The sequence below is a fragment of the Prunus dulcis genome, chromosome 6 (genome assembly GCF_902201215.1).
Source record: "Prunus dulcis chromosome 6, ALMONDv2, whole genome shotgun sequence".
Taxonomy (NCBI): domain Eukaryota; kingdom Viridiplantae; phylum Streptophyta; class Magnoliopsida; order Rosales; family Rosaceae; genus Prunus; species Prunus dulcis.
Genome location: NC_047655.1, coordinates 5,494,267 through 5,557,934, shown reverse-complemented (window position 1 = coordinate 5,557,934; position 63,668 = coordinate 5,494,267). Strand labels below are relative to the sequence as shown.

Here is a 63,668-nt window from a genome sequence, read left to right as displayed (position 1 = left end):
GACTAATGTGGACTTGTCTTTTTGTTGACTTTAGGTTGTTGTTGACTATTAAATATTCATGGAAGGAAAGAGGGGGAGAGGTAGATGGTGATCATAAAAAACCAGACTTCGTGTACAAACTCAATCAATTATTTTACTTGTTTCACCTTGAATGCAAGTTGTAATTAAGTATCACAATTTGAGTTTGTAAAGGTTGAAGTAAACTTTAAGAAGTCGTTGGAGCATAGGGGGTTGGAGGATTTCAATTTGGTTAGTGCTCAGGAGCATTTAGGTCGATATTCATGAATTCATACATACATGTACGCCGAATATGTTTACATCTCACTAAATTAATGACTCGAATTGTCAACGAGTATAAACTTTATTAAAAGTCTCGAAATTATTTTGTGTGGTCTAATTTCTTATATACCAATTAATTACTATTTACAAAGTTGATGGGTGATTTCAACATGAATTTAATCTAAGTTACATTTTCCAATAATATCCACTTTGGAAAATTTTGATCTCATGATCCAAACACTTGTTCCACCTTCATATAAAAGGTACTAGCTCTCCACCTTGTTCAGTTGAACCCAATCTTGCACGAATTTATTTTTTGGCCTTCAAGTCCAAAATATGTTTTTTTTAAAAGACACTTGATATTTCTCACTCCAATGATAACAGCACTTGGGGTTACCACAATGACTCATTTCATAACTGATACGAGATTCTAACATAGCTCAAATTTGAGCCACTGCCATTGCAGGTAAAGAACAATGGATTTTGGAATGCGTTTGGTTCGAAAGAAAAATGAGCTTAGGATCGAAAAATGATTTACTTTATCATGTTTGATAAGTCCATATTTGAGAAAATATTTCCTGACTCATGAAAAAATATGGGGAAATTAAATCATCCATTCATATTGGAGTTTCATTTTCATTTCCCATGGAAAACCAATGCAAACATTAATTATATTTTTTATGACCAATTTGCCCCTATCAGCAACTGCAAATATCAAGTTTCTAAAGTGAAAAGTAAGAATTTATAACATCCAAATTTCAACTATATGAAACTTTTAAATTTTAAATTTTAAATTTCTTCGTCTATGAATTCAAAAAAGAGATTTGGTATATGTCAATTTAAAAATTCATATTTTTGTCTAAATTCTAAGTTTATTTTCTCCGCCTAAATGTAGAGTAAAAGAAATTAATCATGGAGCTTAATGTGAAAATTAGAAAATATGACATTGTATTTTCTACCAAAACTAAACTTATCATGACTTAAAATCTCCTAAGTTCAAAGATGTTTCAAAACCTTTTATTTTATTTCTTCATTTTTGGGGTGGGGGTTGATCTATCTTTTTATTTATTTATAAAAAGGCGATAGAATTTTATTAGATCAATAGGAATAAAATGGCAGACATGGGTAAAACTTTCCCAGTGACTTGAGCTAGCTGAAAACCTGAGAATGAATATCATAGATAACTTTTTGGTAAAAAGTACAGTTCCATTAAGAAACAACATTGAAATACAAGAAAATTACATGAAGAACACAACCAGAGGAGTTTTTTGCATACAAGAATCGGAAAAGTAAAGCAATGCAAGACAATGAGTAAACTACATAATCAGAAACTCAGCTCCCAAAGTTGAAGATTGGGAGGATGCATAAGACTCAAATCAAAGCCAGTATTGAATAAACCATGGTGGAGAAACATACTCCATGTGCTAGGGGCAAGAAAAACACAAAAGAGTTATAAAACTCAACAAAAAGTTAGGAGGGAAAACTCTCCACAACATAATGGGGAGAGAGGGACCTGATTTATTTGCCAAAAGGGTGGTTACATGGGAAAAACCCCTGGAACAAAAGGGGTTTCTAGATTGTGGTTGTGGATTGGGGAGTGTTTTTGGATCGCATAGACTTATTTTTTTTTCCCTATTCAAAAACAGTATCATCTTAATTAAAACATTTATTTCGATCATGCTCGTCATATCACCAAAGTCACATTAACTCTTGATTTTTCAAACTAATCATGGAAATATTGGCAAAGACAAAAACCCTAATTGGGGGAAAGTGAGAAGAAGAAAAAATGTGATAAGCTCCTTTTGCCATAATTTCCCCCTATATTATTATCCCAAAAATACTTATCCAAAGAAAAAGCCTAGGGCTTGTTCTAAAGCTCTTTTCAACATCACATGGAAATGTGGTAACAAAACATATTGCCACGTGGCAAATCATAAGACAAAGGTAACAGGTTTCCTAGGTTACATGATTTGCATTATTCGACACTTGAAAAATAAAGGGTGGATTGAGAATATGCCATTATCGAACATAAACAAATACTATAATTAAGAGCCTAATGAATGTCAGCTTAGGTTGTTATTGTTATTCATTAAACAAATAGAAATCTGAATTGCCACTTTCTTACATCCCATTCAACATTTCAAACCAACCATCATTCCAATATTGCAAGTGGAGAAACCTTCTTAAGCCACCACCACCACCACCACCACCCATGCTTATGCACACCCATTTGCTTCTCTCCTTAGACCCACCCACTCTTTCCCAACTTTTGTCTCTTTTACCAGCACCTTTAAAAAAAAAAAATTAATTTATTTAATTTATAAATATTTTTTAATAAATATAATCATAAACTAACCCTACCTAACATATAATCAAATGGGCCTTAATTTATGTGTGCATTTTGCATATTAAACTAAACCACACACTTAATTATTTGCATGTTGCAATTTTTTGGGAGTTTCTGTTTTACCTAGTTGTGTAGATATGTACTCTGCAAAGCTCAAGGTTCTGAGAAAATAATTTATACTCAACTTATTTTATCCAATGATTTAAAATATGGGTTAATTATTATTTTGTTAATTTAAACTCCATTCATTGGTTAGGAAATGTTAGTTTTAATAGACTTGTTATTGTCTGAATAAGTGAATTTTTATTCAACAAATTATTAGTTTACTTACTATTTTGTTAATTAAAACTCTATTCATATATGCCAACGGAGTCTAGATATCAGATAAAAAAAATTCCGTTTATATATTGTAAAAGATTTCACAATCTTGGATTCAATCTTCAAATGCTACATAAATCAAATAAAATTTCATGTAATGAAGCTACCTAAAGTTGAATAGCTTCATATATATTTGAATGATGACTTGCATGCATATCCAAATTCTTTTCTTTTTTAGGGAGCACAATTAGTGTGCCTTTTTAAAACAACTCTAGAAGAAATTAAGAAAAGAAAGATAATCATGGTGATGCATTGACTCATCAACTTGAAGATAAAAAAATTATCATGATTTGGGTCCTTTAAATCATTTTATGGGTTATTATATTGCCATGTAATATATGGTAAAAGAAGATACATCTAATGGTTTCACCTTTTTTTTTTTTAATGATTTGGTTTTGTTCAGTTTGATGGGCTTTTACTTCTTTACTTTTGGAACCTTTTTGTAAGTCTCTGCCACCATATGTTTGTTGACTAATGAACTCCTAATGCTATCCACATCAGCTAAACCTTTGTTTAAGTAATTAAGGAGAGGCGATTAATGTGAGTGATTATAGAATGTTACGGTAGCACGATTATGTGATACATCTTGTACACGTGTTATAATATAAGTAAATATTTATTGATACAATTTATTAAAAGGAGAAAAATAAATCATGTCATCCATTCATATTATAACACGTGTATAAAATATACCATGTGACTATACTACCGTAATATTTTATAATTTCTTCAATAATGCGCATGTCATCTTTGGCAATCAATCTGTTATTATTATTTTTTTACTTTACCCTATTATTAAAATAAATTACAAACTATTTGGCTTTGTTTGAAGCCAATAAAATACAGTTTATATGGCTTGATCATGGAGCCTTTCAACTGAGAATAAATTATACACACAACACAAAGGTTACCTAATTTCAGAAATGAAAAGGGAGCCTTTAAAAAAAAAGGTGAAAAGAACAATTATGGTTCATGAATGTTGTTTGAAAGTTTCTATCATGTTGAGCGCAAACTGGGAAAAGTAAAAGGCAGCACACCAGTCAATCAAATGATAATTAAATTAATGACAGAGGGTTAAAACAACTCTTGTTATTTCTGACTTTTGTTTACAAGTTCTCCATTTTCCAAATGCACATAAACAAAAACTTGAACCTTCAAAATTCTTCCTGAGATTATAAATTCAACCTGCAAAGAGAATGTTGATTTTTATTTTTTTTTGCAAAGTCAAGAAAACTTGATTGGCAAGGAAAAGAGGGATGGGATTATATTGTGCTGGAAGGATTGAAATTTCTCTGAGTCTTCCAAAAGATATTTATAATGAACATAATTTAAATGCCAGCCATAGAGCAAACACAATCTGGACAGTTTGACCCAAAGGGAATTTTATAGGCATCATGGTCATTGTCATTGTCATTAGGGTTAAGCAGCACCATCACCACCACCACCATTGCCCACTAGCAACCACTAGCGTTGTACAATTACATTGTTGTCTCCATTCTATGCCATCCACATCTTGCCCTTAAATATGGCAACTTTGACAAGAGGGTTTGGCTGAGATATCCAAACCCATTGTTCCCTTTGTTTTCCTCTCCCTCTCTCTTGAAACTTGGGGACATCAACAATTTTGTTTCTTTTATTATTATTATTTTTATATGAAAGATAAATCTGTAACGACTCGCATTCAAAATCATATCTTTCAATCATCTAAACCAATCTATTTGCCTAAATAATCTTGGAATTTTCATATAAGAAATCTATGATTCTTCTTTTCACACCATTCGGTGATGACGAAAGGACTTATTATTTGCACTTCAAAATTAACTTCACGCTTTCACATACAAGGCATGAAGAGGAAGATAGTTTTGCACTGCATTCATCATTTCCTAATTGTTAATGAAATTATAGAATATTGACTTTTGACTTCAGAATAAGCAAATTTTTTTTTTTTAATGGATGTTTTAATCATTGGCAGTAATCACGGGCTGGACTTTGCATCAATTGTATTGATCAACATTTTTTTTTTCACAAAACCACCAACAAAACCAGTTCCCACATGGAAAGAAGAACGATCATAGCTTTTTTGGATCATTGTAAATTCTGTAGTCTATTGGAACAGAGACTAGTTTTCAAGTTTATTTGAACATCCAACCCAAGGGAGGGAGCAACTATCTGTCCAATTAAAAAATAAACAACAAATTTCAAAAACTTGTATGTCAAGAGTTATCTAACATAATCAACAAGGCGCGGTAGTTTTGATTTGTACGGAAGACATTGTGATAGGCTGAATGGAGTGTGTCTTAAAGCCCATTTCAACAGTATGTTTGTCAGCCCAACATGGTTGGCTTGCCAATTTGTAGGTCAAACTTTCTTTCTAGCTTTTCTCATTCAATTTTCAAGTCAAACTTGAACTAATTCAACACGGTGTTAACCAAAGTCCACATTAGAAACATGCAAGATGAGATCAAGGCTACTGTGCTGAGTGTTCAGAATGTTTTATCCTCTACACACTACATAATCAAAGATCATTGAATACTCTCGGGGAATTGCATCGAAATGTCATTGAATAGACCCACTGAAGCGAGTAATTTTTTGGGTACATTATGTGACTGGTGTATCATCCAATAGACGGAAGACATATGGAATATTTGTAATACAGCTCGCCGCATATTATTAAAAAAAAAAATGCAGTAAGTTAGATAATGATTCCACATGTCCTATGTTTATTGGATGGTACACCAACCACGTGGTGTACCCGAAACATATAAAAATTTCTCCACCGAAACTTGGTGTAGGTCTTGCTCATCGAACATGGCAGGTGGCCGCTTGATCCCCTCTATTTTCATCCTCGTCCACATCAAAATGATCTCTTTCCGAGTTTTCATTGTGGAAGTGGCCAAATGTCCTTGAAATGGCAATAAAATTGTGTTTGTATAGATGCCAAGCCACACTTCTACCACCCACCAATCAAACATTTTGAGCATGTTCTTAATCGCTATCTCTTAGATAGGGTTTGAGTGAAAGCCTTTTGTTTTTTTTCACAACCAAACAAAACTCATTCTGACAGGCTCATGATTCGATTACCTCCATGAACCCTACCCATGTGTTCACAAATGGGGAATGGGCTCAAGCCCAATACCATCCATTTTGAAGATTAATACTTTGGAAATGGACTGTCTTCCAAATTCAACTGCGTAACTGATTGCCTCTAATGCATAAGTTTGGATAAGTGTCGGTCAATATATGAGTTCCACAATAAAATCCAATTCCTGACCTTCTCTGTATTTAATAGCTCGCCAAATTATATGAGTTCTGCACTAAAATATGTTATCTAATACATTAAAAAAATTATCAAGAATTAAATTAAGGAGAGTAGTTGATCCCTATTTAGGGGAACTAGATATTAGTAAACTTAAGGGTTTTAATTGAAAGCTCTTCAAAGGGCCCCCCTCGCTCATCTGTGTGTCTAATCTAGAAGCCAATAGCATCAGTTTGTAATGACCTACAAATAAGAGAGAAATCTCATGCAACGGGATAGCAAGATACTATTCTCGACCAATAATACAATGACATATAAAATAATTTTTTTACATGTCATTTTATTATTAATCAGAAATAACAAAATAATGTTATCTCTATTACAAGAAAGATTTTTTTATCCACAAATAGAAATGGAGCGGCCCGAAAAGGCATTTGAGTACACACACTGTAGGTCTCCTCTCCCTCACTAGATCTGGCCGTACACTGTCTTCTGGCAGTCCCATCAAGATCCGATGCCATAGAAATGCGTGTAGAGCAGCATATCTTTAACTTGTATTGCATCACCACCGTCCATTTGCGGACCCACCCCATGCCCTCTGTCATGCACTTTCCTCTTCACTAATTACAGTACCCTGCCAACAATTTTTCAATTTTCTCTTTTCTCACATTTCTTTTTGGTAAATAACTCTTTTTTCTCCTTTACATTCTATTTTGGTCCCAACTCTCAAGCAGCCATTAAGCAAAGCTAGCTAGATGCCCTCCCAGCAAAATATAAATAAATAATACAAACTATATTGTCTACCTTCAAAATATAAATAAATAATAAAAAGTGGAAATTTAGTTGTAGAGTGGAAGGAGAGATTCGTACTTAGTTACAGGAGGAGGACTAATAGTACATCTATTCTAGCCGACTTAGATAATTTCATGCATATGGAAATTTAGTCGTTGGAAAACCCAAAAAAGACCATATTATTTTGGACAAACAAATGTAAATGCTGGGAAATTTGTGGTTCTAAAAGGTTCACAGGGGATATTGTGGGAAACAACTAACATGAATTAGAGCTTTATAACTTTATGAATATGACAGAAGGCAACAAGAATTAAATACAGTAACCGAACAAGTTTTATCCCAAATTAATTGATCCTTGCCCTCCTTCTTCCTTCTTCCTCCTTTTCCTATTATGATAAATCTAAAGATCTTTTCTGCATTTTGGGTTATTGAAAATTAATGCAGAAAAACTTTTATGAAATGGAGTCCCTAACTAATCACGAGAAAAAGTTATTATATGTGGCATCAGACTGTCACATGAAAAAGTTATCACAAATAATATATCAAAGTTATCACAAATAATATATCGTAATTAGTCGAGAATAGTAAAATAATGTTATTTCAGTTTCATGTAAGTGCAAGTGTCCCATTTTGATGGGTTCATGAGTTAGAAGGCAAAAGAGTAGAATTATGGTGTCGGTTTTAGAGCAGAAAAGTAGAAAGATGAATGCAATTATGCAGAAGCAGATCAGACTTTGAATCTCTTTACAGGACGAAAACCGCAGATCCAAGAAACAAAAAATTGGTTCTTTCTGATATACATTAATTATTCAGAGCCATTAACACAATTTAACATCATAAATTTGAAGAAGAAGAGAAAAAAAAATTAACAAAAACAAAAAAGGCTTTGCTTTTGCAGCCTAATTCAATTCAATGTATGAAAAGAAAAAAAAACCCACCAAAAATCTAGCAATTAAGAAGCAAAAATAACAAAAATCTCATACCATTAAATACAGTCCTATACAACACGATGCAATCCCAAAGCTCCCCAACCCACCAATGGCCGCCGCAGCTTTGGATCTAATTTCTTCGCGAAAACCCGGCGGCGAAGAGAGGTGCGATGGAGGCCCAGTTAGACTCTCCGGTGAGGGAGAAATGTCCGGAGGCGGAGCACCGCCGCTACCGGGCAATGGCGTCCCGGGCTTGGGAGTTAAAATTGGGTTCTTCCCGAAGATCTCTCTGGGCAGCAAAACTTCAGAAACCCCAAAAATTGACACGGGCTTTTGATCGAACACAGTCTGGGTGACCGAGGCCTGCACAATCCCAGTGTTGATCGCCACCGACCCGTTGATTCTGCTGATGTTGAGAGTGTACGAGCCGGCTCCCATGTCCTCTGTAGCCAATGTGGGCTGAACCGGGTTCACGATCGACTCGAGCGAGCCCAGTGGGTAGTATGAATGGAGGACATGGAATTTGAGGACGACGGCCTTTTTGTCAGCTGCGAGCGATTGGAGCCTCACATTCGATGGGAGATTTGAAAACGCAGTGTCCGTGGGGACGAAGAGGGTGATGCCGGCGCCGCCCTCGTCGGCCTCGAACTCTTCGACTACGCCCGAGGCTGCGAGCATGGAGGCGGCGACGTTGAAATTGTGGCCGTCGATGAGGGCCTTGGTGATGTTGAGGCCAAGAGGGGGGCGGGTCTCGGAGGCCATGAGGTCGAAGCCGTAAGGGACCAGGAGGGAGTTGACGGAGAAGATGGAGACGTTGTAGGGGAGGTTGGTGACGAGGGACAAAACGGTGGCGTTCGAGGGGGAGAAGGGGGCCGGGGAGCGGATCGAAACGACCCCGGTGGAGGGGTCGCGCGTGATGTTGACGGAGCCGAAGTTGTTGGTGGCGCGGCCTGTGGTCTGGTAGAGGGTGGTGACGAGTTTGCCGGAGGGGGGGATGCGGAGGAGGGCGGAGGGAGAGAGGTACTCGAGGAGGACGTGGTAGCGGAGGACGTCGGCCCGTGAGGAGGGGGATAGGCGGCGTGTGAGGGCGGAGGTGGAAGAGAGGAAGGGGTTGGGGACGGCGAGGAGGGTGAGGGAGGAGCGGGGGAGGAGGTCGCCGGAGATGGAGGAGGAGATGAGGTCGGTGAAGTCAGAGAAGTCAGGGTAAGGGGAGAGGAGGGTGGTGATGTTGAGGGCATGGATGGAGGAGGACAGGAGGAGGAAATAGAGTAGGGCTGTAGGGGTAAAATGGGAAATGAGAAAAGTTATGGCCATTGTCTTTTGGATTGGGTAGGGTGGGGGTGGAGGGGAGGGTGGGGATGGCTCTCTCACTCTCTGTTGCAGAGAGAGTGTCTGAGTTTCTGGTGTCTGGTGGTTTTAAGTTGAGAGAGAGTGTGCGAGTGTGAGTGAGTGTGAGAGAATGATGATAATGGAAATGATGATGAAAATGGACGGTGATGATGTATGGTGTGTTGGTGATGGGGCAGGGAGGAGTGGGAGGGGAATAATGCTCGTTGTTTTTGCGTATAAAAGGGGGAAAAAGCAGAAAAACAGAACTTGTTATAGCATTTTTAACCACTCGCAGAAGATGCTTTTGTGGAGGTACTCGCTGTGGAATTGTGCTACCTGTCAATGGATGGTAAAGTGTTGAACATGGGAAGTCCGGAAACTGTAGTGGAGTTTACTGTATTTGGGCGGTGAGTTTAAGTTGAGGTCAGCTTCGAGTGCACACACATGGACTTAAAAAAACTGAAGCTCTGAAGTTCATAATCGGGTAATTCATTGAATTTTGTAGTGGCGGTAAATTTTGACTGTTGATGTAATTTGTGATGGTCGGTAATTTTGTCATTAGCGGTAAAATTTGACCGCTCATGCATTGTGATGGTTGGTTTTTGTTATCAGCGATAATATTTGACTGTTAATGCATTGTGATTGTTGGTCGTATCATTCAAGCAATTTTAAACATAATTTGACTGTTAATGTATAAGCCTCATATGAATCAACGGATCAAGAATCACCTTAGACTGACGGAACTAATTTTGTACGTATAAGCTTATTTTATTATTAACTTAGAAGGTATCAGCGGATAAATTGAAAAAGATATATTGGCATGGAACCAATTGATTGAGATGGGTGTTCAGCATTTTGCAATGAACCCTCCACAAAAGCTTTTTGCTACAGAGATCAAATTCGTGAATGCATGTCTGCCTTAAAAAAAAAAAAAAAAAAGAAAGGGAGAAGGAAGAAAAAGTTGCACACATGCAATTATTGGTACTCTTCATGCTGGCATTTGGAACTGTAAGCATAATCATGGGAAAAGGAAAGCTTTTTAAAGTGATGTTGCATACTATTTGGGGATTCATATTTTCAGAATTCCTCCCTTTGTCTGCACGGATATTGTTTTTAAACTAATTGCTATGTGTGGATTGAGAAATTTGCTAAAGTAGTCCAAATTTAGACTCTTTATCTCGTTTTTTGGCTCGATCTGAAATGGAAGTGTTAGACTTTGTATGAGAAGATCTCAATGCAGCCTGAGGAGATTTGTAGCTTGATATAGTTGGTTAGCCGTATGATTTCTTAACATAAGATCGTCGTTGCATGAATGAACTGCTCTTAATCAATTGAGCTTCAAGTCTTTTATGTCATGCTATCGAATTTAGTTCATATAAATGTTTCATAGAGAATTTTCCTCTAGTTTAATTATAAATTTCGAATTTATTAGTATAAGGTGGGCATATATGGATGGATCAAGATAACACTAAACTTTTTATTAATTTTATTTCAAAAGAATCATGTTGGTACAGCGAGGGACAATGTGCTTTTTGAAATTCCAATCATATGTTCTTAGAGCAAACGGGAGAAGTGGGGGAACTGACCCAGGAACAAATTAAAACAAAAAAAAAGTGTTAAAAAAGAGGCTGTGCTTAGCTCTGCTTCTGCTTATTTTTGTTGCTTTATGCATAAAATATGGCTTTCACAGGAATAACAGAACAACTTGCATATCAAATATCTGTTTGTCAAAAACAGAAAGAAAAAAACTTGCATATGAATCTTACAGCTGCTAATAACGTTCCCAAATGATGCCAAATTTTCCCAACAAAGCCTGATTTTTAAAATTTGGCGCAGCAAAATCTGCAGAAGTTGGTTCTTTGGGGAGGATTAAATATGGTGTGAATGTGATGGTGGGGTTGAGGCATCGATTTATTGGGGAACTTCTGCTGCGTCGCTCACATTGTATTTTTTTTTTTTTTTCAGTAACAAAGAAAATTGGCGTAACCCTTCATGTACATGATTTTAAGATAAAAATTTGATACGTGCAAATATCCATAAGCTACATGCGTGAAGTAAATTTGGCATGTTTTGTATGGTAAAATTTCAAACCTAGGATTCAGTTTACAAGATTTCTTGTACTTACCATTTTACTAACTAAACCACATGTATGATGTACACAGTGGCGAATCTAGTAAGGAGCCACTGAAGGCACTAGCCCCAACTCAGTCTTGTTCTATACCTATTAAGGTGCCAAATTTTCATGATATTTTCTGTTGAATGGGGGCAAACTGTTTGATAAAATGCCTCAAAGAAGGGCTAAGATAGGGCAAAGGGGCAAAGGAATGGTAGGGCAAAGGGCCAAAGGAATGGATGAGACTTGGGCTGCATTAGGCAAGATTTTACAGATTCTTGGTATGCTCCGTTATCCAATGCAAGCTAGGCCAGACTTTACAAGTTCTTGCTCACAGAAAGGAAATTTCCTGAATCCATCAGGTGGATGTATAGATTAAATTGTATATTTATCTTCAAGGTGCTTGTGGGATGAGAGAGAGAGAAAGAGAGAGGGCACAATCCTTCCTGCTATACAAATAAATAAGGACTCCAATAAATAATCCAATGGAAACTCTGCCCAAAGAAAAAACTAAAGGCAAAAAATAAAAATAAAGGATTTTGAAAAATGAATCAAATTATAAAATAAAATTGGGGCAGGCCTGTAAATTCTAATAAGACTCTTAACCACAAGGAGAATTGGGCCAAACCTTATAGGCTTTTGTAGGTTTTTGGGCTTTTTTTGGACACAGACTCTGACTAACAAGTGATGATCTTGGTTTTTTCTTTCGGGTCAACTATGTATTAGATTCCAAGCCGAATGACAAACGCAAGGGAAATATATAGAAAGCAATATCTGAGACAAATTACAGAAGCATTTTTATCTGAATCGCTATAATCCAACAAAAGAAGGAAAACTCCAACCAAGTGATGAGCTTGGTTGGTATCACAAATAGTCTAAAATTCTAAAATTCGAAAAAAATTTCGTGGTGATACTAATTCACGTATTAAAATTTGGATGGATCACATCACTTATATCCCGTGAACTTAAAAATGTAATATTAATAAATAAATAAAAATATACATGTTACATCATCAATAGATTAGTAACACCACATAATAATAATCAAACTGTCACACCGAAAATTACTTCCAAATTTAAAAGCTTAGACTATTTAGATTGCCAAAATTTCTGGGATTCATACGTTATTGAATTGAATTCAAACATTTCTTCATACATCAAGTCAAGGACAAAGTTAGTCAGCAGCCACATTTCTGTTGACCTAATTCAGTTCCAATCCAACAATTATCTCATGCATTGAAGTGAATTCTAGTTCATGTGTTTCCAAGTCAACTTTCACAATTTCTAGAAAACCAACAAGAAGTGCAGACCGTACACGTTATATCTGCGCTGCAATTTTTTGAGTTTCTGACTTACTATTTCATGCAAGAAAAGTAAAACAACATTATACAACTTTGAAAACACAAATATAAACTTGTTATGATTATCCCAAGTGATCTGCAATGCAAGATCCTTTTGAGCTTTGACTAGCTGCTCAAAGTCCCTTTCCGGCCTAACATTTTGTACAGAATATTGAAATATTCAAGCACAATTTCGAGTATGTGGACCTGCACAATGGGTTTGAACAAGTCAAAATATTGCAAGTGGCATACATTTGCAAAGAACTTTAATTATTCATATTGAGGACAAGTAAAAAACTTTACTCATCAAGGCTTTCAAGTTTCAACCCTAATCTATTTCTCCCCCCTTTCTTCTTTTTCAGGACAGTATTGAAGATGTTTTATATATATAAAAGATTTGTTTACCCTTTGATATGATTCTCAATAACTTTATGTCTTTGCTTTGCAAACACTAGCAATGCATAGCCATTATGAAAGTAGAACTACCTTGCAGAAAGTGTAGATCATTCTACACCACTTAAACTATAAGTCGGATATTTCCTTAAGCTGTAGCAAATCCTTTTGAGATCAAACTCCACACTTGATGGGGGTCTATTGGTCTTATCTTCACCTCTATGCTATACTTAGGTATTTGAGGGTATGTTCAAAACTGCTTTTGAAATGACTAAAAACGCTTTCAAATAACCAAAAACACTTATGATAACGTTTGACAGATAAGTTCGAAACCTATTAGGTGCTTCATGAAGCCCTTCTAAGTGCCTTTTCATGCCACGTTTGGATTTTAATAAAGAATTTGTTGGGCTTTAAATAAAAGAGTTTATGCTAGAAGCGCTCAAAGGTAAAAATATTTTCAATATAAGCATTCCCAAACGGACCCTAAGTTGGGAACAATAGTACATACACGAGAGGCCAACACGAGGCGGGGCCCCCAACATTAAGATCAAATTATTTTTGGTCACCCAACATCAAGATCAGCATGATTGATGCATGTGATGCTTCTGGTAATGAGATCAAAAGTACTAATAAGTAAGACCAAAGAATCCAAATACATGAACAATGCTGTAATAGTGTTAGGAAAGAGTTTTCAGCTTGTTGTGATAGTATATTGGAGACAACAAGGGCACTTGGAACAATGCAAATAAGTGATTGAATATCAGTTGACTATGTTGTTATCCTTTTATTGAATTGAACAACATTTCAACTAACATCAACCATAAAACTAAATCAAATAATCTAATCTAACCACCAAAACTATCTAATCAACTTTAGCTAAACCCTTTAAGTCCTCATACTTTAAGTTTGATCTAATCTACATAGCTAGCTTGGACCAAGGCTTGAAAGAGAGAGCTTGGACCATTTCATTGTAAAATTCTTGGCGGGTAAGAGGTCCCTGTTTCTCTTTCACGGGTCCTCTCTCTCTAACTGGAAGACCAACTACTTCTTCTTCTTTACTTTTCGTTTCTCATATCGTATACGCCACTTACCAATATATCATCCTAAGCTCCGAAGTTTCTGAGCTCTCAGCTGCCCCTTACCTTATTCAAAGCCTGCCAAACTGTTGTTGCATGCTTCCCAAGCTTCTCAAGGTTCAGAGCTCTGTTTGTTTTTCTGTTACTTTTTAGTTGCTTAATTCATGTATTAATTGCTAGCGTTGTTTGTGCAGCCATTAAATATTCCCTTTGGTTTTGTCACTTAAATATTCTCTTTGTTTTTGTCTCTGCTTAATTCTTAAGTTTATAACGGAAGTTCTTTCATCCCTGTTTCTCTTTTTTTATGTTTTGGGTTCTAGCTTTTGGACCTCAAACGTGTATAGATGTTATGAACTTTGGTAAAGTTGCAAGCCTTTCGAGTTGGTTTTATGGAAATGGAATTGGGTATTTGCTCCCGCCTTTGAATTTTGAATTAGAGGCTCTGAAAAATATCATAATCACTGTTTAAAAGCCTGTGTTCCATCTTGTTTAGAATCTGTTTGATATGTTTTTCTGATAGGCTTTTGGGGAAATTTAATCTGAATTTATATGCTAGGAGGTACTTGTTAAAATACTCAACTTTGGAGGTTGAAGTACATGGAGGTTGTAACTTCTGTCTTCTATGTTTTTTCCAGGATTTTCAAGAGACTGGTCTTAGAAGTTTAGAGATTAAGACTCAAGTGGCTCTCAAATTTCTTTGGTCTGTAGACTTTCTCCTGTACCAAAAATGGGAAAGCAATTGCAGCGCCAGGACTCTGGTGTTGAGAGCAACCGTCCAGGCTGCATGTGGAGCCTAATGCATATGCTTGATTACCATCATTGGAACAATGTCAAAAATATGCTTCCACACAGAAAGCGCGCCGGAGGGAGACGAGTCAGATGTAAGCCACTCAATTCACCACAGCTCATCCTTTCCTCTGTTCATGTGGGATCCTGTTTTTGATAACTTGATACAGAAAACTCATAGTGAAAAATCTTCTGTAATGATATCTCATGCAAAGCTTCTAAGTTTACGAAAGTGTGAAGCGCTTGATTTGTGGTCCTGTGCATGTTTGATTTGGGATTAAGCCATGCGAATTCTGCAATGCTATTGCTAGATTTTTGTTCTCTTATGCAGATTATTTTGCTTCTAAAGCGGCTTATCAGATGCCCCATCTAGGAAGTAACTATTTTTGGCCTATAGGCCAAAACAGAAGGAACTATTGAAACCAATATATATTTTTCCAACAGAAGAACTGCTTCTACCTATATGTCTATTTAGATACGAATTATTTACCATTTTATAATTCAACTTTTTCGTAAGGAACGAAGAAGAGGCATTGTTACAACCATCATTTTGAATTAAGAGTAGCAAATGGTATACAGTAGGTGCAAAGACTTATCACTTAGCAAATCATTCTCTTAATGCACAGATAGTTGTTTACATTCAGAAATCAGTATTTGATTTATATGAGCTTAGCACAATACATCTCTTGCTTGCAGGCAACTATGAAAGTAGGAAAGCAGCGTTGAACAGTCGTGACGTTGGTCAAAGGGAAGAATTTGCAGCTGCTGATGCTGAACCTTTGCTGGTAAGTTCATGTCATTCTTTTGATTAAATACAGAATTCAAAAATCCAAGTTGTGATTTGACATCATGTTTTTGTGGTTATCAATAACCTCAAGATAGAACACAGAAGTGCTTCTCCGACTTGTCATGAAACATAAGCTGACAGTACCTTAATGTTTTATATTAGGTTCAACATCCCAGTACAGAAACTAGCTCAGCAAAGAAAAGGTCTGGTAAATCTCGCACAAAAGCATCAAGTGCTAAAGAGAAACCTCGTGAAGAAAGCACCAAAAGCTGGATTTTAAGCTTCCATGTGCAATCATGGTTGTGGCGTACGAGCGAAGTGCATGATGTACAGCCTTCAGAAAATTGTTTGGATAAAACAGGAAAGAGAGGCAGCACTAGTCCCAGCAAGAAACAGGCACTTTCTACAGAAGAAAGTGAAAAAGTCATGGAATTGGCACCGAACAAGAAGCCAACAAAGACTAACCAGGCACACAAAGACATTTCCAGTGACCAGTTTAATGACCATGCTGATATTCTGGAGATATTTAAGGCAAACAAGGAATTTTTCTTAAAAATCCTACAAGATCCAGATGTTAATACAAACCAGTTTCCTGGCCTGCAAAATTCCAAGAACAAAGTCAGACTAACAAAATCAAGGTCATTTCCTGTAGCTGATTCATCTCAAGCTAGAAATATTAGGCCTAAGAGAACACTCAAACACAAGCAGAACGAAGTTTGGTCCTTCCCCAAAGGAGAAATACTGCTTTCTGGTACTCAGACACCAAAGTTAGTGACATCCGAATCTCAAGAGGATTATTCTATGAAGTCCATGCCTTACGTGGCTGGTGATATCAGTGTAGGCAGCAGTGTCATGAAACAAGAAACAAGCTTTTCTTCTCCGGGTTTGCCTGAGGGATTTAGTCACCAAGGGTGGAATCAGTTGGTCATAAATCGTTTCAAAGATATAACACAGAAGCTAATGTATGCAATTCAGGAGGGCAAGAAGGAAAATGCTGACCCTTCCATTAAGGCACTCTTCCGGAAAGACCCTTCTGGATGTGATGAGAAAGAATTGTCCGAAACTCCGGATATAGCCATGGGACAACAGAGACACAAGGTGGATGGTTTTGATGATAATCTTGGGAAGCCAAGAATTCGCCGTGTAAGAAGAACCTCCTCTTTAGATGAGTCACTGAATAGATATACTCAGTTGTTTGAGTCTAGTTACAGCAGTGATCAAAACAAATGGGATCGCTCTAGGAGCTTAAAGTTGAAAAGTGAAGAAAAAGTTCCTTCAACTGGGAATGCTCAGAAATTCACTAGAAGGAATCTCTCATTGCCTGATCTTGACTATTTTTGTTCCACCTTAAATGGGGCACCGAAAGATGCTTTTCGTTTAGGGATGCCAGTTAAAAATGCTGTGGACCACAATACGAATAAGGAAAATGATGGTCATGTTGAGCCCAAGTCAGTGAGCTTTCCTGTAGAAACAGATAAGTCTGAACAACTAGATGCTATTACAGAGACAGAGTTTCAGAATAACATGGTAGAAAGAAGTGAAAACAGTGGTAATATTGTTGACACAGAGGACCTTGATGATCATTTAGTTGAGCCAGCAATAGGAGAAATCAGAACTCACCAGAAACAAGAGATTGGTTTAAGAATGAATCCAGAAAGTGAGCTAGCACAACCAATTGAAAGTTCTATTCTTGAACCTAATCTTTCAGACTATATAACTAGCCATGCAGAGTTTTCAACCTCAGAAGGTAAGCAACATTCTGCACAGTTTTCAACCTCAGAGTTCAAAGTATTCTATGTTTCATTATGTTAAACAACTAAGTATCTCTATCAATGATCAAGTGCTAATGCATCGTTTTCGTGCTATGTATGATTTGATCTAATTGGTTTGTCAAAATTGTATCAGGTTCAGAGATAAATCCTAGGAGCTCCCATGTGAACGAGTCAGATTGTTTAGCAGCCTCCTGCAACATTGTAAACACTGAAATTGAACACAAGAGTGTGGACAATCACTCCGCGAGATTTGTATTCAACAAAGTGGATGATCCCGATTCTGAATTCAATTATGTGAAATATGTTCTTGAGCTGTCAGGCTTCATAGGTCATGAGGACCTTGGGACATGGCACTCACAGGACCAGCCTTTAGATCCTGCATTATTCAAGGAACTGGAGGCTTGCTTTCAGCATGAACTTGATCACCAGCTTCTGTTTGATTTAGTTAATGAGACACTGCTTGAGGTTTATGAAAGATCATACACCTACTTCCCAAGAGCCTTGTCCTTGAGTGGATGCATCCGTCCAATGCCCAAAGGGCACCATCTTCTTGATGATGTATGGACAAGAGTTAGCTCATACCTGAGCTTGAGGCCGGAGATGGACCAGTCGTTGGATGATGTCGTGGCTAGAGATTTGGCAAAGGGTGATCGCTGGATGAACCTGCAATGGGACACTGAGTGTGTGGCACTTGAACTCGAGGATTTGATCTTTGATGAACTATTAGATGAAGCTATTTGTATTTGATATTGTTTAGGCCAGATCACAAGCTGCTAGCTTAAGCTTTGTACATAGAAATTTTTGTATGTAGTTTATTAATATCTCATGTATAGGTACCTTAGATTTTGTTTGATGTCTTAGATTGTACTTGAATGTCATCTGTGCATTCAAATTAAGTGAATGCAAAAGGTTTTTAGCGTAAAAAATTGTCACTCTCCGAAACTTGGGAAGGGACATCGCTTGTTCTAAATTTATTATGGTATATGCAAAAGTTTTTCTAATTTATTTTAAAATCATATATATATATTACTATTTATTAACAAATTTAAATATTTATACTTTTTTTATGAGGCAAATATGGTAGCAGATGAGTTAACTAATCTTGGTAATCAGCTTGATTATCTTTGTATATGGATTTGTAATTTTCCAAATAGTGTGGCTCTAAAGCTTTAATATGACCTTAGAGCCCATCAATCATTCCCAGCCCATCAGCCCACCCACTGTTGGTCTTGTGCAGCCTGCAAGCGCTTGCTTTCCCTCGTTCTCGTTGCAGGCTCTCTCTCTCCCGCAAGTCGCAAGTTGCAAGTTGCAAGCTTCAGCCTCCTTCATCCTCTAATCCAACAGCGACGCCTAACAAGGTGGGTATTCTCTCTGATTCTCCTTGATTATTGCTATATTCAATGAGGACATTTTTGTGGGTTCTGTTTTTCCCCAACGCTGACTAGCTTCGGTTTCTTTTGGTATTTCGAATATTTTTCTTAACCCCTAGTGTTCATGGGGTTTAAGAGTTGTGGGTTCAATCATAAACAGTGTTCTAATTCTGATGCTATCCTTGTTACTTTGATTGCAACATATAGTTTGTTTATCTCTATTCAATACTGATAATTTCTGGGACTTCGTTCTATACTCTTTCCTGCCTTTTTGTTTCCTCTGGTAATATACAGTTTCTTGCTGCTGGTAGTTTTAAGTAAAAGGGATTTGTGATTCACATAGATAATATAGTATATAAGGTAATTTACATAAAGGGTGACCTCTGGTTAATTTCTTAGATTAAACCCATGATAAATTTGAAGGTTGGTGGTGATTGTGGTGAGTTTAGTGGCAGTTATGCATTAAATAGCAAAAAAAATTCTTGTATAGATGTGTTGCTGTTCATTTGCCCATTTGAAAGGCCGTCTTAATTTATGCAATGGACTAAAAAATTTCAGAAAGAAAACATCTTTCTCACTGTTATATCATATTCCGTTTTTGTTTTCTGCGTCTCTAGCATCACATGATAGCAAGGTGATAGCTGGTTTACATTGAAGGCATAAGAAGAGTTTGAGGGGTAAGAAAAAGGAGACAGATGCGGGCGCACCTTACAAAATCGCTTTCGCACATAAAGGCCTTGAGGCAGTCTTCCAAGTCTCCATGGCTTTTTTTGTGTTCTTCTTCCTACTGTGATGCTCCTCACAAGAAGTCAAAGCTTGCCCCTCTACAGGTTGCTACATTCCTGCCTCTCTCTTATCAGGCCTTATTCTTCCCAGTTTTCTTCATTTGATTGTCTTTTTCTAAAGCAACATATCTTCGGATATTTTGGATTTTTCTTTCTTTCTTTGTAGGAAAGGAGAATGATAGACAGGTTCAGGCTTTATGCTAAAGGGGGTGGTGGTGGCAGTGGTTGCACCAGCACTCGCCGTAGTCGGCATGATCGCCGAGGAAGACCTGATGGTTGGTTCTCTATGATAGTTCAATGACTATAATCATATTTTGATTGAGCAGCGTGTTATATGTTTACTTCAAATCAAGCTACTTCAACAGTTTTATGGTTTTTCTTTTTGGAAATTGTGAACATTTCTTCTCTGTGGCATTCCTGCAATTTCCATCTAACCCGGGAGCTAATGTAGGTGGGAATGGTGGAAGAGGTGGTGATGTGATTTTGGAATGTTCCCCAAGAGTTTGGGACTTCAGCGGTTTGCAACCTCACCTTGTATGTACCTCTTATCTTTCCCATCTTTCTGAACTATGTTTAGCTTTATGGTCCACCATTGTTATTGAGTATTAGTTATGTCGTTCCAGATTGCACAGAGAGGGGGACATGGATCCTCAAAGAATAAAATTGGCACCAGAGGAGCAGATAAGGTATCCGTGTTTAGCAGTCCTACTTACCTGCATGATTGTGTCATATAGTTTGTCGTATGCCACCTATCCAAATCAGAATGCAGAATTGATAGTAAATTTTTTCTCTTTTATTTTTTTGGGTAGGTTGCCCAAGTGCCCATTGGCACTGTGATTCATATTATGAAGGGTGAAATTCCTTCTGTAGTTGTAAGCCATTTTTCTGAAGATTTGGATCCATGGGAGACTCCAGGTATGCCTATTGGTGATGCAACTGGATCTGACCAGCACTCTGCCCTTACTAGCCTAAATACAGAAGAGGATACTGGCAGCTCATCATCTCAACCTCAAAGAACCGTTGAGGAATCAGCTGGCAAAACCACCCAAGTTGGATCAACTGATATTCATTCCCAATCTTCATCTTCTTCATCTGAGAGTTGCACAGAAGATGAGACAGAGAAAAAAGAACAACTTCAGTTGAATGTTGCTGAATTGACTGTACAAGGTCAACGAATAACTATTGCTTGTGGAGGGGAAGGTGGTTTGGGTAATGTGTCCTCTGTGAAAGTATTTGATGATGAGGAGTCGTCCATTCGTGTTGGTTTGCCTGGTTCTGAAGCTGTTCTTATATTAGAGCTAAAGAGCATTGCTGATGTGAGCCTAGTGGGAATGCCAAATGCCGGTAAAAGCACTCTATTAGGGGCTATATCGAGGGCTAAGCCTGCAGTGGGCCATTATGCCTTCACAACTCTTAGACCGAATTTGGGGAATCTGAACTTTGAGGACTTTTCACTCACAGTTGCTGATGTTCCAGGACTCATCAAGGGTGCACATGAGAATCGCGGACTTGGACATGCATTCCTGCGGCACATAGAACGAACAAAAGTTATAGCTTATGTGGTAGACTTGGCTTCTGCATTGGATGGTAGAAAGGGAACCCCGCCTTGGGAACAGCTTAGGGATTTAGTTTTAGAGCTTGAGTACCATCTAGAGGGTTTATCAAATCGGCCATCCTTGATAGTAGCAAATAAAATAGATGAAGACGGTGCTGAAGAAGTGTATGAAGAATTGAAAAGAAGGGTGCAAGATGTTTCTATATTCCCTGTATGTGCTGTTTTGGAGGAAGGAGTGCCAGAGCTAAAAACTGGTCTTAGGATGCTTGTGAATGGTGAAATTTCAGACAGACTCCATTTAGATAAAATTATGGTTGACTAAAGTTTAGTGATATCTCTGCAGAAAAGAATATCGTTTTGCCGGCATAGCACAATGGTCATTTGTTTGAGTTGTAGAGTTTCAATTCAGATTGCAGGTATTTGAAAGCCAACTTGAGTTGTAGATTTACATTGTTTTGCAGTATCCATGCTCAGTTTTCCACATGAACATCACACTCTCAGTTTAGAATTATACTTCTGTAAGGCAATCATTTCTTTTCAGTTTCAGTATACCCATGTATGTATTGTAACCCAAAAATGAAATTTCAAAATATGAACAAATGATTTTTCTTTTTCGTGGTCAGACAGACTTATCATGTTAGCAAATATGTTTGAATCACCAGATTGAAATGAAGATCAAGCTCACTAATGTGATTTGATTTGCAAGATCCTTGGTTATGTGTCTGATCGATTCAGATCCTTTGTTATGTTTTCTGATGTTACTATTTAATTATTTTCTCAATATGAACTTCTAATTCTAAGTTTTGACACTAAGCACAAACAGTGTTGAAATAGAATATATAGACATTGGATCATTTATGTAATCTATTTTATACATGTCAATGTCAGGTATAATAATGCGAAGAAGATGATAAACCACATAAAACAATTACGTTTGGATTTCAGAAGATAATAACTTTGCCAACAAGTTTAATATTTTAATACCCCACAAGATATCAGCAAGTTAGAATAACTTTGGAGGAATTTATTTCTTGTTTTTGTTTTTAAATTAATTAATTAAATTTTTTTATATAAAAAGAATGGAAGGGAAATGGAGAAGAACCTGGGAGGAAAAGAAAAAGAAAAGTAGGCCACAAGTGGTGAAGAGATTTGAAAAGAATATCATCTCACTTTTGGAGTCACGATTAAAGAATGCTCCACAATCAGGGGATAGAAGGCCTTGAAGGCCCACCATATGAAATGGTTGATCAATAATGAGAGAGAGGCTCCTTTCATCTCTTTTCTGCGTCTCTATTCCAAAACACATGTGAGGAGAACTAAACTACAACAACATAAATCGAACACGAAAAGTGAGGATGGACACAGATTTGGCATAGCACAACTTGCAAGTGTAGAGAGAGCACTTATCTTCATATCTGAAGTCAAAGTCTTGTCCTCCACCCTTTCTTTCTCCAAATCTTTAGGCCTCTTTCGTATCAAAAGAAATTAACAAATTTGTGTCAATAATTTGATGAGTCAAGATTAACTTAAAAATGTCAGAAAATGCTACGTCAATGAATACATAGACTCCATTATAGAAACTACATGCATTTACGGTCAGAAATCATTAGCGATGTGCGCATAGATGAGCTATCATAACATTTCTTAAAAACGTTATCACTTCGATTGGTGATGTTTTTGAAAAACCGTATCGCATACCAAAACCCCTTTTTAGACTGTCTTTTAGCATCAACCTTCCTAGACGTTAAGCGATCATAGTGGGTTGGGATTCCAAAGGGGCCACCAAAGTTTATGTCTATAAGGAAAAAAAATTATACTAATTGTTCTGGGACCCCAGACGAACATTTCTAATTTTTCTTTCGTCTCTTTGACGTGTACATTTAGTAAGTCTTCTAAGCAAGCAGCAGACTTCATGCCTTCTTAAGATGTCATTTACCAAGACAATTAATTATCGGCCAAAACAAAACTTAGGTCAATTAAAATTTATTTAAATAAAACTGACAATTGTTTAATTGATCCAAAACAAGTGCAATTATTATTATTTTTATATTATTTTCAATAAGAGTGATATGGCGTGTTTGATAAGCCCAAAGTTGATTGATAACTTGATACCATAACATAATAATCTCAGAAAATGACCATTTTGTCAATTCATGTATGTTTGGTCGATCTGTCCATCCCAGGACTGATACTTCTATGGATTTATTAGTCTGAAGTTTGCCTAGGTTAGTTGCCTTGAGGCAGAGAGCTTCATGTGTATAATAATAAAAAGACAAGGCATTGAATCTAGCAATAAACCATGACTAGCTTCATCTAATTAAGTTTTTTCAAAACCATAATCATAGCTCTCTGGTTCCTAACATTGGTTTCTGCATGTATAAGAAAAAGCAGCCACTTGGTGGATGCGCATGTGCCTTTTTGTTTTCATTAAAATTTTATGCAAAGGAACCTTTTTTATGGAAAGAGTAAGTGGAAAAGAAAATGAAAAACCCATTTCACTATATATAAAAAAAGGAAGAACACTTCCACAAATCAATAAGTAGTTGAGGGAATTCATTTGGGTGGTGCACATGAATGATAAGAAATTAGATCCTAAACTTCCGTTTTCAACATTGATACTCTATTTAAGTTTTAGAGTATTAGGTCTAGTGCAATAGAAAATAGCATTGACTTGCATATTAGAGGTCTCAGGTTCGAACTTATTGAAAACTTGACGGTATGAGTGAATTTTATTAATGACAAAAAAATATACTAAGGACATAATGAGCCTTACCCCTCAAAATGCTAGTACATGTAGATAAAAACATACTTATCAAAATCCAGAAAAATGTCATCAATTGTAAATAAGAAACGAGGCCTTTATCACATCTTCAATTAACATGTCAACAACTAATCAATTCATCAAAATCCCTAATTAATAATTCATACAAGCAAGAACACCAAAGTCAATTTTAATTCCTATTTTGCCATCATGAGAGAGAGAGAGAGAGAGAGAGAGAGAGAGAGAGCATCCAAAAATTCCAGTTTCTGACTTTTACATATACAATAAAACTGATTCGCATAAACATCCACCCTTGTCAAGAAGGTTTCAGGAAATATGATGTTCTCACGCAAATACATTCTAAAAAGAGTAAAGAACTGCAGGTGGTAAACTGGATTAGATTAGCCACTTCAGTTCATAGTGATTGCCAATTTGCTACATAGTCTAAAAGGTAGGCTTGACTTGGACGACTTCCATCGTGTTGATAATTCCATCACAGGGCGGAGATGATGAGGCCTCTTCATTTTTATTTTAATGATGAGATAGAGAGAGAGAGAAGAAAAGTCAGTCTAGTGGGGTTGGTTGATAAGATATGCCTAGGCTAGGGTATTAATTTAGTTTTAAAGTTTAAAAAAAAAAAAAAAAAAAGGGAGTTCCATGGGCTATATAGCCCAAAATCAACACAGAAAAGACAAGGTGGATGGATCTCCATTGGAGTATTTGCGTTGTTGCCTTGTTGGCCGGTGCAAGTAACTGTTTAAACCTTGATTCATTCTACCCAGATATCTAGACGTCCAGGATTGCTCCACGTGTACGGTGGATGTCTACCACTTCAACCTTCAACTGCTCTATAAATGACAGCTTAAGGTCCTCACAAGAAAACTCATCCTAGACTTTTGAGTGAATCCAATTCCCTAGCAGTATAACAATCATCTCCTTCTCCTTCACCAACTTTTGAACAAAAATGTCTTGCAGCTGTGGCTCAAACTGCTCCTGCGGCAGTGACTGCAAGTAACTGTTCTATTCCCCTAATATTTTTAATTAGGAATTAATTAATTTTTTTTTTTTTGCCTAATATTCTTTTGTCTTATGATATATGTGTAGATGTGGAAAAAAATACCCTGACCTTGAATACTCAGAGACCACTTCTACTCAGACCATCATTGCTGGGGTTGCACCTGTGAAGATGTAAGTAATTCTAGGAATAAACTCTCATCAAATTTTCCATGCACATTAATTAACTCTGTTTTGGCTCGTTTGAGAGTGATTTTCGGGAGAAATACCTCCCATAAGAATTTATCCCGAGAATCACCTCCCATGTACTTCCCTATAAAATTACTTAAAGTGATTATTTGGAGAAGTGATTCTTCATAAAAGTGATTATAAGAATCACCCCAAACGAGTCTTTAATTTCAAGACATATATGCTAAAAATAAGTTAAAAATAAATTAAAAAAATAGATTTGTATTATAATTGCAGGTACTATGAGGGTTCTGAGATGAGCTATGGAGCAGAGAATGACTGCAAGTGTGGCTCAAACTGCAGCTGCAGCTCATGCAGCTGCAACAAATGATCATAGCTAGACGAGGTCAAGTAAAAGCTGTGATGGTGGTTTCTATAAATAAGAAAAGACTGTAAAAGTTGAATATGAAAGTTGGGTTTTAGTGCTTGCTGTAAAATAATAAGATTGCCATTTGATCTGCAAATCCATGATCTCTCCTAGCTAGAAGCTAGGGTTTGTGATTTGCTTTGTGGCTTGTGGCTACCTTTGTATGTTAGATCTTTCTGAAGTATATGTGTTTGTTGTTCTGGTTTCTTCTGGATTTGACTTTGATGCGTCTTTGTTTGGGGTATTCAAAGACTATATGGAAATGGAAGTATGCATGACACCAGCACAAGTACTGGTCATGATGATCCATATATATATTTTTTTCTGGATGTGACTGGAATCGGATTTCAAGTCTTCAACCACCCATACGTACGCAATGGAAAAACCCAAAAGATATTTGTCATATGATCAAGCAAAACCTAGAAAATTTCTCTTAGAAATTTAACCACAGAAAATAACCACTCTGTCATAACATTGGGGTTAGTTGTTGACTTAAGGCATTTAATTTGCACTTACTAGCATCATCTAAATAAGTTTTTCTAAATAAGTCTTACATATATAATAAAAAGCAACCACTTGGTACCTTTTTTCTTTTTTCTTTTTTTCTACCGAGGAACTTTTTGATGGAAAGATTGGACTGTTATCAATTTTAAGCATAAAGTGGGAAAGGAAAAATGAAAAACCCATTTGACTATTAAAAAGGAGCAACTCCTCCACAAATAAGATCACAAATTTGAGTGGTGGACATGAATGACACGAAATAAGATCCAAACATTGGCAGTACTGTATTTAAGTTTTGAAAAGGATATCTCCAGAGTTGAAAGTTTAGTATTTAAGAATTATATTCCAAACACAATTAAATAAAGCTATGAAAGAAACATATTATTTAGAAAAAGAACACAAGTTCACATAAGGTTTAGGAGAAAATGATTTTAAAGTCCTAGAAACTTGAATTGTTGACTGTTGGGCAGACTGTCCTTCTTTTGTTGCTTCATTTTATTTTATGTTTTTTTAGTAAATTTTTTTATATTTATGTTAAGTGCACCCAAGTAAAAAAAAAATTTCATTAAAGACCAATCATTTTAACAAAAAAGGTGCACCAGTAATCAATGTCACTGTCAGAGAATGACATAGTTATAATAACTGGAACGGCTTGTTCTTATTTAGAGGCATTAGACCATTTTATCTTCATGTCCTCCTATTTTTTCTTATAATAAAGTAAGCCCCTAATATTATGTGAGTTTGACAATTGTCAAATTCTAGCAAAATTGACAAATTTCCCAAAAACATAAAAACAGAGTGAAAGAATTTAACAGTGTCTAAACCACATTGATTTTAAAAAATAACTCCTCAATTTTAAAGAGCCAAAATTTTCTCATCTTACTTCGGAAAAAGCGATCACAGGAAGCGTTACCCCTGATAGACCGTCTCCCCTCCCCCTGTATTCTTTCGTCACGAAATGAAAGTATATAATTTTAGCACAAAAAATAAGGTGGATGGATATCAATCAATTCAATTGGAGAGGTGGGTTCTTTTCTTTCCCTGTTGGGCAGAAAACTTTATTAATTCTACTAGATATATAGCTGTCCAGGATTGTTCCACGTGTACGGTGGATCTCCCCCAGTTCAACCTTCAACTCCCTATAAAGAGCTGCCAAGGCCTCACAAGACAACTCATCCCAGACTGAATTCAATTACCAAGCATTATAACAACCTTCTCCTTTTCATTCACCAAATCTTTTAACAAAAATGTCTTGCGGCAACGGTAATTGCAGCTGTGGCTCAAACTGCTCCTGCGGCAGTGGCTGCAAGTAACTCTTCTATTCCTCTAACCATACATGTTATCATTCTCTATAACATTTAGGAATTATTTAATTTGTTTTTTCGTTTTGCGTAATTTTCTTTTCTCTTATGTGTATATGTGTAGTTGTGCCTACCCTGACTTGAGTTACTCAGAGACCACTTCTACTGAGACCATCATTGCTGGGGTTGCACATGTGAAGATGTAAGTTCTAAAAAAAAACTCTCATCAAATTTTCCATGCGCATGAACTCTGTTTTAATTTCATGATATGATTGCAGGTACTATGAAGGTTCTGAGATGAGCTATGGAGCAGAGAATGACTGCAAGTGTGGAGCAAACTGCAGCTGCAGCTCATGTGGCTGCCACAAATGATCAAAGCTAAGACAAGGCCAAGAAAAGCGGCCATGATCTCTATAAATAAGAAAAGGAGTGTTAAAAGTTAAATTTCCAAGTTGGGTTTTAGTGCTTATTGTAAAATAAGATTGCCATTTGATCTGCAAATCCATGATCTCCTAGCTAGCTAGCTAGGGTTTGTGATTTGCTTTGTAGGTTGTGGCTATATCTGTATGTTACATCTTTCTTAATTATATATGTGTTTCTTGGTCTGCTTTCTTCTGGATTTGATTTTGAGGCATATGCATCTTATGCATGCTTGGGGTTGGAAATGAGAGATCAAATTGTGCTGAAGATGAACTGAGAGCTCTTACTGACTTTTGGTTTGAGCCATTAATTTAGAAGACACAAACTATACAGCTGTCTGCATGACGCCAGCATAAGTACTGGTCATGATCCATTTCTTTTTTTAAAAAAATTCTTCTGATGTGACTGGAATTGGATTCAAAGTCTTCACATATAATTGATTAGTTAAAGAGCCATTTACTTGTGTATTTGAAGTGAACCACTGGTTAATTACTGGTGTATGAAATATTTGTCCATTATAGTATACTCAAGAAACAATTGTGTGAAAAGAACAATTATAATGTCACGTGTGATTACTTTTTCATGTAATAATCTATGATTGTAAAACAATATTATTCATGTTTGACAAAAGTTTTTCTATAATATAGCCAGCACCCAAAACGAAAAATCTAATTTCTTATCAATGTTGTTCCTTATCAGATTTTAGGGTGCATTTAGAAAATTAGAGATTTATAAGCTTGGGTCAGTCAATTTGGGCCTCTAGGTAGGTCCTTGGCTTGAATTTCAGATTTTGGGCTCGAGTAAATGGGTGAATTTTAGCACTTAGCAGTCACCTGATGCAAATTGCTTTCAGTGTTTGCTGCTTCCGAGTAAAGCATGCAAACGCTGTACCTTGTGATACGGCGCAGGTTCGTTCAGGCAAAACCTCAAACAGTTTATGTCCCATATTTTTCTGCCAACAAAATCTCGTCTAGCTTCAAATTTTTTCTTTGCACCCAAACACCAAATGATTTTACCGGGAAAGTCTCCGAGTCAAAACGAGAAGAACCCAGGTCCTGCTTATCTTATAGGATTGAGAAGCTGCCTAATGGAGAACCAGTTGGGTCTGCTTTCCAGAGCTGGATGGGTGATGGCTTTCCCATTCATAGAGGTGACATCTTTCACGCCATTAACCGTCTTAGGAAGCTCAAGTTGAATAAACGCGCTCTTGAGGTCTCTCTCTCTCTCTCTCTCTCTCTCTCTGCTTTCATTTGGATAATAGGTAGATTTAACTGGTTGTCTTTGTTTAGTTGCCTGCCTTTTAGTTGCTGAGAAAATTGAGGAAAAGAAAAATGTGAACTTTTTTGGGTAAAACTTTGAGCATTGCGTTTTATGTTGTTTCTGGGTTCTCAAATTACAATGGGAATATTATATAAGCTCCTGTAGATAGCCAAAGAAATTAGCCTCGGGTAAAGGGAGGTCTTGCTGTTTTTCTTTTCTGGGATAAATAAGGAGGTGTTGCTTTTTAAGATTCCATTCCATGTGTGATAAACTTTAATTTAGTGGTAATATTGATCCTGCAAAATTACATTCTGATGACTAGCAGCCCAATTCCCACTAGCCATACCTCAAGCAGGACCACCAATCTTACTACCCTTTTGAAATTTGAACCAATTTGGTGGAGGGTTGATGGATTTTAAAGCTAAAGCTATTGCTTTTGATAGGTAATGGAATGGGTGATCAGAGAAAGGCCCTACAGGCCAAAGGAACTAGACTACTCTTATCTGTTGGAATTTACAACCAAGTTTCATGGGATATCTCAAGGTAAAGAACTCTTTACACGCGTTCCTCTTGAGTTTCAAAATGAGCTGCTTTACAACAATCTTGCGATTGCTTGCTTGGATAAGGGTGCAATAAGGCTTCCACTTGAGTGTATGAAGAAAATGAGGGAATTGGGTCATCCCATTTCACACTTGGTATTTAATCGACTCATTATTCTCCATTCCTCTTCAAGGCGTAAAAAGTTGATTGTAAAAATCCTTGCACAAATGAGGGCTGATAAAGTGGTTCTACATGCCTCCACATTCAACATTCTCATGAAAATAGAAGCCAACGAAAACAATATTGAAGGATTGATGAAGGTATACTCCGATATGAAGCGAGCAAAAGTTGAGCCGAATGAAATATCTCACTGCATCGTAGCTACTGCCCATGCAGTGGCAAGGTTGTATACCGCAGCTGAAGCGTATGTTGAAGCCTTAGAGAAGTCAGTTACAGGTAGTAACTGGTCAACACTTGATGTTCTAATTATGTTGTATGGTTATTTAGGGAAGGAGAAGGAGTTAGAGAGAACTTGGGGTTTAGTGAAGGAACTCCCCCATGTTCGGTCTAAAAGTTATGTGATGGCAATTGAAGCATTTGGTAGAATCAGCCAACTGAGCCGAGCTGAAGAACTTTGGTTAGAGATGAAGGCAGAAAAAGGGTTGAAAACTACTGAGCAGTTCAATTCTATGATATCTGTGTATTGCAAGCATGGGCTTATCGATAAAGCATCTAAGCTTTTCAGGGAAATAAAGGCAGATGGGTGCAAACCAAATGCCATAACCTTTCGCCATCTTGCTTTGGGTTGCTTAAAAGCAGGATTGGTAGAGGAAGCCATTAAGACTCTAGAGATGGGGATGAGTTCGACAATGAGCAATGGTGTCAGGAATTCTACCCCATGGTTGGAGACCACTCATTCAATAATTGAGGCTTTCGCTGAGAATGGTGATGTAGGGAACGTTGAGAAGTTGTTTGAAGAACTTACGAAAGCCAAGTATGCAAGACATACTTTTGTATACAACACTTTAATTAAGGCTTATGTGAAGGCCAAAATTTATGATTCGAATCTTTTGAAGAGGATGATTCTAGGAGGCGCAAGGCCAGATGCCGAAACCTATAGTCTGATGAAACTTGAGGAGCAGTTTCGAACCTGATTCTGAGTTGTAATATAGTTGTAACTTGTAAGGTGGTCTGATACATTTAATAAATTAATATTGAACCGTTGATTCCTCTTACACAAAATGTTTATCAATGTTGTAAATGGAAGATAATGCATAAGTTGCTCGTTGAATGTAATGTAATATAGTTGCTTTTCTTATGCGTAATGGACCCATTTGTGACTAGCCTTTACAACTCAATTCATTGCAAGTGCTGCCAATGCTCAGTCCTTCCTTCAGTGAATTCAACAAAAGGTGCAACCAGTATACTAGCATCTATCTTTATCATCACGTAAGCATGTGTCTATTTCTCACACAACATTTAGTCACATGCTGAGAAGAATATTTAGTCACGTAATGAGAGAGAGAGAGAGAGAGAGAGAGAGAGATGATACCACTGACAGGGATCGGAAGACAGATTGCAGTTTACTTTGAGAATTGCTTTTAGGCACTCATCTACTCTCTAGATCCTTATGGTTGACATATCAACTGGAAAATAAAATGATTACCCCAAAATTCAATGTTTTTTCATCAGCTATGCATTTTCGAGGAGGTTGATCTCTCAGTTTTCATCATTATATAAATGTTGACTGCTGAACGAATCTTTTGGCCATTTTTGTACAACATCAAATTGTAAATAGAAGTTCATACCGCCAAATAATCAATTAATATGCAATCAACCAGTGTAGGCTGTTGCATACACAGTTCTTGAAGGATTCGCATCCAGATTATAAATTCACTTTATCAAGTGAAAAAAGGATGAACGTATAATTTTCCCTGCACCAATATCAGTTAGCATCTAACATATTGCTCGAGAATGATAATATTTGAAGATGGGATTCATAATCCATTGTATCAACCTTCAGTAGTTTAGTTGAAGAACACTTGAACATTCGTTTTACAATGCAACAACTTCATGAGAAAAAAGACACAAGAAACCTACTACATAGTTCTTCTGGATCTGCAGAGAGATCGGTTAGAATATTTAATACTTCCATGTTCAGGTGAGATAGTTGATGAATTCCACAGCGGTTGCAATGGCACCTCCTGTAATTGCATCCACAATAACTTTATCCTTGCCCTTATTGGTGGCTGCAGATACTAGAGCCCCTGTCAAAGCACCCCCCATCATGGCATTCTTCTGCAAGAAATCAAAAGAAAAAGAATGAGCAGAGGCAGCAGTATTAGTTGAAGTCCGAAAATTTTCTTTATTAAATAAACATGAACTTGAAATGGCATGATTGAAGCTTTGTGAAAAACTGACAGTCAAGTCTGAAACAAGAACTCTTTGATAGTTCTTAGGTCATGTCTCAATGATTAGAATTTTGTCCTGGGATGAATTAGTGGTTGAAATTGGTATGCATATGGGATTAAAATCAATAGGAGAAAAAAAGACTGCAAAGATTTAACGTGAGCTTCTTTCACAAGAAAAATACCATGCAATCTCCTAAATATAATTTCATAAGCTACCTGTGCATACTTAAAATGAACAATTACGAAAAGCAAGGCAACGGGAGGATCTGAGGAACATAGAAGTTAGAGTTTGATAAATTAGTAAGTGGAGATATCTGAAACAAAATATATATCACAAGCTACATGCGCAAACTCAAAATGAATGAGTAGGAAAATTATGGCCAAGTAAGGTATCTGAGGAACATAAGAGTTCTAACTTTTCAACCAAGAACCACATTCTTTAGCTCTTTCCTAAAAGCTCAGGTATAGTAGAACTAGCTATCTAGAACTAGAACAGACATACCCAGTCTCTGGTGCCACGGACCCTTTCTAAACCATACTCTGCTCCCACATATACTCCGGCTACAGTTCCTGTCAGTGTAATAGAAGAAATTGTTGATGCGGTTCACCAAGTTCAAAAGTAAGGAAGTGGAAACATTTTCCCAGAAGATTTACATAATCTTATGCATACATACATGATACATCTAACTTTCAGTGACATATGACTCTACTTACCCCAATATGCACCTTCTTTACACATCTTCTTCAACTGCACAAACAGCATTTCCAATTAGCAGGATTAGGAAATTGTATAATATCCGGATTTTTTCTGACGTGCACTGATAAACAACACACCTCTTTTAACAAATTAGCACAGTAAGAGTAAGACCTCCGAGAAGCAATAGATCAACTAAATAAAACCAAATGAGAAAAAAACTGAAGACGCTGAAATTAATTTAAAGTAGCTACTAGTTACCTCTCAGATCATACAAGTAACAAAATTGTAAACCAGTGGATTAAACAAGGGAGGGTCCTGGTTAGTATTTACTCACAGTGTGCTCAGCATCGTGAGTGGAAATGCTCCCTGTAAACATCACTTGAAATTATCAGTAAATGTCACCCCAAAAAAAAAAAAAAATCTTATTCAACAACGATTACACCATCTACACCATCAGACTAAAACAGGAAATGATGAACACTTTAACCAAATGAGTCAAGAAACCGACACATAATAAGAGTGATTTTTCATAAGAGACTCAAGATTAAAGCTTTTCCTCTCTCTCATTTTCCTCGGGAACCAAACAGTTGGACTGGCAATAATGACAATAAAAAAAATACCTTTCTTGACCATCTTGTAAGCATCCTCTGCAGCAGCTCTTGTAGCAGCGACCTGAACAAAACCAGAAAAACAAAACGACGCCTTTCAAGTTCTGAACTGAAGCATTGATCCCAAAGATCAAAACCCAGAAGCAAAATACATAAATAAATTACGAAAAGAAACAAAAATGTTAAGGATAAATAAAAAATTACAACAAAAAAACACGTACGGTTCCGATCTTCAAGAAGCCATCGAAAGTATGGTTGAGCAAGGGGTTCCCCAAGTCGACTATCACATCAACCTTTGGCCCTGATATCATCCCTGAGAAACTGCTTCTTGGCATCTTCTTCTTCTTCTTCTTCTTTCACCACCTACACACACACCCTCTCTCTCTCTCTCTCTCTCTCTCTCTTTCTCAGTCTCACTCTCTCTCTCTCTCTGTTTGTACGTGTGCGTGACTGTAACACTAGGTGACAATTTGGGGTGAGATTGGTCTTTGTATTTATGATCTTTTTCAGTAATGGGCAGTTTTACCAAAATGCCATCGGAAGCTCCATCCAACCTCAATGGGCGGTGCCTGTGGATCAAGTGCACGTGAATGTGTCAATACTCGAAATGTCATTTGTTTTGATTGCAAGCCAAATTTTTTAATCTTGCCATCAATTTTTCTTTAATTTTTTGGGCAAAGGTACAAGCTTTGCTTTTAGTCCATTAGTTACTCCATATGAGATCTTAACTTATTGAGATGGTTAAGGCTTGAACTTTTAATTGCTTGTCCATCACTTGCTCATTTCAATGTTTTGATTCAGAATTTTCCATTGATATAGATCGTAACCCAACTTGTATTATTATTAGAATTGGATATGATTACAATGTCGCTAAAGAAGGATTACCAATCATTAAATTTTATAGGAGTCCTTCATCAACGGTTGTGAATAACTGATTTTTCTGAATCTCTTTCGACCTTGGTTGTCGTAGTAGCAAGTTAGAAAGATTGAGAAATAGGATCATCTGATTTGAATCCTAAAATGCAAGAAGAGGTAGGGGGATTTTATTGCACTGAACTGTTTAATAAAGAAGGAAACACAGGACAAGAATGACAAAGATGAAAGTTATGCAGTTTTGCTTGACTTACAGACAGCAAAGTTTGTGTCTTTGTAGCATAACTCTGTTTTGCATGCATTAGCAGAAAATATGCAATACAGTCATTGTTCTACAATCTACTTAGGGGGAAAATGAATACCAGAAAAACTGATGGAACTCAAATTGAGTAAACAGGGATTTTTCTCCAACTTAATCCAACTCCATCCGTGAAAGAAAAGGCATAGATATGACCCTTTTGCACAGCTTCATGCCCATCACCAGGCCTAAACATTGGTGCTGGGAAAACTGGCAAGGCATTTGATCCATCAACCTGCAGGCAAAATCTATCACTCTCTCCCACCAAAACCCACACCTCCTTTCCCCCAACTTGAACCATTTTTGCTCCATGTGATTTTAGTCTTGGCCTCTCAACAATTTGGTTTGGAAAGAAACTGATCAATCTGCACCTGCATATCAAATTTGGATTAACCAATACAGTCCAAAGCCACAGCTTCACACCTAACTGATCTGACCAAGTAAGTAACATTAAGCGCCCGTTGAGTGATGCTGCAGTGAACCCATCTGCCTCCTTGGGCACAAATGACTTTAAGCACACCCAGGAGTTGGTGCTGGGGTTGTAGATTTCAGCCGAGTGCTTGAGAGTTGCGCTACCACCGACCACGAAAAACCTGCCCTTGTGAGTAAAGCCGTCTGCAAATGCTCGCGGTTCTTGCATGTTTTGCAGTGATTGCCATTCCCATGTCTTCAGGTTCAATCGTTCAACCAAATTCAAGTAAGATGAAGGATCAATATCTGCATATCACACATCAAGTTCCACATGGTAAGTGGTGTGGTTGGGAGAGAATCTAAGTATGATCAGAGAAATATGATTATGATTCTTATTAGCCTCAAAGACTAGTTTATCAAAATCGAAGTCTTTGGTCATCTAATTTTCACTGGTGGTTCCTTAGTACACATCAAATGTGGTCCAAAGGGGCTCAAACATAAGTAGTTGATCAGCATCCATGTTAGGAGATTGTTACCAATTTATATGAAATTGTGTCTGAAATTTCTGCAAATATCTGTTACAAAAGCACTTGAATCCTGGCTTTGAATCCATCTAAAAAAACTCAGTATACAGTCATCTACAAAAGCTTTATCAACGTGGCAGATATACCTACTTATTCTTAGCGTGATCCATGGCTAAAAATTAAAATTGAAAATTGTTTGCTTGAGTACCCAATCAGCAAACCTAATTGGGTAATTGGTTATATTTGAGCGTGAACCTAATTTTAATATATTTTCCAAGACCAAGGCATACACAAAAGAAGGAAACTGGATGAACATTATAGCAGTACTTACTGGAAGATTTGCCCTTATAGCCTCCTGCAACATAAAGCCAGTCATCACGAAGGGCACAGGCAGCACCGAACGGGTTCCGATCCTCACAATTCATTTTAGGCACATCATGAAGCGAATTTTCACTGGATGAATAGGTACACAGGGTGGCATGAGGCTGATGAGGACTCTGCACCAGCTTGGCACACAAGAAATGTTCAGGCAGGACCCCAATAACTTGGATTCTGAACACCGGCGACAGAACCCGAGGGACAACCACAGAATGGAATTGGGTTGGAGAGAATTGATAGGCAAACCATTCCCATGATGAACATGGAAAGGTCTCTACTTGTTTGCTGCTGCTTTTGTTGTTGTCTTTGTTGTGATCAATGAGGGGTTTGTTTGGGATTTCAACAATGCAAATATCATTGAAAAGGCCAGAATCAGAAACTGGGAAGATGGAATTGTGTAAAGTAATGGTGGAATATTGATCATTGGGTTTGGCATTTGAAGCTGAAGAAGGTGTTCTGCTAAGGTACCACCACATCATGAGTTGGCTGAGGCTCTCCGGTTTCTTTGACTGAGAGAGATATTTGGATGGAAATGACAGAGATTATAGGATTGGAATTATGAAGGTTTGTTGGGTTTTTATTTTGCCTGAATCTCCTAATTTTGGGCATTAATTGGATCTACTGTTATAGTGTTATGTGGTGGGCTCTGTAATTAAAGGTCTGTGATGTGTGGGAATTGAGCACCAAACTCAGTCAACTTCTTAAACTTTCTTTTTGGGTTAATTGTATGTTACTTTTAATTTACCCATGAACTTGTATGTTACTTTTTATTTATACTCTCAACCTTTTTTTTTTTTTTTGGAAAATTAAGTACACAAATTAATTTTTATTGTCAATTCCCTCCTATTGTTTTAATCTCAACATTCATCTAATTTGCTGTTACATATGAGGGTAAATTGGCCATTTTATATATATATATATAACAAAAGACAGAGCATGGTAAAACATTCAAAATACCATTGGTTACTGCAAATATTAAGAATTGAATTATTAATTAAGTAAGGATAATATGCTAAATTCACACCTTTTTCATATTTAAAAAATTAAAATTAAAAGAAAAATTTTTATAGAACACAACTACCCATTATCTTTTTTAATTCTAAAATAAATTTTTTTAATAAAAAAAAAAAGCCTCTCGGAAGCGCATGCAAAGAAGCTAGTAAAATATTAAATAAATAAATAAATCATTTTAATGAACAAAGGGCCCACCCACTTCACCTCTTTCCCTTTTGTTGTAATTAAAAATACGGAGATGAGTGGGGAGCTCAAATGGGAGAGAAAGATAGGGGGATAGAGAGGGAGAAAAGGGAGGGTGGCTTGCGGTGGTGGTCATAGGGGAATAAGGGGGAGGGATGGGTCTCAGGTCTAAGGATTAATTAGAGATCGACTATTCATCCATAAGACAATCATGGTGCCTCATGTTTAAGGATTAACCTTGCTTCATTGCAACCGAATAAATCTTGTTTGACATGCAAGTAGAACTTTCATACAAGTTTCCTTATTTTATCGCGTTCAATGAACTCACTCCCTAGCAAGCACCTATGCACTTATCTCAATGTCCTCCCACGAATGAATCGTGACTAGTCATCCTCATGTTTAAGTAGATAGAGTGCGTACCAATCTTTGTGGTTTGTCAATGCCCAATTAAACGATCTTATGACCGGAACATTTTTGGTTTGAGTTATAGGGAAAGGTCCCTTTACATCTAACCTCATTAGATCACTTTCTTTATCTCATAAATCCATGAACTTGTCAAATAGGTCAATGGTCATGCATGGACCGTCACCTCTGTTGACATAATTTCCGTTTTTTATAAACCTAAATAATTGGTTTAATTGAAGCCATAAAAGATTTCATCTAATAATTGGCTTTCAAGGCATTCTTCTAACAAGTATTCCATATGAATAATGTAGCAACTGCACCAAAAAGGATCACAACTACAATGAGGCGATATGCATTGTGGATTGCACTTAGAATAAAACCACCAGCTATGAACCCCATCACGAAAAATAGAATCAAAGACCATAATATTAGCTTCAGGAAGCTCTTCCTAAACGAAAACTTGTCGTCTTGGCTAAGAGTAGTAACGGCATGATTGCGAACAATGGAGGAACCTTGTACTTTCATTGATCCGATTAACTCCAAAGGACCATATACCTTACGGGGAGCCTCAAAAGCATTTAGTGGGCCAGAAGAAATGGGTCTAGATGTAATGAGACCTGTTGCACGGAGAATAGGAGGAAGAGGTCCAGAGTTTTGGCGGCCAGTTGGTGTTACCCCACCAAATTGAGGACCAGACAACTTCTTAAGAGGTTCTGAACACAAGAAAAAAGGGTCAAAGCTCCTTCATTTAAAAACGGGATTGTAGTGCAAATCCAAATCCTTAACTAGTTCTTAACAAACTGTCCTATAAGTTAAGAACTCTGTAGCACTAACTTCATATGCAAGCTACCAATACCATTTCTAATACAATTAAATTGAACAATAGCTTCAAATAAATTGATGTAAATAAAAAAAAATAAAGTTTATAAGAGGCAATGATCTAATACAAACATGAGACTAAATTTGAAAGGCCCCGCCCCGAATTTCTCAAAACCCAAGGCGAATCTTGTGGAATTCCCGGCATCACCCCGATGTCAGGCCCACTTACTAAAGACCGAGACTTTCTGCCGAAATTTCGGCAGAGTCTCCCCAATAAATTGGACATTTCCCAAAATTTCAACTTGCATAAAAACGCATTTAATATCCACAACTGGCAGCATCCATAATATAATTTCATGCAATTCACATAAACAGCCTTCAGCCTTTCAATAATTTTCAAATACCAAGCATGCTAGCAAATCAATTCATTCCTTAAACAAGGCAAACGATAAATTCAAATATAAATTATGACTACTAGATTTCAACGTACATCATCTAACTTTTTCAATTTCAACATACGAGGTTTTAACCTCCTAACACAATCACATCTATGTCCGCGGCTGCACCTAATAACCTTCGGCTGGCTGCCTACATACCCTCAATGAGGGATCAAGCCACACATAGTTCTTCCTTAAAACCCAATTCCACACATAGGCAATACCTTATTTTGTTTCTATGTATTTCACATAATCTCCTCATACGCCGGTACAACCAACGCCACGTATGGGGCTTGTCAACAAGCCGGATAACCTACGCCACGTGCGACCATACCATACTATCACAATATCTCCACATACGCCGGTACAACCAACGCCACGTATGGGGCCTGTCTCATCGCAGAATAACCTACGCTACGCGAGACCTGAACATCATATCACATATCTCCCCATACGCCGGTACAACAAACGCCACGTATGGGGTCTGTCGACACGCCGGATAACTTACGCTACGCGCGACCTCAACATCATATCATATATCTCCCCATACGCTGGTACAACCAACGCCACGTATGGGGTCCGTCGACACGCCGGATAATCTACGCAACACGCGACCTCAACATCATATCATAATATCTCCCCATACGCCGGTACAACCAACGCCACGTATGAGGTCTGTCTCAACGCCGGATAACCTACGCTACGCGAAACCTGCATATCATGTCACATATCTCCCCATATGCCGGTACAACCAACTTCACGTATGGGGTCTGTCGACACGCCGGATAACCTACGCCACGTGCGACCTCAACATATTACTGCGTGGTACTTGTAGTGTAACCAAAATTCGAGGAGGTGCCTAAGGTAGTGCGTATAGCACTTCAAACTGACATCCTAGACTCTTTTTATACCTTTACAAACATATATAAATATATAATTTAATTCTAATGTTGTGTAAACCTCAACAATAGTCTAGCACCCGATAATCCCCCAGGGAAGGTGAGATTACTCCGGGAGACTCACGGTTAACCAAGGGTCAAACTATCCTAACCCTGGTCAAACGGGCCCACGGGGCCCACGACCTCCAATTTCCGATCCGAAAGTTCCTATGGGATCTAAGAGGTATAGGACACTCATCCTGCAAGTTTGGTCCAGATCGGAAGGTCGGATCGCTCACGATCGCACGATCTGACGGTTATTATAAAACATAAACTTTAAATTATTTAATCGGAACATCCGGGGCTCCGATTCACGATCCGTGAATTCCTACACGATCCTAAAAATACCTAGATTAACATATATTAAATTTGAGACCATCCAACGGTCCCAACCTATCGAACCCGGATAACGCGCAATAGGCGATATCCGTTCGATAGTCAAACGACGTCCGAATTGAGATCCGCAAAATCCTACGCACTCGTGACAACCTAAGGATCTCATCGAGACACAGTGCAACTCCACTACCTCGCCCACGCACCGCCACACGCGCCGGCAGCCTGGGTGCCCAAAGCGATAACGCATCGCCGGAAAATCTCAAAACCACGGCTCCAAACTCCTACCCTAGGTATAACACCCTATTTGGAGCCACTTTTGTTCTTGGACCTACCCCAAAAACTGACCGGAAGTGGCCAAAAACGCGATCCCAAAATCGGCCGAATTTCAATTCGAAAATCGAATTGCCTACGCTAAGAATCGATCCAATCCTACCCAACAGGCAGCTAGAGCATGAAAAGTAGGTGAGAAACCATACCTCGCTCGTCAGAATCGGTGGCCGGAGGAGGGAGATCGACGGCGGAGAAGTTCGGACGACACCCGCCGCTTCTTCTCCATTTTCGACGAAACCGCGGCGGCTGGAGGCGGGAGCCGGCTGGGAGTTGGAAGAGGACGACGGCCCGATCATTTTGGTACCAGCCCCGTCGTCATCGGTGGCCGGAGGAGAGCACGGAAAACATGGCCGGCTGAGAGCACGAGAGAGAGAGAGAGAGAGAGAGAGAGAGAGAGAGAGAGAGAGAGAGAGAGAGAGAGAAATCTGATTTTTTTTTTTAAAAAAATCTCATTTCAAAATAATTATGATTGTGCCACTGGGTTTCTTTTGACCATATCTCTCTCGTTACAACTCCGTTTCGAGCCCATTACGTGTCTACGAACTCGTCTCAGTACGACCTATCCAAAAATACTAGTCACTGTCCCAAACTCTCTCCGGATAAGAAAGTGACCGAAATACCCCTATCTCAAGGGTAAATTTGAAATTTCCCTTAAATAATTAAAAAAAGGATTAAATTTGGAGTCGGGGTGTTACAATATTTTATAAACTAAACCATAACAACTGAATTACTCCAATCTCATACTGCCTACAATCCAAAACAATATTCTAACCAATTCAGTCCTATCCACATCTTGTTCGGTTAAAACCAGGATATATATATATAAAATAAAGGCTTAAATATTAAAATGATCTCTGAGTTTTATCCTATCGGCTAGTTTAGTCACTGTGTTATTAATTTGGCCAATTTGGTCCTTATGTTTGTATATGTTAGTCAATCCTTGACAAAAATGATTAAATTTGTTAACAGATACAAACACAGGGATTAAATTGGCCAAATTAATATATAGGGATTAAATTAGCCAATAAAGTAGAATATAGGGACCATTTCGATATTTACACCTAAACTAAAAAGCCTTTATGTTGTATTTTTCAATTATGATGTAAACCCACAAAATAAAGACCTTTTTTGTTTTCTTCATTTAGCTAGTAAAGAAAAGGGCAAAGGAAAAAAGCAAAGTAGCAAATGAAATCCCACAAAATACAAATGCTGTTATAAAACTAGAATAATTAGAGGGTGAGAAGTACCACTGTAATATTGGGAGTGGAATTATATTTCTCTTTGTGGTGTTTACACTGACAGAATTTCTCCTCAGATAAATTCCACTCTTTCTCTTCTCTCTGACTCTCACTCTATTCTCTTCTTTCTTCCCTCTATTCTCTTCTTTCTTCCGTATATGTTTACAAGCAAATATAATGTCTATTTATAGGCAAAGCAAATGGCTTTTAAGGGAGACATAATGATTTCTCCACAACATCATTATCCCATCTTTTGACTAATACCTTCTAGCTTTATCTCCATCTTTTGACTAATTGCCATCTAATTTTACCTATGTGGGCTTTATTTCTTTATAACAAATGCTTAATTAAAAAAAAGATAAATCTATAGGTTTTTTCGGTTTGCAATAATAGTGTGCTCTTCTACCCGAGTTCGAATTCTCCTCCAATTATGTTGGTGTAGTTGTACTGTTTTCTTGTTAAAAAAGAAAAAGACTATTATTTCATATTAGTTCTTTTTAAAAAGAAAAAGAAAGTTAAGGCACCTAAAGCCAATTTCTGAATTTTCATAGCATGCTCAAATCCAACGGCCACTATCATCTTAATACGACTCAGAAGACAGTGCTAACAAACGGCGCCGTTACGAGCATATGATGATATCCGTCTCCTCGAAATCTAGGGTTTTAACTCGGTATAAAGGGGAAGCGATCTGCTACACGATCTTGGTCCATAAACCCCAACTTCGTGATTTTCCAGAGAGAGTAACGAATTTAGCAAAAATCCTGAAATAGTTGATAAATCCAAGTATGGACAAGAGCATGATAGGAGATCTGGATTCCCTTCCAGAGGAAGACAAGCTCAGAATGGCCACTATGATCGATCAGCTCCAGATCCGCGACAGGTTTTTATTTTTATCTAATTAATTTCCCAATTTTCCCCTTCGAGTTTCTACATTTCCTCATATGTCTTTGGGTTCTCAAATTCTGAATTTCTGCTTGATAATATGAAAAAAAAAAAAAAAAAAAAACTCGAAATTTGGTTCTGCACAGGCATAAAATGTTCATCCAAATTTGTAAATTTGTAATGTTTCACTTGAAGAAAGAGAGAATTTTGGTCTTTGCCGCATTGAGTCTCTGTTATTTGATTTGAGAACGGTTATGTTAATGTAAAGATAGAAGCTTGTGATTCTAAAATAGAATTTTGGGTATTGCATGATTTAATTTGTTCTTGCATTTCTAATGTATTTTGTAGTGGGGGAATGTTTTGATCTTTTGGTCTGCTTCAATCTGTTATCTGTAGCGCAATGTATTGTGCTTTTATTTCCAGTTGAATTGCTACTCAAATGTTTGTTTATTATCGCGTTGTGTCTTTGATGAATTTGGAATCAACGGGTAAAAACTTTTTCTCTAAGCCTCTGAAGATTTAGTAATTTTGCGAAGAGCATGGAAGATCCAAGTCATTTGATTGACTGAGATTTGTTGCTTCACAATTCCTCTTTTATTTAGGTCACATGGTTTAATTTTGTGAGAACTCTTTTTTTGTGAAGCCATATAAAAGTTCTCCTTAAAACCATGGCAACATTTGTGTTGCTTCTGGACGTTTTGGGAACTACACTAGTTATGTGTTAGTGCAAATGTTGTTTATTCCTTAGTTTATGAATTTTACCCAAGTAACAAATAAAGCGATAAAGAATATATGAGATACTGTTTGATGACCTGAATTTGTTTCTTTCAAGCATTTGTGTTACTAGGGAGAAGAATGATCTTTTTACCTTCATTTGTGTTTTTCATGTAGACATTTCTAGTACAAATTTCATGATTCCTGCAGACTTTGTCATGTTCAGGTTCATCATCCATAAGAGAACAGTGTTGCCCCATTTTGTATTACATTTACTTGTTTTCGCCATTTTGAAATGCTAATCCAACCATGTACAGAAAGCAATGTTAATATCCCAAAAGTTAAAATTTTAGGCAAAGTGCTTAAGAGAACATGCATGGAAATGAGTGAACATCACAGTCATTAGTATTTAGTAACCAAGACTAAAGTTAAGGTATTCTTAGTACCTGGCTTCTAAGTTGGATGCTTATTTGCATGTAAAAGAACTGTTATCATAGTTTTGAACTAGGGAACTAGATCTTTGCCTAGTTCTGTGTAGGATGAATTGGTGGAGGTAAATTTGATAGGCTTTGTCTGATGCCATTTCCATGCTGAAGGATGGAACAAATCTGCTAACAGTATGAATTTTCTTGCAGTTTGAGGATGTATAACTCACTTGTCGAGAGATGCTTCACTGATTGCGTCGATACCTTCAAGCACAAATCGTTGCAGAAGCAAGAGGAAACCTGTGTCAGGCGATGTGCTGAGAAGTTCCTAAAGCATTCAATGCGTGTTGGCATGAGGTTTGCAGAGCTCAACCAGGGAGCTGCAACACAAGATTAGTCATCAAATCACAAGAGGGTGCGGTCACGCCATCTTGGCCTTTCCTTTCTTTGTTTTTCTTGGAGAATCTCCCCCTTTTTCTTATTTGGGAAGAAAAAAAAAGGGACAAATAGTGGTTGTACCCATTTTTCACGATTTCACTTTTCTTGTCAAGGGAAAACAGCAAATTGTATTATGTAGATACATGGGATCTTAAGTTGCTGTCAGATAAGAATTTTTACTGTTACTAATCCAAGCAATGTAGCAATCCATGACTTCCTTAATCTGATGAATAAATTGCTTTGCCCTTATATTTGTTGTGACAGAGTGGGACATAACCTTCGCTTAGTTTTGGCCCTTCAAACAAAAACTTGGCCACTTGTGAAGCATAAGTCCATTCCATTAAACTAAAGCTTCTACTCAAGAGTACGAAGTAATTATGAAAATCCACAAGAATACGCACAAGGAGAAGAAACCCACAAAATGTTTGCTTGTATTCACTTTAACATCGCATTAGTCATTAGAGCTAACAAAAATGCCAATGGAAGACCAATTCTACATAAAAGATTTGCAGCAAAGCATTCGTGACACCAGAAATCACCACAAGCAAGAAAGCTACAACACAAGTGACATCAGAAACTGAAAATCAAAAGAGCTATTAAGGTTCCTAGTAGATAATTAGTAACAATTTTATTCGTGCAAAACAACCAAATCTAACCAAACCTTCGAGGAAATCAACAGAACAAAACTAATTACAATACTCCTGCATGCTATACTAATTAGCAACAATTGTGATATATTCAAAAGCTTGCAGAAAACAAATCTGGGGCGAAATATACGATCTTATATACATATAGCACAATATGCTCTGTAAATATCATTCAAAGAGTAGGATGAAATAAATGTTAACGAAAGAAAACGGCACAAGATCGAATGAACTAATACCAGAAACGTTCAAACTTCCGATAAGCAAAGTGATAGTTTCATCTCAGAAAGCAAAACAGCCAAATACGACAGAAGCATGTCCAAGCAAATGAACAGAATCAATACAAAGGTTGCACTAGCATATTGTTGCAAACTACATAGATTCAAGCTGGCTTCCTGGGGTACACAGTTTGAGACCATTCCTAGATCGATTTATTCATCATCCTCATGATGGCGCTTCCGGCTCTTCTTCTCAGATCGCTTCCTGCCCCTACCTACCCGTGAATCATCATCAGAATCAGATGGTGTGACTGCCCTTCTGCTCCTCCGACTGCGGTGTTTACGAGAATGAGAATCTTCAGACGAATCAGATTCAGAGTCATCCGAATACCGATGACTTCTCCTCCTCCTCTTCTCCTTCCTACTCTTCCTATGCCGCCGCCGGCGCTCACCATCCTCCTCTGAGGACTCATCCCTCTTCCTCCGCTTTTCCTTCCTTCTTTTCTTCCTACCTTCATCTGAATCATCTGAATCATCATTGTATTTCCTCTTGCTACTCCTCTTCTTCGACCTTCCTCTCTTCTTCCTTTCCCCCGAATCCGTATCCGACACATCACCATCTGAGTCTTCATTCTTCTTTTTAGAATCCTTTCTACCGGCCTTTTTCCCATTTCTTTGAGCAATGATCTTCTCAATCTCTGAATCATAATCTGAATCTGAACTCTCACTGTCTTCATCCTCATCCTCACTCTCTTCACTCTCATCCACGTTTTTCCCATTTGTCCTACCCAGCTTCCTCTTCAACTTACCCAATTCAGACGCAACATCAGCCTGAATCGTGTCTGGGTCTTTCTCCTTGTCTTCCTTAACACTCAGAAAGTTCCTGCATTGAAAGTTGAGGTGCCCAACACGGCCACACCTCTTGCAAGCCCCACGAGCCTCATCAGCATTGGACCCAGTTATACGGGCAAGTGCAAGGAGGCCCTGGAAGCTCGCATACGCATTCTCAGCATCTGGTTCAGAGTTCGACAAATTGGGTTGCGCAGAAGTCTTGTTGTCCTCTTTGTTGGGTGCATAGGGGTCATACCCAATTGCACTCTGCCATATACCATGGGTTTGAAGGGCAGCACTACTATGCACCCGATTGTTTGCGGGCATGCGAACCCTTCCTGCTGTGGCAGGCATTTTGAAATTCGAAGATCAAACCCTACAGAGAATCAAACTAATCAGAATTCTCAGAAATTATACCCACAAAAAAGAAAAACGCAACAACTACTTGAATTTAAATGAAATCAAAAGTTAAGAATTCTTCGAATTCATTCGCGATCAAATAAGAACCCTAATAAGTCGAAAATTTTGAAATTTAAATTCTAGGGTTTCCTTTAACTCCTATTGAATTGTCTAATTACAAAATTGCGTGCAGAAATTTATGCAACAGAAACGAACTCCGATGAGAAGAGGGCACAACCGAATAACTTATCTTCAAAAAAATTGAGCATTAATCAAACAGAAAATCGAAAATTGTCCGTACGGTGGGTTGGAAATTAAAGGGTTCTTTTTTATATATTGCAATTGATAGAGACGAATTGAAAGAGAGCTAAATTCGACATGGAAAGATTGAAGCTTTACCTGTGAAACCCTGATCGGAGGCGAAGCGGAGCTTCTCGAAGAGCAAAAGCGTCAATGAAAGGACTTTATGATTGGGGAAAGTTACCCCGACTCAATATATCAAGTTATCAACAAATATAATTCAATTGGGTAAACCGTTTTTCGTATATAGGTCCGAGACGATGTCGTTTCGAACAAAGCAAATATTTATCCTAATAAGATAGGAATTGGGCCTATTGCTTAATTAATTAGTGATTAGGGTTCTTTTTTTTCTTTTTTTGTTCGAAAAGTGATTAGGGTTTCATACATAAATCAGGTAACTATTGTTTTCTCATTATTCTCAAGCATGCCTCCTCTTCCTCCTCCTGCAGCAGCAGCACCACTTTATGATGATGATTGTAAACATTAAAACATTCTTTTCACAAATAATGTTGAGGTGGTAGCCTAATATTTCAATTTGGTAGGATTGGTTAATAACAAAATGGTGGGAAATTCAAACTCAATCAAACAATCAAGTAATTAATAAAGTAAATGAGACTAATGTCCAAGACTTATGAACATAAGAGAGTATACGTGTCACGTCCTCGCACTGTTTCTTCATAACTCTTATTATACTACTTTTTTTAATACGAGCAATTGGAAAAGGGGGGTTTACACAAATGTTATTTGGGTGTCTAAAGATTTCGAACCTTTGCCCACACGGATTTACACAAATATTTTAGTAGGAGCTTTCCCTTTATATAAAAAAAAAAAAAAAATACTACTAAACGAACCCTAAAATTAACTGAGTACACCCTATAATCTAAGTTAACTCTAATATTTTAATCAAAATGTAAAATTAACTAAGTACACCATATTTAACTACAAAAAATAGCCATGGTACAACACTCTAATACCAATCCTAAACAGATTTCTCTTTTTGCATGAATTTGTGCCCACTTTTCAAATTTTGAGTTTCATCAAAATCTTTAATTTCATAATACCAATCCTAAACTAAACTAACACTCGCTGCGTTATTCGTGAGCACCAAGCAATACGAAGGCTTTTCTACGTATGATAAGGGTTGAATATAGTGAGTAAGGTGTACTTATTAAAATTTTATTTGTTTCACAATTCAATATATACTTTTTGGTCATTTTATATTAGGGTAAATTAGTAATTCAATAAATAGTTTGGTAGTATGGCGTACTCAATTAATTTTAGAGTTCGTTTAACAGCACATAATCTAGTTAGGAGCTTTTGGGCCACACTTGAATATTTCATGAGGCCGGACCCACTTGAAAGAAAATCTATTTGGGGCTCGTATTGTGGTCTTCGAAATATAACGTATGTTTTGCTTTCTTTTTTTTCTGTATCATCGCATCTTGATATTTCTTATTCTTGGTACAAAACAAACAAAGAACGATGATGTTGTTGACATTATTTTGTGGTATCTAGTAGATTTTATTTTTTGTTTCTTATTTAGTAGTTTCTCTTTTTCTTTACATTAATTACAAACGGCTAAGTTTACAATTCCTTGTCTAGGACTAGGACTCCTCTATCTCATATACCAAGTCTCCGTCTTCCTCTTTCTTAAACATCTTTCTCACCCGTACGAGTTTAGTCAATTTGGCTAGCGCGGATGTCTTTTCCATTTTTCTCTTTATAGTTTAGATTAGATTAATGTAGAATATCACTTATATTTTTCTCAACTTTAAAAAGCAACCATGTCTCCTCCTCCTCCTCCTCCTCCTCCTCCTTCTCCAGCAGCACCTCCTCCTCCTTTCTGGAGTGAAGACCCCTCTTTTCTAATCCCAGCTATCCTATCCTGTTTCATCCTCGGGTCTTTATGCATCTGCTGTGTGTGTTCAGGACGACGGGAGCTAAATATTCCAATTGATGATATAGAAGCACAAAGAAATCATCCACAACAGCCTCACCCTCCTCCTAACTATAATCCTAACCAAGACACTGCTGCAAAAAAACCACCGCTGCCGGCGGAGAAGAAGGCGTCAAGTTTCCGATATACAAAGAACCAAGCAATTGCTGCTAACACTGACTCGGAGTGTTCAGTTTGCTTGGGCGAGTTTAAGGACGGGGAAAAATGTCGGCAGCTTGAGTGTGAACATACGTTTCACGGAGAATGCATTGATCAATGGCTACTCAAGAAGATGCACTGTCCCCTCTGTCGTGCTACAGTCTCTAGCGTACAACTGTAAGCAGGGCAAAAGTAAACCATAACAAGAAATTCATTTGCTCTGTTTTCTAACAAGTATATACTTCTTGCAAAAAATAAAGGTAGGGATTTTATGTCCTAGCACAACGAATCTAAATCTTTTGAATTTTTTTTTTATGGTTTACTTTTTTTTTCCTTCAAAAATAGGACATGTGTCAGAATAAGATTGGTTCATGGCAAATGAGTGCAAATAGAGGTACACCCAGGGTCTTCACATATATACAAGGAATTGCTAAGGCCCTATTTGATATCCTACTCAAAAAAATAAACTCAATCATTATAATTCATTTTTAAAATATGAGTTTTCAAATATTGATTTTAAAATCTAAAAATTTATTTAGTATTGAACTCCAAACTATTTTTAAGATCTAAAAAAAATTGAAATTAAAATCAGAAACCTTAGATTTCCAAATTGAAATTAACAAAAGAAAAGAAAAATATGTGAGCTTTCAATAAAAACCCAAAACATGAAAAAAGATTGATCAATTTTGAATCGGGTAGCAAGGACGGACCTATGTACATGCTAACCTGGGAAAAAATCGCTGGTGATTTGATCTTTTATAACCTAACGTTAATACCCAGCCGACTCAAGCGCACCTCACACACCCCCACTCAAGAGCTGCTTCACTCTCATCAACGCAGCTGCTATATCTACTCGCTTATCAGTGCCCATGCACTCAGCCAACCTTTGCTCATCGAACGGTCGATTTTAAAAAAAGTAATACTCACACTCATTGAAGCTGCTCCAAGTACCCATGCATGATTCGATATTGTTAGTGCAATCACAATTATTACCAATGGCAATTTTTTGAAAATTAATACCAACATAAATTTTCTTTTTCTAAATTTTTTGTACCATTCAATTTTCCCTATAAAACCCACCTATTTCTTCAAAATTTTCACACCACCAAAATCATTTACCACTCTTTAATTTTGCTTAATCTTTTCCTCACAAAATTATTTATAATTGCTTGTATATTTTTTTATATTAATCTCTCAACATCATTATGAATATATTATTTATTAGTATATGTGTGAGAAACCTCCTTCCCCTTTAGACGTTCACTTGTTTTTTTTTTTTAAAAAAAAAACCAACGCCTTTTTTCTTGTAGTTTAATGTTGTTTTTACTCAAAGTTGTACTAGATGCATTTTGAGGGGCTCATTATGTTCCCATGTGTATTTTTTGTTATTAATGAAATTCACTTGTACCGTCTAGTAATCTGTCCTTTTAATAGGTTTATATGTAAAGTAAATTTAGCCCACCCCATTTTAAAGTCCTGGGTTTATAACTGTTGGGTAGTGGACGAAAAAGACCTCAATGGCCTTGATGTGAGTAAGAGAGAGAGAGAGAGAGAGAGAGAGAGAGAGAGAGAATTATAAAACCTCACTTTTTTGTTTTCAATAATGGGGTGTTTTTATTTTGTTTTGGGTGAGAGTTTGAGTTTTTAAAAATGAGTCTATCAAACGAGTTTTTTAAGTTTTAGACTTAAATTTTTTTAAAAAAAATTTATAAAATTGGATCCAAATAATATACCAAATGGGCCCTAAAAGAATGGAAAAATATACGTTGGTTTAAGGATATGGGACGTTTACATATATATGTTGGTTTTGGAAACCGACTTGAGAAGCAGAAACAAAAGATGATATGTATTTTATTTTATATAAAACCTGGCCAAATTTGGTTTAAAAAAGTACTTCTCTTGCTCACACACTTTCTTCTTAGGAAGTAGAAGAAGAAGTGGACTTTCAATCTCCGAGGCCAATTTGGTTTAGAAACTACTTATATATATTGGCCAGATATAATAAGCTAAATAGCTCTTTAAATCATCTCCTCTTTCTTTACACGCTTACAGACATCATGTCAAATCCTTGTTTTCGTCTTATTTCGACCAGCGAAGACTGCGTGATGCCTCTCCCTCCTCTGCCTCCATCATCACCTTCAATTATTGATAATCCTAGGCTAAGGCTTGCTGATATGGTTGGTTTAGGTTTAATGCTAGCATGGTTTGGCCTCTTTGCGGCCTTTTGTTTCCTCAAATTTTGTAATAGGCCCAATGATAACGTTGTCGATCTCGAAGCACAAACGGATCCCCCGCAGACCTCAATGGTCTTCACGTATCGAATCGAAAGCAGCAACAACAACAACAGCAGCAATCTTAATACTGATGATGAGGATCTTCATCAGTGTTCAATTTGCTTGGAGGAGTTTAAGGATAGGGAAGAGTGTCGGTTGCTTGCTAACTGCAAGCATTCGTTTCACAAACAGTGCGTTGATAAGTGGCTAACCAACAAGGAAAGCAAACCACCATGTCCTCTTTGTCGTGCTTCTGTTCAAACCATACAAACCGAACAAGAGAATCAAGTAGACAGTACTGCCTAGTCAATATTAAATTTCAAAGACAGAAGAAAAATAATAATAATGTTTTTAATGTTGTGGTTTCTTTCTTCAAAATTACTTGTTAATTGGGAATTTTTTGTTGTTGTAAGTTTGTGCATTGTATTGTTACCATCATTAACTTCGGGGAATAACTTTTCTATTTGCGGTGTGTATAGAGATATGTAATTCAAAACAGTAAACATTACAGCCAAGTGATCAGAGAGGACAGGACCACTTGAAAAACAAGACCAAAACAAGAGAAAGACGAAGCTATAGCCAATTCCAAACCTAGCAAAATATCCTTCCCTTTACGTAAACCCAAACCTTGATCGTCATGGTATTGTCAGTAAATTCGTGCCCGACGGGAAGTTTTTCCATTAAGTACTTTTGCAAGGGGAAACCAGTCAATTTACGATAGTGGTAGATTCTTGCTACCACAACACCCAAAACCTCCAGTCAATTTTTAGATTGTCCTTCATTGACCATTGCCCTTAAAAATTTAGGCTCCTAATGGAAAAGTATATTGTATATAAAAAAAAAAGTACATGGTACCTAACACTGGATCTCACTCTCTCATACACAACTAGTATAGCTCACCATGGTAGCGGTGGCTCGGACTCTTCTACCTCCTCCAGCATCGCCTCCGCCTCAACCACCATCATCGACAGCACACTTAATGCAACTAATATTTCGAGTAATCTTGCCTATAACCGTCATGTATGTCCTCTTCTTGTACTGGTGTAAAGGGAGAAATAATAATCCAACGAATTACCAAACCCGCGATCTTGAATCCCAAACACCGCAACAAGCCTTAAGGGTCTTCACACACATACACAGAGACTTACCAAGGAACAGAAATATTTAGCAGTGACGAGTGTGTGATTTGCTTCGAGGAGTTTAAGGATGGGGACCTGTGTTGGCTCACGACATGTCACCTATCACCAGAAATGCATAAATGGCTACAAAGGAACAAGCACTGTCCTCTCTGCCGTGCTTCGGTTCGAAGTGCGTTACCACAAATGGGAATCAAGACTAGCTAGTTAATATTCAAAGGCACACAGAAATATATATATATATATATATATATTATATATGTATACGTATATGGTATTTATTTTGCAGTTTCTTCAAGGGTTTTGTGCAATTGTTAAGTAGTTTTCTACATTTTGGAAACAATTGCATAAATGTTATTATTTTTTGTTTTGGAAAGTACATTGCTATATAACATTGTGAAAACTAAATCAGTAATTTTTTGATTTCTTTTGAAAGCATTTGTGTTGGTTCGTTTCCTGGAGTTTTGGCAATAATACAAATAGTTTTCTTTATATAGAAGGTTATTAGCTAATTTTTCCACTTTTGAATTTTCTTTATATCTCAATTATATCTCAATGTGGGTGTTATTTTTCTTCTATCTCTCTTCTCTCCCCTGTGCTTAAAGTTTCCACTCTGCATCTCTCAATCTCAGCAAAGTCGAAGATGTTTGCTTTTCCTCCAAACCCTAACCCTAAACTTTACCTTTCAAATTACTGTTTTCATATTCGATTTTTTACTCATTGATGCGGTTCATACGGTCATGGTTAAATTTTGTTAGTCGCGCTTAGCGCATTTGATTAATAAAAGGCATGTTATGCGTATGTGAAGAGGCTAGCTAGTAACTAATAACTGTGATACAAATGCAAGGGACTTGTAGCTCGAGTGGTTAAGAGCATTTATCCATCCAAGGTCTTATGTTTGATTTTCCCCCTCCCTCGTATCGCAATATTTAAATAATAAAAAAATTTGATACAAATAATTTATTATATAATTTGAAGAGTATATTGAGAGTTAGTAAACAAATTTGAAGTGTTCATTTAATTTCTCTCTTTTTTTCTTTTTTTTTTTGTTTAGGATTTATTCTTTGCTCTTTTGTTAAGGAGTCTCACTTCAATTTGAGATGCAATCTACCATACAAATAATTTGTTTGGATTGAGATGCAATCCACATAAAAAACAATTAAAGTACAACCGCCGTTAAAAAAACTCAAAATATATCAACATCACATATATATGAGATGGGTATCTTGTGAGCAATGTTAGGACTTGTGTCTTTTTAACAAGCGGTTGTACTTTAATTGTTTTTAATATGTGGGCTAGAATGATATTGTATAAGTACATTTCTGAACTTTTTCCCTCTCCCTCTCCCTCTCACACACATACACACTCCGCTATGCTATCCACGGCGCCTCTCACTCTTCTTCCTCCTCCTCCTCCTCCACCGCTTTCACAGGTATCAATGGCAACAAACCTAATTCTATCATTGCTACATAGCCCTCTTGATAGGTTCTATTCCTTGGGGCACGCTGTTGTAGAATCATACCATGTCATTCTACTAATGATTTTAGTAGCCATCAACATATACCTGCTCATCAGGAACTTGCACGCTAATCAAAGGGCTGATCAAACGTTAACCTTCTTGGACATTGAATTTGGGGCACCAACGACGACAAATCTACAGCGAACACGAAGACCATCGCGGCTAATCTCTTATGGTGTACCTTTCATGCATCGAGTGGGCAAAAGAATAGGAATTTGCAGTGATGAGTGTGTTATTTGCATGGAGGAGTTTAAGGAAGGAGAATATTGCAGATTTCTTAGCAATTGTAGGCATGCATTTCACCAAAAATGCATAGATGATTGGCTTGCTACGGCCAGCAATTGTCCGGTTTGTCGAGATTGTGTTTGGGTTGTGCAAGGAGATCAAAATCAGGTTCACACAACCGTCAATATCTATTATGTATAGTTAATTGAGGATTTGTGTAAAATATTTGAATTTTTCCCATCCGGTCAAAAAGGAAAAGAAAAACCCCAATCCTTTTGTTTTCTCCAAGTATAGTATAGGGGTTTAACTTGCCACAAGCATATAGACTATTGCACTTACTCACACCCAAACCTCCCGTGCGTACTTTGTACCGCCAAAATCCTAAACTAGCTAGAAACTTTCCTTTTCTTTTCTTTTTTCTTCTTTTCCTTATGCCATTAGGACTTAGGCTTTCCTCAAGTATATATTAATTGTAATCCTTGTACAAACAACCACACTGGCTTACTCTCACCTCATACACGCAGTCCGCCTGCCATGGTATCGGCAGCTCCTCCGCCTCTTCCTCTTTCGCTACCGCCTTCACCGCCACCAGAGCTTGGTTATGTACGCACCGTGGTGCTGATGCTATTATGCGTTCTAATAGTATCCGCCATCATTTATGGGATCCTCAGGGAAAATGCGCCTGATCAAAGAGCGCATCCAACGCACGACATTGAATCTGGGGAACCAACAATAACAACACCATTAACCGCACTACCAAGAACGAGAAGATCAGCCAGAAGACCGCCGCTGCGGCCACGGCTAATCTGTTGTGGTATACCTTTCAAGTATCGAGTGGACAAGAGAGTAGGATTTCACAGCGACGAGTGTGTTATTTGCATGGAGGAGTTTGAGGAAGAAGATAAGTGCAGGGTTCTCAAGTGTGAGCATACGTTTCACAGAGGATGCATTGAGAAGTGGCTAGCTAGGGCTACCAGTTGTCCGCTTTGCCGTGATTCTGTTTATGTCTTGCACTTGCAAGGGGATCAATATCCGCTTTACCCATACTTGAATATGTATAATGTGTAGTTAAAAACGGGTAGAAAACTACCGTGTTTTTTTGAAGCTTTTTTCTAATAGTAAATTTTATAGATATAGTTTGTAATAGTATGTTTGTTCTCGTGGGCATAGAATGATATTGGTCTTTGGGAAGTGGTATTTGCAGTCACACGTACATACGTACATATCCATAGAGTATGATTATTGTACTGAAAACGACAAGCATAATATTGCTTTACTCCAAAGAAATTGCTATAAAACTCTCTTAGAAAGTTAAGAGGAATTGGATTCTGTCGTAAGTTATAGCTAAGCATCTTCCTTTCGTTCAAAGGAAAGATCAAATGAAACATTGGGTTTAGGAGACGTTTCAATTGATAACAAGAGGATCTATTGACTTCAAAAATCAAACGCAAAACGACACATCAAATGTTGATGCAATGTGAGCTTACAGGTGAGGGAATATTTTAGCACCCTCCCATAAATTTTGGACTTTGTTATAATTTACTCTTCTGAACTTTCAATTTGATTTTGTCTCCCTTAAACTTTTAGTTCATGCAATTGTGCCACAATGTATCAATTATGTCATAATTTTCTGTTAGATTCCATCACGGGCGACACACAGGACTAATTTTTAAGAGCATGTACACAAAGTTCGATCGCTACCAAGCGTCGTCCCCAATTTTGGCCATTGGATATCTTGTTAAGTAGAAAATGCTGAAGGGAAGACTTTAAGATATGGGGTATGGTGAAGGTGAATCAAAACAAGTCCCAGCTCGAACAGATGGAAATGGTCCTAAATTTCACGAAATTATTATAACTCAGAGAGCATTGCCAAATATTTCCCATAGTAAAATAAATAATAATGGTCCATAATCAGTTGATAAGTACTAGCTTCAAATTTAATACATCAGATCTGAGAGTCCTAGCTAGAGGCCTTTGGAACCCAGAACACACCAAAAAACAAAACAACAAATTTTCTTGTAACGGAAATAACACTATTTTGCTATCTCGATTAATAATATAACAACATGTGAAAAAATTATCCCACATATTGTATCACTATTAGTTCAAATTAGCAAAACAGTCCTATTCCCCTTTACAAGTAAGTCTCTGTCCAAAACACAGCCACTTCTTCACACCCAACCAATAATTAAACCCCACGACAATGGCAGCAGCCAGAGTAGCTATCCTAAGTTAATGACGAAATTAAATTAACTCTTTATAAAATTACAAAAGATTAATTTTTCTAAAAGATCATACAAGAAGCTACCACCATCATAAATATCTCTGCCACTCTGCTACTTTTCATTTTCATCGAGCCTCCCTCCACCGACTTTTCTAACTTCTCCGACTTGTATGGATACGTGCACGCATCGTAACCTGCCACCCAATTTTTCCACTTTTTTATTATTAAAAAAAGATAAGGAAAAAAAAAACTAATTTCGCTAGTTTCAAGATGTCGATAAATAAATTAAAAATCAGGGAAAGCTTACTGGGATCAGTGGTGGTGATGAATCCAGTGTGCTTGAAGTCACAATTGTAATCCTGCGGCCCCACCGACTGGTAATAAGCGTTCATGACGTAAGCTGCGTGCGACCTCACGGTATTGGGCTGAAAGCAGGGCCCACCTTTTTGTATTGCCTTGCAGTCCACTCCGCTGCTGCACACGTAATCTATGTTCGCCTGCAACGCCGCATCAGAAACGTTCGATCTGGGCACGCACCACCTCTTCTCCGACGATGACGGTGCTCTTGCTCCACCGGACGTGGGACCCGACGCACCGCCAGATGTGGGTCCGGCCGCCCCGCCAGAGCTGGGTCCGGATGCCACGCCAGATGTAGGACCCGCTGCCTAAAATAAATAATTAACAAACGGTCATTATACATAAACAACGACAGCAACGACAGGTGAGCTTATGTCGTAGGCATTGTCAGAGCTCAGAAGCACAAACGCGGAAGCCGAGTGATCCATTGAGTTAAGACAGAACATACGACCTCCACCACGTGTCAAAAAATTATTGGCAGCACATGAGGAATCAGAATAACTCTTCGATTCTTACCCGCGAAAAAACCAAAAACATTACTAAAATTACCGAATTACCTGTTGGTTTCGCAAAATGCCCACGTCGTAAACCGGGTTCAAGTCGGGCTTGAACAACCCGTAATTCCGCTCCGAAGTCGTGGGTTTCAGATTCTCATTGAACAGCGCGAAGATGTAAGTCTCGAACGTCCGGTTCGGCATCAGCGGCGTGCCTTTTCCAGAGCTCACGTGCCGCACGAGGTTCCCGTTATACGACGCCGCATTGTCCACATTGACATCGGGCTGGGTCGGGTCGCCCGCGGAGGGCCACCCGGTTTCCGCCACCATGATGTCCACGTCCTCGTACCCGACCTTCTTCATCGCCGAGAAAACCGCGTCCATCTGCGCGTCGAACATGTTGGTGTAGTTCATCCCCGTGGCGTTGTCGAAAACGCCTGCGTTTGGTTTGAAGAGCGCGTAGTTTAAAGTCTCGGGTACGAATCCGAAAAACGGGTACGGGTTGATCAAAAACGGGGATTTGGTCTGGCGGTGAAACTCGAGCATCGGAGTGAAGACGACTCGGTCGTAGCCGGTTCGGAATCGGCCCTGACTCGGGGGGCCCGTGTTGGGCGCTAGTATGCCGAGAGAGTGAGGTGTCCCGACCTGGACGGTGGAGATATTAGCCAGCTGGAGAGCCTCGTGGAGAGACTTCATGGCGGGAAGCAGATGCGCGATGAGGTCCTTGTCCGACGTGGCGAGGATTTCGTTGCCGACGGCGATCCGGTTGATGATCGTGCGGGGGTGGAACGGCAGAATGTTAGCGGACACCCAGGCCTGAGCGGCAGAGAGCTTGGCCAGGGACGGAACGTCGCCGTTTCCGACGGTGACGGTGACGGCGATCTTGGTGTCGGCGAAGGCGCGGAGCATGTTGGGGTTGGCGTCGAAGATTTTGACGCGGTCGATGGTGGTTTTGGTCTTGAGGAAGGTCGCGACCTGGGAGGGCGGTGGGAGGTTATCAGCTATGGTGCCGTAGTTGACGCCGATGGAGTAAGCGGCAGCTCCCATGATGTGGCAGGCGGAGAAGAGGAGGAAGAGGAGGAGGAGCGTGGGCGGTGCGGTTGCAGAGGATTTCTGCTCCATGTCTCTGGTGCAGAGAAGCTGAAAGGAGCGAGAGCTAGATAACACCAGACCAGAGAGCATATGTTGAAAGTTGAAACTCGGAAGAAAGGTCTGTGTGTGGGGCCCGCTTAGTATGCTTTGCTTGACAAGTTGATGGGAACAGTTTTCGATTTTCCACAAACTGGTCAAGACTCAAGACGGAGAGTTGATGAGCGGAGAGACTTGGGGGTAGTGGGGTCAATTCACAACTGGATATGAATTGGTTTGTTTGAAATTTTTGGGTTTTGTTTGCGGATCTTGTCAGTTTTGGTAAAGGTCCATCTGTATTCCATTAACTGGTTGTGATTATCATTTTAGCCCCAAAAAAATATTTTTTGGGCAGGAAAGGAAAAAGGTCATAACTAGATCGTTTGGATTATATCTTACCTTGTGAAGTTTAATAGTTTTCTTCTTTTAACCAAAAAAAAAAAAAAGAAAAAGGATTTTGATAATTTCACGTATAGGGAATAATGAATTGTAACGTACAAGATTGTAAAGGTTAAATCTTTGGTAAATGAACATCATGTTAGTTTATACCAAAAGAAGCCTTTACAGCTACAAATGGCACCATAAGTGCCTGATTAATTCACATGGGGGAAATTACAAACGTGATCAATTTACAGCTTATCTTAGGAATTTTCTGTTGAGTTTGCTAACAAAAATCTGTGTATTCACATGTTCATCGCAGACAAAAATCTTGGTATTTTGTTTTTTCTGCTTATACACTAAAACTTTGAATCAAGTTTCAACCTGTTTCGTTAAGGGCTTTGATTCACCCGAGCAGGCTACCGTGGGGAGAAGGACCTCCAATCCCCAAAAACGAAGCCCATAAGTGAAGGCCAGCCCAAGCAAGGAATGGGCTCCATCAATCTGGTCAAGCCTCTAGGCAAGACTTGTCTGGCTGCTGCCTGGACAAGCTGACCTAATACTGATGTCATTGGAAGGTCAGTAGCGAATTTAAATAAATAAAAAATAGAATAAAAAAACAAAAAATTTATAATTTTTTTTAAAATAAATACCTAGCGATAAATTAAATAAGGAAGTAGTAGACGAGCTGAAGAAGAAAGAGAGGAGGAATAAGATGATGAACAAGTTGCCATGGGAGTGGGTATTCTCCCAAGAGGCCTCGATTCCTTTTGAATTGGTGAGTCTTGATTCATCGGCGAATCCGATGCCATTGAATCCTGGAGCGGCATCTCGTTCAACACAACGATCGGACAAATGGGAATAATTTTGAATCTCGAACAATTTTTCACCACCTCCCAACATTAGTGATTGTTGAAGATTTTTTACCTTGACCAATTGCACAAAACCACATTTATGCTTACATAATCTCTTTAATAAAAAATATTGGAAATGCAAGAAAAATTGAAAAAAATAGGACATTAAATTTAATAAAACGAAAATTACAAATAATTTACCTCGTTGTCAAGATTTTCGTTGCTTCAAATGTTGTCCCTTGTTTTTGCCAACGCATCTCTTCATTTCTCTTACTCTTTATTCAAAAATTTCCACCTACCAGCCAAGCCATTTTCGTACGACCGGAACCCGATCTTTCACAAAATTCGGCATGAATTTTTCTCTATATATGAGATAACTTCATCTCATAGCCCGTGATCGAACCAACTTGGACCCAACACTCACACAACAAAACATCTTCCATGGTTGTCCATGCCCCTCTAGCTTCGATGGAAGATGCCATTTGTATTTCAACACAAATGAAATTTAGAAAGTGAAGAAAATTTGGTGTGGAAAGTGAATAATATTGGAATGAGGAGAAAATGTATTAAGATTTGATGTTGAAAGTGAAGAATATTGGTCGGTATTTATAAAAATAAAAAATAAAAAAATTCAGAATCTTTTGGTTTTTGGTTTTTAGTTTTTTTTAATTTCGAAATTTTTAACAAAAAAGGGCAACCGTTGGATTGGAGTAAAAAACGATTGAACAACCCAGGACTTGCCAGGTGGCTTCTAGCCGTTGGCGGAAATCAAGGTTGACGCCAGCTTGACGTCAGCACATGAAAGTTAAATTTTTTTTATTAATCGTTGGTGCATGCACCACACTGAGTTACTGATGTCATGCTAGCATCAACTCTAACATTAGCAGCCCCCAAGCACGAGCACGGGCTCATTTTGCCTTTGGGCTTGCCCGGTTTGTTGGGATCCACCTCTTACCCAGGCCACACCTGTGCGCTGGAACGTCGAAATGGGCTTGGGCCACCTCCTACCGGGGCCAAACCCAGCCACTGGAAATGCTCTAACTCAAGCGGTTAAAAATATAAACTGGGCTTATCCGAACAAGTTTAACCCGTCCCATTTCATCATGGGTGGGCAAAACTAACTTCCGGTTCCGAGTTCCTAAAATGTTAAGCTAATTCTAATTCCGAAGAGAGGCAAGGCAACAAGAAAACGCAGGACAATAATGTCTCTAACGAACGAAGCTTTGCTACTCATTCAAAAAATGGTGAAGAGCCCGCCACTAAAAGCCTTCTCAATTTTCAACTCCTCCACTCTCCAAGGCTTCCAACACACCCACCAATCCATATCCTTCATTCTCCACCGCCTTCTCTCCTCCAACATGCCAACACACGCCCAGTCTCTCATTCTTCAAGTGCTCTCTGGTCGACTTTCTTCCCCATTCTTCACTCCCTCCTCTCTCCTCCACCATTTAACTCAACCCCACTTGAGCTCTAACCCTCTCTGTAGTCATCTGTTTGAAACTATCATCAATGCCCATGTTCAATCTCAGTTGCCAGAGCAAGCCCTTTACTTTTTGAAGCAGATGGTTGACCAGGGCCTCGTTCCCAGATCAAACACTTTTAATAATCTGTTGGGTTTTCTTGTTAAGTCAAAAGATTTTGGAAAAGCTTGGTGGGTTTTCAATGAGTTTAAGGGTAGGGTTGAGTTGGATGTGTATAGTTTTGGGATAATGATAAAAAGTTGCTGCGAAGCTGGTGATTTGGATAGAGGTTTCGAGCTTTTGGTTCAATTGGAGGAAATGGGTCTGTCTCCGAATGTTGTTATATACTCTACTTTGATCGATGGGTGTTGCAAGAATGGTGATTTAGAGAGGGCAAAGAAGATGTTTGGTAAAATGGAGGAGCTTGGTTTGGTTGCTAACCAGTATACATATACTTCGTTGATTGATGGGCTTTTCAAGAAAGGCCATAAAAAAGATGGGTTTGAGCTCTATGACAAGATGAAAAGTAATGGGGTTGTTCCTAATGTATGCACTTATAATTGTTTGATTAATGAGTGTTGCAATGATGGGAAAATGAACAGAGCTTTGGAACTGTTCGATGAAATGCGTAAGAGAGGAGTGGCCTGCAATGTTGTAGCATACAACACCGTAATTTGCGGATTGTGCAGGGAAATCAGGATGTGGGAAGCTGAGAAGTTTTTTAATCAGATGATAAGGGAAGGTATTAGTCCAAACACGGTTACTTTTAACACGCTAATTGATGGGTTTTGTAACCTAAGAAAGTTGGACAAGGCTTTGAGTTTATTTGATCAGTTAAAGTCAAATGGACAATCACCGTCTTTGGTGACTTATAATGTTTTGATTCAAGGCTTTGCTAGAGCCCAAAATTCTGCAGGAGTTGCTGATTTAGTGAGAGAGATGAATGACAGAGGTGTTTCTCCTTCTAAAGTGACATATACAATTTTAATCGATGCCTTAGTTCGATCTGGTGACATGGAAAGAGCATTTCAGATATTCTTTTCCATGGAGAAGGCCGGTATGGTGCCCGATACTCACACCTATGGTGTCTTAATCCATGGATTATGCATGAAAGGCAATATGAAGGAAGCATCGAAGCTGTTCAAATCAATGAGTGACACGCATTTGGAGCCAAATGATGTCATATATAATATGATGATTCATGGTTACTGCAAAGAGGGTAGCTCTTACAGGGCACTGAGGTTGCTCAAAGAAATGAGAAAGAATCAAATGATACCAAATGTGGCTAGCTACAGTTTCACCATTGGAGTGCTTTGTAATGATGGGAAGTGGGAGGAGGCTGAGTTTCTGCTTAAAGAGATGATAGAGTCAGATTTAAGACCATCAGTATCTTTGTATAACATACTTTCTAAAGCGAAAGGTAATAGTACTGGTGAAGTTATGAATGTTTGAATGTGAATGAGAATCCCAATTTCTAAAACTTTCCATAAGATGGAATCGTATGTCTCGATCATAAGACCTAGACACCTTGTTTGGTGACCCGGACAACACCCATATGTGTTGACTAAAGAGCTCCTTTCAGGTACAAGAAGTCTCACGGCTGTACAGCTTCATACTCCAATATCTTGCCTCACCCAGTAAGGGTCTCAGTCTCAAAATGTCTTCTTTTTTCTTTTTTTTTTGGGCTGAGCAATTACATTGTTGTTCATGAGGTTCTGTATCTCCCTTTTTTTTATGGGTTTGCATTTTTCTTCAGAGTTTGGCCTTTAGGTGCACTCTCTCAGTTAACATAGGTTTCTCTCTCTAGGTAGTAGTAATTCCAAAAGGATGAAAGTTAATGGAAATATATGTCCATAATACACATTGTTTGCCCTCTCTGTATTGCTCAAGTTTGTTTTTGCATAATATACATTCAAAGATACATATGTCTGTCTTTTTTTTTTCTGTTCTAATATATTTTTGTCCCTTTTTTTATTGCTCAAGTGTATATATTAGAAATATACATTGTAATTCAGGATGAATCGAAGCTAAACTTCTTTCTATTTGGGAATTGATGTCAGTTAAAAATTGTAGTTGGATGAAAGCCATTGGCCTTGTGCAAGAAAATCAGAACTTGAATACTTGGAATGCAATTTCATATTTCTCGTTGGCTACTAACATAATGCAAGAGGGGATTTACTTCTAAAGGTACAAGTAAAATTCGCAGTTACATGCTCTGTGTTTGTAACATCAAAAGTAATGAACTGAGAATTACAGAAATCCCTCTAATTAAGATACATTTTGAGCAGGAGCACGGCAAAGGGGACAGTTGCTTTCTGTTATGGCTAGCCACTGATCTATGCAGGACTTGTGATACGAATGGTTACAAACAGCAAGCAACCGACACTCCTGCCCCTCCCTGAACTCCTCCAAACAAGTTACACACTCAGGACTAGAAGTAACAGTATATGTGAAGACGATTGAGGCCTGCTGCGGGGGCTGTACTGCAGCAATATTACGACCAAGATTTGACGGCGGTCGACCTGCTTCGAGATCATCGTGCCCTGCATCATCACTCGGAAAATGATCATTGGGCGTGCGGTCTTTGCAACAAAAAAAGTAGATCATCATTGTGAGGGGGCTCCCATGGCGAGGGCAAGGGTTGAATAAACATCACCAAAAGCAAGCATTACTGTTGGCGTGACTTGTGGATATTGACTTACTTTCCTTACACACCAAGAATTCCTATTATAATTGTAATTGATTTACTTTAATTCCTGATTTCCTACTACAAATAGATTTAGGAATTTATTATTTACTTGCCCATTCAGGTTTCGTTGTATTATAAATATGACCTCCTACAAGGAGAAGAATACACAGAAAATTCTCACAAACAATATTCTCTCATAGTTTTCATATTTTAGCATGGTATCAGAGCCTAGTTCGATCTAGGGACCTGTGCTTGTGTTCTTCTTGAAATTTAAGTGCTCTTCTCCCCCCTTGAGAGAGGGGAAGGGGAGTGAAAGGGATATGTTTATTGACCTATCCCAATTACCTTGACATATTTCCATGAAGATGTTGCTTATTTCTTGACTCCGACGACCCCTTCTCTTCAA

The 63,668-nt window shown here is 37.9% G+C and overlaps 12 protein-coding genes across 16 annotated transcripts; 7 read left to right on the top strand and 5 right to left on the bottom strand.

Annotated features, from left to right (window-relative positions):
- Positions 1 to 7,817: 7,817 nt before the first annotated feature.
- LOC117629589 (fasciclin-like arabinogalactan protein 4) lies at positions 7,818 to 9,437 on the bottom strand. The gene has a single exon (XM_034362119.1). It carries the CDS (start codon positions 9,293 to 9,295, stop codon positions 8,030 to 8,032), a length of 1,266 nt encoding a protein of 421 aa, XP_034218010.1. The 5' UTR covers positions 9,296 to 9,437; the 3' UTR covers positions 7,818 to 8,029.
- Positions 9,438 to 14,106: 4,669 nt separating this feature from the next.
- Positions 14,107 to 18,547, top strand: LOC117629510. 2 transcript variants are annotated; one of them, XM_034362013.1, is made up of 5 exons: positions 14,107 to 14,349; positions 14,868 to 15,113; positions 15,715 to 15,803; positions 15,968 to 17,552; positions 17,711 to 18,547. In XM_034362013.1, the coding sequence occupies exons 2-5, from the start codon at positions 14,960 to 14,962 to the stop codon at positions 18,322 to 18,324; spliced, it is 2,442 nt and encodes an 813-aa protein (XP_034217904.1). In that variant the 5' UTR covers positions 14,107 to 14,349; positions 14,868 to 14,959; the 3' UTR covers positions 18,325 to 18,547. The 2 variants fall into 2 exon arrangements, with proteins under 2 accessions (XP_034217904.1, XP_034217905.1); XM_034362014.1 differs by lacking the exon at positions 14,107 to 14,349 and adding an exon at positions 14,401 to 14,637.
- A 254-nt stretch (positions 18,548 to 18,801) lies between these two features.
- Positions 18,802 to 21,992, top strand: LOC117631505 (probable GTP-binding protein OBGM, mitochondrial). Of its 3 annotated transcripts, none has more exons than XM_034364711.1 (6): positions 18,802 to 18,935; positions 19,605 to 19,777; positions 19,899 to 20,007; positions 20,184 to 20,266; positions 20,356 to 20,418; positions 20,542 to 21,992. In XM_034364711.1, the coding sequence occupies exons 2-6, from the start codon at positions 19,643 to 19,645 to the stop codon at positions 21,607 to 21,609; spliced, it is 1,458 nt and encodes a 485-aa protein (XP_034220602.1). In that variant the 5' UTR covers positions 18,802 to 18,935; positions 19,605 to 19,642; the 3' UTR covers positions 21,610 to 21,992. The 3 variants fall into 3 exon arrangements, with proteins under 3 accessions (XP_034220602.1, XP_034220600.1, XP_034220601.1); XM_034364709.1 differs by having other exon boundaries at positions 19,565 to 19,777; XM_034364710.1 differs by lacking the exon at positions 18,802 to 18,935 and having other exon boundaries at positions 19,516 to 19,777.
- Positions 21,993 to 24,923: 2,931 nt separating this feature from the next.
- Positions 24,924 to 25,867, top strand: LOC117629800 (metallothionein-like protein type 2). The gene is made up of 3 exons (XM_034362412.1): positions 24,924 to 25,059; positions 25,153 to 25,236; positions 25,528 to 25,867. The coding sequence occupies exons 1-3, from the start codon at positions 25,013 to 25,015 to the stop codon at positions 25,619 to 25,621; spliced, it is 225 nt and encodes a 74-aa protein (XP_034218303.1). The 5' UTR covers positions 24,924 to 25,012; the 3' UTR covers positions 25,622 to 25,867.
- Positions 25,868 to 27,313: 1,446 nt separating this feature from the next.
- LOC117629799 (metallothionein-like protein type 2) lies at positions 27,314 to 28,074 on the top strand. Its single transcript, XM_034362410.1, has 3 exons — positions 27,314 to 27,467; positions 27,584 to 27,661; positions 27,738 to 28,074. The coding sequence occupies exons 1-3, from the start codon at positions 27,406 to 27,408 to the stop codon at positions 27,829 to 27,831; spliced, it is 234 nt and encodes a 77-aa protein (XP_034218301.1). The 5' UTR covers positions 27,314 to 27,405; the 3' UTR covers positions 27,832 to 28,074.
- A 625-nt stretch (positions 28,075 to 28,699) lies between these two features.
- On the top strand, positions 28,700 to 30,962 carry LOC117631620 (pentatricopeptide repeat-containing protein At1g07590, mitochondrial). The gene is made up of 2 exons (XM_034364871.1): positions 28,700 to 29,091; positions 29,583 to 30,962. The coding sequence occupies exons 1-2, from the start codon at positions 28,756 to 28,758 to the stop codon at positions 30,831 to 30,833; spliced, it is 1,587 nt and encodes a 528-aa protein (XP_034220762.1). The 5' UTR covers positions 28,700 to 28,755; the 3' UTR covers positions 30,834 to 30,962.
- Positions 30,963 to 31,643: 681 nt separating this feature from the next.
- Positions 31,644 to 33,839, bottom strand: LOC117633203 (outer envelope pore protein 16, chloroplastic). The gene is made up of 6 exons (XM_034366917.1): positions 33,617 to 33,839; positions 33,408 to 33,459; positions 33,122 to 33,153; positions 32,805 to 32,838; positions 32,593 to 32,660; positions 31,644 to 31,977 (listed from the first exon to the last, which is right to left on the bottom strand). The coding sequence occupies exons 1-6, from the start codon at positions 33,728 to 33,730 to the stop codon at positions 31,837 to 31,839; spliced, it is 441 nt and encodes a 146-aa protein (XP_034222808.1). The 5' UTR covers positions 33,731 to 33,839; the 3' UTR covers positions 31,644 to 31,836.
- Positions 33,840 to 34,418: 579 nt separating this feature from the next.
- Positions 34,419 to 36,484, bottom strand: LOC117632045. Its single transcript, XM_034365417.1, has 2 exons — positions 35,833 to 36,484; positions 34,419 to 35,283 (listed from the first exon to the last, which is right to left on the bottom strand). Exons 1-2 carry the CDS (start codon positions 36,356 to 36,358, stop codon positions 34,649 to 34,651), a joined length of 1,161 nt encoding a protein of 386 aa, XP_034221308.1. The 5' UTR covers positions 36,359 to 36,484; the 3' UTR covers positions 34,419 to 34,648.
- A 5,642-nt stretch (positions 36,485 to 42,126) lies between these two features.
- LOC117630754 (mitochondrial import inner membrane translocase subunit Tim9) lies at positions 42,127 to 44,287 on the top strand. The gene is made up of 2 exons (XM_034363508.1): positions 42,127 to 42,459; positions 43,811 to 44,287. The coding sequence occupies exons 1-2, from the start codon at positions 42,365 to 42,367 to the stop codon at positions 43,995 to 43,997; spliced, it is 282 nt and encodes a 93-aa protein (XP_034219399.1). The 5' UTR covers positions 42,127 to 42,364; the 3' UTR covers positions 43,998 to 44,287.
- Positions 44,288 to 44,828: 541 nt separating this feature from the next.
- LOC117630753 (CAX-interacting protein 4) lies at positions 44,829 to 46,635 on the bottom strand. Its single transcript, XM_034363507.1, has 2 exons — positions 46,530 to 46,635; positions 44,829 to 46,107 (listed from the first exon to the last, which is right to left on the bottom strand). Exon 2 carries the CDS (start codon positions 46,083 to 46,085, stop codon positions 45,114 to 45,116), a length of 972 nt encoding a protein of 323 aa, XP_034219398.1. The 5' UTR covers positions 46,086 to 46,107; positions 46,530 to 46,635; the 3' UTR covers positions 44,829 to 45,113.
- Positions 46,636 to 55,544: 8,909 nt separating this feature from the next.
- On the bottom strand, positions 55,545 to 58,054 carry LOC117629910 (glucan endo-1,3-beta-glucosidase). Its single transcript, XM_034362577.1, has 3 exons — positions 56,817 to 58,054; positions 56,210 to 56,567; positions 55,545 to 56,096 (listed from the first exon to the last, which is right to left on the bottom strand). Exons 1-3 carry the CDS (start codon positions 57,933 to 57,935, stop codon positions 55,963 to 55,965), a joined length of 1,611 nt encoding a protein of 536 aa, XP_034218468.1. The 5' UTR covers positions 57,936 to 58,054; the 3' UTR covers positions 55,545 to 55,962.
- Positions 58,055 to 60,303: 2,249 nt separating this feature from the next.
- Positions 60,304 to 63,313, top strand: LOC117629909 (pentatricopeptide repeat-containing protein At4g11690). 2 transcript variants are annotated; one of them, XM_034362575.1, is made up of 4 exons: positions 60,304 to 61,993; positions 62,156 to 62,210; positions 62,634 to 62,760; positions 62,862 to 63,313. In XM_034362575.1, exons 1-3 carry the CDS (start codon positions 60,316 to 60,318, stop codon positions 62,635 to 62,637), a joined length of 1,737 nt encoding a protein of 578 aa, XP_034218466.1. In that variant the 5' UTR covers positions 60,304 to 60,315; the 3' UTR covers positions 62,638 to 62,760; positions 62,862 to 63,313. The 2 variants fall into 2 exon arrangements, with proteins under 2 accessions (XP_034218466.1, XP_034218467.1); XM_034362576.1 differs by having other exon boundaries at positions 60,304 to 62,210.
- Positions 63,314 to 63,668: the final 355 nt, after the last annotated feature.

What these genes read in the sequence shown, in the direction of transcription:
- LOC117629589 (XM_034362119.1), bottom strand. Translation starts at nt 9,295, where the DNA reads ATGGCCATAACTTTTCTCATTTCCCATTTTACCCCTACAGCCCTACTC.
- LOC117629510 (XM_034362013.1), top strand. Translation starts at nt 14,960, where the DNA reads ATGGGAAAGCAATTGCAGCGCCAGGACTCTGGTGTTGAGAGCAACCGT. An exon ending in CTGATGCTGAACCTTTGCTG is followed by an intron (nt 15,804 to 15,967) that starts GTAAGTTCATGT and finishes GTTTTATATTAG; the next exon opens with GTTCAACATCCCAGTACAGA. An exon ending in AGAGTTTTCAACCTCAGAAG is followed by an intron (nt 17,553 to 17,710) that starts GTAAGCAACATT and finishes AAATTGTATCAG; the next exon opens with GTTCAGAGATAAATCCTAGG.
- LOC117631505 (XM_034364711.1), top strand. Translation starts at nt 19,643, where the DNA reads ATGCGGGCGCACCTTACAAAATCGCTTTCGCACATAAAGGCCTTGAGG. An exon ending in CAAAGCTTGCCCCTCTACAG is followed by an intron (nt 19,778 to 19,898) that starts GTTGCTACATTC and finishes CTTTCTTTGTAG; the next exon opens with GAAAGGAGAATGATAGACAG. An exon ending in GCACCAGAGGAGCAGATAAG is followed by an intron (nt 20,419 to 20,541) that starts GTATCCGTGTTT and finishes TTTTTTGGGTAG; the next exon opens with GTTGCCCAAGTGCCCATTGG.
- LOC117629800 (XM_034362412.1), top strand. Translation starts at nt 25,013, where the DNA reads ATGTCTTGCAGCTGTGGCTCAAACTGCTCCTGCGGCAGTGACTGCAA. An exon ending in TCCTGCGGCAGTGACTGCAA is followed by an intron (nt 25,060 to 25,152) that starts GTAACTGTTCTA and finishes ATATATGTGTAG; the next exon opens with ATGTGGAAAAAAATACCCTG. An exon ending in GGGGTTGCACCTGTGAAGAT is followed by an intron (nt 25,237 to 25,527) that starts GTAAGTAATTCT and finishes TTATAATTGCAG; the next exon opens with GTACTATGAGGGTTCTGAGA.
- LOC117629799 (XM_034362410.1), top strand. Translation starts at nt 27,406, where the DNA reads ATGTCTTGCGGCAACGGTAATTGCAGCTGTGGCTCAAACTGCTCCTGC. An exon ending in TCCTGCGGCAGTGGCTGCAA is followed by an intron (nt 27,468 to 27,583) that starts GTAACTCTTCTA and finishes GTATATGTGTAG; the next exon opens with TTGTGCCTACCCTGACTTGA. An exon ending in GGGGTTGCACATGTGAAGAT is followed by an intron (nt 27,662 to 27,737) that starts GTAAGTTCTAAA and finishes ATATGATTGCAG; the next exon opens with GTACTATGAAGGTTCTGAGA.
- LOC117631620 (XM_034364871.1), top strand. Translation starts at nt 28,756, where the DNA reads ATGCAAACGCTGTACCTTGTGATACGGCGCAGGTTCGTTCAGGCAAAA. An exon ending in TGAATAAACGCGCTCTTGAG is followed by an intron (nt 29,092 to 29,582) that starts GTCTCTCTCTCT and finishes TGCTTTTGATAG; the next exon opens with GTAATGGAATGGGTGATCAG.
- LOC117633203 (XM_034366917.1), bottom strand. Translation starts at nt 33,730, where the DNA reads ATGCCAAGAAGCAGTTTCTCAGGGATGATATCAGGGCCAAAGGTTGAT. An exon ending in GCTTCTTGAAGATCGGAACC is followed by an intron (nt 33,460 to 33,616) that starts GTACGTGTTTTT and finishes GGTTTTGTTCAG; the next exon opens with GTCGCTGCTACAAGAGCTGC. An exon ending in TCCGTGGCACCAGAGACTGG is followed by an intron (nt 31,978 to 32,592) that starts GTATGTCTGTTC and finishes GATTTCTTGCAG; the next exon opens with AAGAATGCCATGATGGGGGG.
- LOC117632045 (XM_034365417.1), bottom strand. Translation starts at nt 36,358, where the DNA reads ATGATGTGGTGGTACCTTAGCAGAACACCTTCTTCAGCTTCAAATGCC. An exon ending in CTATAAGGGCAAATCTTCCA is followed by an intron (nt 35,284 to 35,832) that starts GTAAGTACTGCT and finishes TGTGATATGCAG; the next exon opens with ATATTGATCCTTCATCTTAC.
- LOC117630754 (XM_034363508.1), top strand. Translation starts at nt 42,365, where the DNA reads ATGGACAAGAGCATGATAGGAGATCTGGATTCCCTTCCAGAGGAAGAC. An exon ending in CAGCTCCAGATCCGCGACAG is followed by an intron (nt 42,460 to 43,810) that starts GTTTTTATTTTT and finishes ATTTTCTTGCAG; the next exon opens with TTTGAGGATGTATAACTCAC.
- LOC117630753 (XM_034363507.1), bottom strand. Translation starts at nt 46,085, where the DNA reads ATGCCTGCCACAGCAGGAAGGGTTCGCATGCCCGCAAACAATCGGGTG.
- LOC117629910 (XM_034362577.1), bottom strand. Translation starts at nt 57,935, where the DNA reads ATGCTCTCTGGTCTGGTGTTATCTAGCTCTCGCTCCTTTCAGCTTCTC. An exon ending in GCATTTTGCGAAACCAACAG is followed by an intron (nt 56,568 to 56,816) that starts GTAATTCGGTAA and finishes TATTTATTTTAG; the next exon opens with GCAGCGGGTCCTACATCTGG. An exon ending in CATCACCACCACTGATCCCA is followed by an intron (nt 56,097 to 56,209) that starts GTAAGCTTTCCC and finishes ATTGGGTGGCAG; the next exon opens with GTTACGATGCGTGCACGTAT.
- LOC117629909 (XM_034362575.1), top strand. Translation starts at nt 60,316, where the DNA reads ATGTCTCTAACGAACGAAGCTTTGCTACTCATTCAAAAAATGGTGAAG. An exon ending in CATACTTTCTAAAGCGAAAG is followed by an intron (nt 61,994 to 62,155) that starts GTAATAGTACTG and finishes AGCTCCTTTCAG; the next exon opens with GTACAAGAAGTCTCACGGCT.